Raw genomic sequence first — 72,089 nt, forward strand, 5'->3', positions numbered from 1 at the left:
CAGGAGTTTCTGCTGCAATATTGCCAAAGCTTTTTGGGATAGTTGATCATCCTTGTTCTACCAAGGTCACACACTGATGGAGACAATCCAAGATAAAGTGTTTTTTCTCCAAATTTGCACCAGTGGTAAGATGGTAAGGTTCAAAATGCCCAATGCTACCAACACCAAACTCACTTGACATTTATTCAAAGGGCAATCAGTAGATAGATCAGCTGAGCTTTCATTTCTAAGAGTATAAAAAAACCACACAAAAAATCCCGTTTCATGACAGATGTCTCAGTAGCATTAGCATAAAATATAGTTCTAAATTTTAGCAAAGATAACTCCATATAAGGGCTTAAATGCTGAATTTCAGCTGAGATAATGACTTGCAAATTAACTTGTTACTAAAAAAAAAAACCCCAAATGACTGATAACCATAATTCTGTCCTATATTTTCAGTGATAAGGCAGTTATATGTAGCAACCACTGTCAGTACTGAAAATGGAGGAAAAGAATATTAACATTTAATTACTATAAAGAGCCAAATGTCTGTCTCTCTCTCTAAACCCTACCCCCTGTGCAAGATGAAGTAAATGGGCTTTATGAAAGGGCCTCCCCTATATCAAGCCCAGCTGTCTGGTGGGGAACCTTAATTTACTTCCAAACCTCTACAATTCTGCAGGCAGGGAAATGCTGTGAAAGCTACAGAGGACTAAAAAGCCAGAGCTAAAGTAAGAGCCACGAGTCTCTGAATTCATAAAGTAAATGGAGTGTTAATAACAGGGATTCAGGTGTCCCTTATTACAGCAGCAGACAGATTTTAGACAACACACACAGCTCTTTTCTATCATCATATTTTAAGACAATACCTGGGCTATGCAATATATTCCCATCAACTAGCGAGCTGCCCTTGTTTTATTCATTTCAATGGATGTCCTCTATTCTAGCTTACGGGAATCTTCTTATTGTTGGAAAATTTTCTTTGTTAAAGAGCAGCTGAGCCTGTACACAGACTACTGAACTCTCACAGTGCTCCAGCTTTATTTAGTAAGTTAATTTTCTAACTGTAATTTGTAAATTGCAAACCATTAGAGATAAGGGGATACATTCTTCCCTTCGATACACAAGGAGAGCTCCCACCATAATGAGTTAACTGTTTCCTGTAGGTTCCATACTTGGGCCATGATCCTGCAAGCAGACCCATGCAGGAAGACCTTTACACCTGGAAGTTAATGGGGTCTCTATGTGGATACAAGTGTCCACTGTGCAGATTCATTTGCAGGATTGGGGTTTTAAGACACAGAAAACTCTTGGAAAGATAGCAATTAGATGATCCTGTCTGTGCCTCCATCTCTCCCTCCCTCCAGCATAGTAGGATTGACCTTTACCATATTACACCTTCTTAAGAAAAGCCAACAATGTAGATTTAAATTACTTAAGTGATAGGGTTTTCATCATTTCCCCAGTGAAAGTACTCCACAGTCAACAGACAATTCCTTTGGGGAATGTTTCCAAATATACAGCCTCCATTTTCCTTTATTCAGTTTTATCCCATTTCTCTTAGTGAAAACCTCTTGCATGATCCTAAACAATTCCTCAGCCTCCTTGGTAGCTATTTACGCTTGGGTTGCAAAAAAGTCCGACAGGATTTGTTTCATAGGGGTTGTGTGAGGTGAACCCTGATGAATTCAATCTAGAGGTGATTGCATCACATCAATCACAGCTAGTTCCCTTTATTTAGTGTGCATTTAGTGAGAAGGATGGCAAAGGGGAAGGTGCGGAAAAAAAACATCTAGGCAGAGATCTAGGGTCCCAGACTGTGTGAACTTAATCAGCCAAGGTCTGTCAAACTTTTAGGGACCTGGCTCTACTTAACCCCCTACAAATAATTTCTAGCCCTTATTTTCACAGCATCAGTTATTCTGAAATTAGCTTGTCTACAGAATCTCTATTACAAATGTAATGAAAGTTCAGCTACTGTGCAGTAAGTAGCTTAGTGGATTGTTCAGTTTTCACTGCTATGCAGGAGGCAGCCACAGCTCAATAGTGATGCATCTGACCAGTTAGGAGTAGGTGTCAGAAAGGAGTCCTTGCCAGTCCTCCTTGAACTGAAGAGTAGTGGGCTCTGACATGGTCCCTCAGCAGCAGCGGTGGTAGATACAAATACTTAAATTACATCTGTTCTTGGAATTGGTGTACAAATGTGTGTGTGGGGGTGTTTAATTTTCAGTTAGCATCTAGATATTATGATGGTTGGTGCACTACATGATCCCACTTTGGGAAGGTACATAAGCATGTGCTGAAATTAAAGCATGCGAGAAGTACAATTGGGAATGAAGTTAAAATTGCTCGTATGCTTAAATTATTTCTGAACCAGAGCCTGACAGACAGATTCATGAAGAGACAGATGTGAATCAAAACATGGGATCCCAAACATCAGCTCCAAATTCACTTCAGAACCTTGTAGCTCAGACTCATCGTTCATTTCATTATCATTACAGAACAGCTTACAAAATACTAGGTAAAAGCATTTACTCTCTCAGTAAATTTAGCAACTTTAATTCAGCACTGAAGACAACATAAACTTGAACACAGCACATATAACTGAAGTGCTGAAAAGACAATATATTAACTAAAAATCTCTTAAGATGCTGTTTTGGGAATCCTACTGCATACAGGAAGAATAAACTAAAAAAATTAGAAATATCAGCACTCAGACTTACCTATATTTCCAACATGCCCCTATCCAACCTGCCATGTCTGTAGAGATTAGATGATACGGGGGATATTGAACAAAGAAATTACCTGATGGAGAACTAGGCAGATAGGGAAGGTGGGGAGGGCACAAAAGCACATGGCTGGATCTTTCAGAGAGCAAACCATCTATCAGTTTATCTGAAGAAGTTGCAGTACAGACTTTATATGAGAGTATTTGGTTAGCATCTGTGTTCCAAGGATTATCTGATAAAGTCTGGCAGCTACTTCTGTGATCTAACAAGTCATGTTCACTTCTACTTTTCTGAGATCTGTGTGCAAAATGGTAGGCATTAGTACCCAAGGAGACACTTGAAGTTGCACTCTGGGAAGTTGTTAGAAAAGAATTGCCTATAGTAATGGGGGGGAGACTTTGTGTTCTTATTGGAGGAAGTCCATTACACTCTGGCTGCTTCTTTTCTGATATGAGGTACTTCTGGGTGTCTGTGTTCCTTCTTTTAAAATCAACAGTGGTCAGACATTCCTCGGAGTTGTCTTTACAGTTTGTGTCCATAATGCAATCAAACGTAGTGATAATGTCATCAACTTCCGAGGTCTCTTCCCTTTGATATCTGTCTCTGCCTCTGTCTTTCTGGTTTGTTTTCTGATCATCTTTCTTCTTTTTGCAGGAGAAGATTTGGTTAAGCATACTGAATCTTGCTTCCTTCTTTAGGATTTTATTGTTCTGTGAAGGAGGGTGATGGACTGGCTCCGATCTACTAGAAAATAATAAACAAATAAATATGAGAACAGAAAGTGGAAATCCTTCAGAGTTTTTGTACAAATGTACTGAATTTTAAAAGAAATCTTGCCTGTCTTAGCACACAAAATGAAGACTGTCGTATCCAGAAGAAAGTTAAATTACTGCAGGAGTAATTTAAGTAGGTTGAATGGTATTGCCAAAACTGGAATGTAAAGGACACTTATGATCAAAAAAGAAACTAAGAATGGTACCTTCTGACTCAACTGATCTGCTTTTTGTGTGTATTCAGAGTACATTAGATGGTGATGCATTTGCCAAAAATAACAGAGCTTAACTCAAATGCAAGGCTGAATTTGCAGGGCAATTTTGGAAATTTGGTCTGGAATCTTTGAGACACTAATAGATTTGGAACCTGGGATGCCAATTTTGTGGGCAGTTTTCAGAGTATAAATGCACTTTATGCCAGTACACTGGGACTCCTTTTAACAAGAAAAAATGCATTGGGATCTTGAAAGACAAAGCGGCCTTTGTTTTATGTCAAATTTGAAAGCTGGTATTTCCAACTGCACAGCAATCGCTAGCACCACGTGATGGGCAATGGTTCAGCATCGACCAGAGAGGAAAAAAAGCGACCATTAAATCAGTACCATTTTACTGTACCCCAGTTCTTTCCTTGGAGGTCGCTCATCCAAGGGCCGAGCAGACCTCACGCAGATTTGGGAGCTCTATCAAGATCATAGTATGCAGTGGTCTGGCCTCAGCAGGTTTTACAGGAGGCTGCTGCTGCTGGCTAAATATCAACTTCTAAAGGTTGCTCAGGAAGTAGAGTTTGCAGCAGCCTCAAAGATCATTTGAAGTTCATCTTACCCTTTGTAACACAGGAAATAATACTGACTGTTGACTGGAAAGAAAGGGGCAGGATAAAGAAATGTAACAAAAGTCTTAAAAAAAAAAAATCAGCATGATAGCTTTCACTCTTTATAAGTGAGTTTTCTACCAGTGAAGGAGAACCTAAATGAACAAAATTGGGGCCATTGATAAAAGGAAAAATAATTAGTAAAGAGACAAATAATAAAGCCTCTTTAATAGAAGAGGTTTAGAAAAGTGAAAACATGTACACAGCAAGGCACAGAACTAATCAGAGACAAAAACATTACGTCAAGGGTGAAAACTATTTTAAAGTTATGGGTATGAAAGCTTATATTATTAGCCGTTTGAAACACGACTATTATATTTAGTGGGGCAAATTCTGCCGTAGTTACATGAACCAATGGTGGTTACATGAACACATAGCTAACCTCCATGAGCTTCAACAGAAGGCAGATATTTGAGGGCAAAAATTGTCCCATCACATGTATTTTGTGCAGGAGACATTGCTGTATTGATTTACAACTAAATTCATGTTTGATTTGTTCTGAACCCTACATTTATTGTTCTGAACCCTACCTGAGACAGGTCATTCATTAGTTGATTGACTTTACCATTGCTATTTATAGTGAAGAATTTGAACCAAGCATTGTATAGGAACTGCAGATTAATTTCAGTAGTTTCGTGGCTCTTGCATTCTTCAGTAGCATTCAGCGAGAAGGAAATGTCATTTCTTTCCTACTGATATACTGTTCTAGCAAGTGACCTGCTGGTAAAAGCAAGAGGTTGTTTGATTTCTTGTTCCTTTACCTGTTCTCCTGAGAGAGCAGCTTGATGCACGCTGTGTGCCCGCAGTACATTGCATATGTCAGAGGAGTGTTTTCATTGATGTCCCGAGAGCTGCTATCTATCCCCAGCTGCAGCAGCGTCTGTACACAGTCAGCTTTCCCTGCTGCTGCAGCCCAGTGTAGAGGCGTCCTAGGGAAAATATGGAACAAATTAATGACCCAATGAGAACTATTTCAGTACTATCTAGTCTGCATCTTCACAGAGTGTATCATCTAGCGCTCTCAATGATGTGGTGGTAAAAATGCCTCTGGTTGATCTACATTAACACTCCATGATTGCTAGCGTTGGTGGATCTGAACTAGGGAAAGAATTGCCTAAAATTCCCAGTGCAGAGTTCAAAGAAAAGCTTTCTAGTCTCCATTGTCTGGTGGCAACTCCTTCCCACCTCTGCACCGGACCCAGCTGTGAGGATGTAGGGGAAAGGATGCTCTCTCTAGCCACAGAGCAGTAGTGGAGCTACTCCGCAGCTGCTACTTCATCCATCAGACTACAGTAGCTTCTTTTGCTGCTGTGTTCCATTACATAGTGGACGAGGACCAGCAGGAAACCCATATAGAGGCAGATCCATTTTCTAAATCAAGCTGTCCTGATCCTTTCTTGTGTAGGGGAACCTATTTGATTTTCTGCAACCAGAAACCTCCGAAGTCACAGTGGAAGAAGCATTATTTGGGCCTAGTGTATAGAAAATAATATTTGGCCTCAAAATTTTAACATTACACAGAAAAACTACTGCTTATATTTCTGAAATTGAAATAAGCTGCAAGGTACAGAACATGCCAGATAAGAAAGATTGTGAATGACAATAGGTGAATAAAAGAGGAAGTGTGTGAACATGGTGCAACCCATTGATTTCAGATGAGTGTAACAGGGAACAGAATTGAAAGGACAGCTAATGAGGGCTTATAAGGTATTGTCCAGTCTCCAAAATGATATCTCTTAAAGGAAAATGTGAAGGAATTTAATAGAAAAATGTTTTCCCATTTGCATATTGAAGATTTTTAGGGTAAAATCTATAGAACCCTGTTGGTTTAATCTCTATTAAGTTTTATAGGACTTTTCCATAAAGGATTAAATGTGTAAATCCTAAAGGAGCAATCCTGCTCCCATTGAAGCTAGTGAGACTTTTGACATTGACTTCATGGGGAATAGGATAGGCCCATAATTGGATTAAGTCTGAGAGCTGTTACTGACAGCCCTCAGGTTCTACTCTTACTGAACTCAATGTTAAAACTCCCATAGACTTTGATGGATGCAGGATTGGGATCCTAAACAGTAAAACAGAGGAATCTTCTACATGTACAATACAATGGTGCAAAGTGCTTCCTGTGAGAATGGGAGATGAGGTTCTCAGCATCTTGAAAATCAGGCTCTAACATCTTAGCATACTAAGGGTGAAAGCCTGCACCCAGTAAAGTCAATGGGAGTTTTGTCATTGACTTCAATGGGGCCAGGGCTTCACCCCAAAGTCGTAGGTTCTTGTTCTGGTATTTTGGAAGGAATGCCTAATTTTAGTGACAAGCCCGTGTGTATAATCACCTTCTTTTCCTTCCAGAAATATAGTGTAAAAAACCATTTACATGAGTCAGCAGTTGTATAAATATTATGGACTGATTTCCAGAGTCACTAAGAGCACATAATTCTCAGAAAATTCAGTTAAATTAAATAGGTCATGGCCTGTAGAACAGGAAACATGATTATTAAACAGACATTCTTAGCCTCAGGTAACACAATGGGACTTAGAGCAGGGGGTTTCCAGCACTTTCAGTACATTTCCATGGGTACCTGTCATCCACATCAAGGGCCTGCAGATTGCACTCCGGGACTCTAGCCAGCTCGCTGATAATGTCACTGTAACCTGCAGCAGCAGCAATGTGCATACACGTCTTCCCATTCTCATCGTCATAGTTTATTATCGATGAACCCTGGTGATGGTTCAGAATGATGGAACACAGAATCCTGTTTCCACTCTGGAAAACAAGCAAGGGGAAGAGAAGCATTTAACAATGAAGCACATGTTTTGCTGCACTGTCTATCCTTGGGAGGAATAAATACAACAATGGCATTTTCTGTTTATTTCAGATTTGAGAATTCCTGCCCCTCCCAAAATTGTTTGGGCTGTGAGTTTCTTAGAATGCTTCTGGGCATTATAGAAATAACAAATAAGGTATCACAATAGAAAAATCCAAAGAAAGACAACATATAAACGTATATGAATACTTTCTCAGAAATGTTTCGATTTTTATGAAACACAGAATTTAGAGGGATACAAGCATAGATATATGCATGTGTCCCTTTGAAGAGCATTTACATTCTCCTCTATGTTTTTAATCAAGACTATACAAAGTAGTATAAGTCCCCAGACTGGCTTAGGCTCTGTTATTCCCTTCTCTCTGTTCCACACTGGGGATCTTAACTTGGGCCTGAATTCTGCACCCCTTCATCATGGTGAGTTGTACTTATGCAAATATTTCCACTGACTTCAATGGGATTACAATTGTAAGTACGCTCAGCAAGAGTAAGGGACAGAAAGTTGGACCTTTGATGGTTACTCTGTTTTACAACCTTGTTTTTGTTCCATGCAATGGTACTTCATAAGCTTCTAAATAAACTGGAAAAATGCCAATTGATAATGTGGTAATAAACTGATGGCCACATTGAAATCCAAATATACAATATCCACTGGCTTCCTGTTATCTGCCAAATCAGTAACTGCATCAAAGATAACAAACCTGAGCAGTGTGTTGATTGGAGTCTTTTCTCCCTTAAAATATTTCTGAACATGTAATCCAATTGGCCAGTGGTTTTCCAATTTTTCCTCCTTAAAAATAGAGGGGTGCTGGGGCTCAGGGCTTTAGCTACAAGGGGAGTGCCGGTTTCAGCCCAAGTGCTCCCCCCGCAGCTAAAGCCCCGAGCCCTGGTGTGGGTCTCCCCCCAACCCGGTGAAGCAGGGAGCGGAACCGTGAAGAGCCCTGAGCCCTTGCGCCCCTGAGGGGCTGAAGCCGGGATTGGAGCCATGGGGCTGAAGCCCCAACCGCGGCGATCCACCCAGGTCTAAAGTGCTGAGCCCCAGTGCTCCAACAGGGCAGAAGCCCTGAGCCTCCGCCCTGAGAGTCAGAAGCCCTGACTTCCCCTCCCTGCCCTGAGCCCTGACTCCCCCCACCTGGCGGCTGCAGCACCAACCCCCCATGTGGCTGAAGTCCATAACCTCTTCTTCAGAGTTACGGAACATTTCAGAGTTATGGAAAACCTCCATTCCGGAAGTGTCCATAACTCTGAGGTTCTACTGTATATCCTTTGTGCTTTCCAAAGACTACCAAATGACCAAGGACTCCTTGAGGGAAAAGCTGTTTGGCTGAAGTGTTGGTTTGTCCCTATCTTTGTTGTAAGTATTGTTCAAATAAAAGTTGTATGACTGACATTGTCTATTTGACACCTTATATGTATATGGAAATTTCTGTAAAGAGTGCACAGGGTTTATCAAGTACTATGATTATGACTAAAACTAGTTGCGATCTTTCCCCCTTTTAGCACAGTATTGTATCAACTGGTTTCTGTGGATGAGTTACTGATATGGTTTTAACGAATGAGCTTGCTCCTGTGGGTTCTTTATTCTGTACTAGAAGAAGCAGAATTTTCCATTATTTTTGTTGTTGAGGATTCATTTGTTGATACCCTAGGAAAAGATGAATCATGCATGCTGCATTTTGATAAGATATAGAAAATTAAAACATATGTGGGCATGCAAAAGGTGTGGGGGCATGCCTCTTACTCATGTTCTGGCATTCAGCGAGGGGGTTACACACAGATCATCTGCTAGGAAGATGTCTGTTAATCATCTGTTATTCACCTGCTGTTTCTATCACATGGCCCCGTACCATTACAACTGAACACCCTGGCATACCTTAAATTGTCAGTGGCTCATCTAAGGGTTAGATTACAGCTGGCCCTGCGTGTGTACTCTCTGGATTACTGTTACCATCGGTAGTGCTAGACATATTACAGGGAACATGGAGGTGTCATGACCCCATTCCTCTTCCACAGTAGCTGGTGGACTGGAAAAGTGACATGGCATGTCTTCTGTGGAAGGGCTTGCACTTAGGGGGGAAATCAGCTAAGCTCTGGTTAGTTGTTTTGATGATCTGATTATGCTAGTGAGTTTCTAGCTGAATATTAGCATCCAAAGCAGTGGACAAGCCCTTTTGTTTATTATAAATTGAAATAAATAAGTGTGTATATGCAAAGGTAGAGGCCAATCTTTGAAAAGTCCCTGTAAGAACAGATGTAAATAACTTTTATTTACTTAAATCCTCCTTATTTGCATTTCTTTATTATTCACTTTTTGAATATCAACAGCCCAACCATCCAGCTCTCACTTCTATGGAAAAAAACCTATCCATGTCAGAAGTCCCTTTCACTTCAATGGGAGGACCCTATTTGCATGAGGAAAGATTACTGATGTGAGTACGTTGAAGAATGAGGGACTGGAGGGTGAGGCTTGATTCCGATTTTTTTTAAAAGTAGAAATTTTCTTTGAAGTTTCACAAAGTTAAATAGTCACCACCCCCTCCTTAGGCATTCCTGGGAAAACACATGAAACCAGCAGACAGCAAATGAAGTTTAAAAATGAGAAAGCTGTCTGAAACTCTACTTAGCAAAGAGTTACTGGTTACACACCTTATCCAAACCTAATCCAGCAACACACACAGGGCTAGACCATGGCCCTAAAGGAAACACCCACTGTGAACTAGGAAACTGTTTTCTTTAGTATACCTTGGGAGGGAGGGAGGGATCGCCTCTCCCCAAAGAAACCAGGGGTCTCCAAGATCCTCCTGAATCATGGGATTCAGGAGGGACTCAGGGCCATCCATATGCAGATCCTGCACTTCTGCATTGCCACGGGTGGCTTTGCCTCCAGTCTGTGCTGCCAGCTATTCCCCCTGAAGGGGTTCCCCAGCACATAGGGGGATCATCAGGCCATATTAACTTTCCTCAAGGGCAGTCTGTGGGAGATGGAGGGTGGGGAGAATGATATTTTCTCTGCCTAGTGCTCCCACCTCCCGGAGCCTGCCTATTCCCTCCACCTTCTCTATATGGAAATCCCCCAAGCCAAGGGAGAGTCTTCTGTGGAGCCTAGTGGGAGAGAAAAGAATACTGCTGAAGAGGCACCCAAGATCCTTTTACAAACAAAGGGCGCCCTTACCCGCAGCTCCAAAGGGTACAGTCTTGTTCTCAGAGAGCCTGAACTTAAATTAACATCTCAGTAAGTAGGACTAAGAAAAGCTGTCAAGTCTTTCCATATAAATCCAAACAAATAATCTACGATTTCATCATACAACATGTACTAATGAAAGTTTAATTGTTGCCAAGGAGCAAATGTTTCTGGGCACAAGTTTGATAAACTTAGCATCATTCAAATAAAATGAACTTACGCTGCACTAGATCAGGAGTGGTTTTGTTTTGTTTTTTAAACGTGAATTCTTTTTATTTCCCTTCTGATTTTTGAGTCTTTAGAGTTCATGTTTTCCAACTTCTCTCTGCAACCCTGTAGCCTAGAAACTTTTTTTTAAAAAATGGAAGCTGAGATTTTCATATAATTACCTGACTCCAGGAGCTGAGCTTTAAGAAAAAGACCAAATACTGTGAAACTGTTTGTAAAAGTCCTGAGAATTGGCAACATAGCACAGTGAGGAAACTATGTTGTTTCTAGAACCTTTGTCACTGCAGTATTTAAGTGGCAGCATTATCTGGGATTTAGAACATTTTAAAGAAATTACATTTGGTCTCAACTTTAGTAAACAGACTTTCATGATGCAACTAAGTTTCCTTCTGGTTACAAAGATTATTGCTTGTTTGACTGAAAGGGGAAAAACAGCTTCTGAGGCCTTGTTTAAATAGAGCAAGTGAAACTAAAGGTCGGACAGGACCGGGTGTTCGCTCACGTACAGACATTCTCCTGTGTTTGTGCTGAAATCACATGCAAAGCTCCTAGTGAAGCCAAGGAGAAGAGTGTACACATATGCAAGGGAAGTATTTGACTCTAAGTAGGTACACAGTTTGGCACCTGATAGACTGTTCCACTACATGGAAGTAGCTGTGCTAACGTGTTTGAATGGTAGGCCCAGTTCAACACCACTTGTTTAGCGGTATGAACAGGAGTATTTTCATGCGTGAAAGCTGGAGTTGTGTTGTATGAGAGAGATGAGGGGTTTGGGGGGGGCAGCAGGGATCTCTAGAGCAATTTTGGCTATCTCGGGGGGAGTGCATGCTGGAGCAGGGGCTCTCACCACCCTTTTTTATGGTGGAGTGAGCATTACCCTACTGAATTGGGCCAGGTACTTGGAGGTGTGCGGAGGTACCATGGTTCCGCCTCACCCCACCAGGTCATCAGAATTCAACGGACTGTAGCTGGTGCCTTGTGTCCTGTATTGCTCCCATGCAGGACCAGATACAGCCTGCCCCCAGCTTCCTGACTTTCAGTTTCTAGGTACTTTTGTTGCATAAATGAAAATACTTTGGGCCTGAAAATACTGTGGCCTGCCTCCATTAGAGCTGTATACACTGACGCAGCAACACCGATGGAGCTGAACCAGTGCAAACCCCTAGCGCACATCTGCTGCACAGGTGTAAACTGTGACTTGCTCTAACATCTTACTCTAGTTTCAAAGGAGTTGTTTTTTTACTCTGATGCAGCATGTCTACAATAGGGGCTTACACTAAGGCAGCTACATCACTGTTGCTCTTCCTGTACAACGAACTACTGTTTGAGCCAAGGCCTGTCTGGTTCTCTAGTGTCACACGGGCCTGGAACTCTGGTGGGGAAATCATCAGATGCACAAACTCTTTTTGTTTGCACCTTGCCAAGTACTAAACATGTATTCTTTGAAACTGTAGGCAGAGGAAGTGTATTTATCTCCCACCCACACACAATAACTGTAATGGGGCATGATGGTGTAATGGTGTATATTTTAGCAATATCTACCCACGCTGCCTCTTTTCTGTGCCTTCTGGAACAGGTTTCTTTACAATGCCTCATGTTTCATCTGCTGCTTTCCCAGGAAAGAAAGCACAAGTCCCTATTCAGCTGAAAACAGCTCCTGCAGCTGCTGGCTCTGGGAGTTCTCTAGGCCTCTTGTGCTCCGCAGATATTTAGCGCAGCTCTTACGGGAAAAATATCCCTGCTTCAGCAGCTCCAGAAGTGGTTACTAGACATCCCTTGCCACTGCTGCCCCCACAGCACAGTCCTGGGACTCCACCTCTGGCTCTTGTGAAAAAGTTTGGGGGTATTTTCAGAGTTCCCCAGATCTCAGACTGTGGCAATGAGTCTAAGCATGTGTCTGTAAGCTGGCAGGAGCTTTAGACAGGCCAAAGCCTTATCCTGCCTGGCAGCAGTTATTAGCCTCTATCTGCCCTTATATTGACAGGGAGGTAGAGAGAAACAGCTGTCAGATACTTTTCCCTGGCTAAGCTCAAGTCAGAGAAGAACACTAAGGCCTGGTTTATACTACACAGTTAGGTGGATGTAAGGAGGGCTGGCTTTAGCAGGTGCGGGGCCTCACGCCGGGACGTGAATTGTCTCTCGCGCCCCCCCCCCAACTCTGCCTCAGCCCCGCCTCCTCCCTGCCCCATTGGATTCCTCCCCAAATCCCGATCCTGGCCCTGCCCCCACTGCCCCATTGGATCCCTCCCCAAATCCCCGCCCTGGCCCTGTGTCTTCCTCAAGCATGCTACATTCCTCCTCCTCACCCCTTCCTCCCAGGCTTGCGCTGATCAGCTGTATGGCGGCGCAAGCGCTGGAGGGAGGGGGGAAGAAGCAGGACACGGCTTTTTTTTCCCCCTGCTCCACCGGCAGTCCCGGACATTGCGGGGCCCTCTTAGGTGTGGGGCCCCATTCTGGGGAATCGGCCAAATTGGCTTAAAGCCGGCCCTGGATGCAAGGCAGCTTATGTTGACTTAATTATGTCAGTGTCTACACTACAGCCTTGTTCCGCTGAGGTTATTGCCCTACTACACCGACAAACATACATGACATACACAAGAAGTGTAGGGCTTATGTCAGTGTAGTTAGGGTGTTTCAGTGTCTACCTTACATCAGGTGTCTTGTCAATTTCATGGCTCCATACTGCTGCCAGGAGGCTCCCCACTGAGGGAGGTGAGAAGCCTGGGCAGCTGTCCTCCTCCCCCGCTCCCGCCAAGAGCTGGGTGGGGCAACTGAGCGCCAGGTGGGAGGGTTCTTAGCCCACCAAACTGCCCTCTTCAGTCAGAGGAAGTGCTCCTGGTGAGGACATGCATCACTGACAGAAGGAGGGAAGTATGGACAGCCACTGCAGTAATTACTATGCTGACTTTAAGTCGACCTAACATAGGTCAATTTAGGGCTGTAGTGTAGCCATGTCTAAGAGCCTATGCCTGGTCCAGATATTTAAACCTGCCCATCCCTCTTCACTCCACACCCCCAAGAAGTAAAGCCTGAGAACCAGTCGGGTTCACTAACAGAAATTTCACAGAACAAATCACAGCAGTGAAACAACACTTATTCTCTCTGCTCTCAGGCAGGCAGAAAAGTAATCCAGCTGTGAGTGGGTGACTTGAAAGGAGCAAGAGCAGGGATTTGTTAACCGCAGGAAACTGAGGGTTTATTTACACCATTCAACCTCCCATGTTTTCCCAAAACATGCATTGCACATTTGTTGTTCTGAGAGGAAGGTGTGGGGGGATATGGACTGAGTAGGTATGTCTACATTGCACACGAAGCTGGGGCATCCACACACAAATCAATCTGACTTGGGTCAGCAACTGCTCAGGACACAGGTCCTAGGACCCTGCAAATGGGGTGGTTCAAAGCCCAAGTCCCAGTGAGACTCCAGTCCAACCCCTGTCATTTTGCAGAGTACACACAGGTCAAGCTGCAGACTGAAGCCAGGTCTGGGTAGCGCAGTATGAATACATTAGTATGGCTGAGAGACCTGGGTTCAGCAATTGTAAACCCACGTTTAGAATGCAGTGTGGACGATCAAGCATGGGCTTGGAAACACCAAGTCCACAAACCTGGGTCCCACAGACCCGGGCTTAGTGTGCAGTGTAGACATACCCAATAAGGCTTCCACTTTGCCATTCTTTTGACTAGCTTGGCCCTCACCAAGCTTGAATGCAGGACCCTCCAGAACTTGCATGGTACAGAATTTCAGAAATTTTCAGCTGGATGGAACCTACACTGGAGCAAATGTACAAGAATTATTTAATAACTATTAGAAGAGATCCCTTTGAAATACCAAGGCAAAATCTATACGACACAATATAGTTTTGAAATGATCAGAAAAATATGAAATCAGAGAGGAAGTGTAGTTGAAAGTAATGATACGTATGGAGGCCACACCTGAATTCTATTCCAGACAAAAACGTTTTGATATATTTTAAGCATGATAGAGTTAAGACCAAAAATGTGAGAATGGGGATGTTTAGTCATAGTGTATCTTCTCCTTGCAATTTGTGTTTTCTGTTTATAGGGTGACTAGATGTCCCGATTTTATAGGGACAGTCCCGAGTTTTGGGTCTTTCTTACATAGGCTCCTATTACCCCCCACCCTCTGACCCGATTTGTCACACTTGCTGTCTGGTCACCCTATCTGTTTATATGATACAGAGATGTTTTGAATACTTACTATAACTGTCACTGTAAATCAATAAACATGTACAGTAAAAGCTTTGTCATCAGGCATGTTGGGGAATGGGGGGTGCCAGTTGGTCAAAAATTCTGGTTAACTCAGAGTTATACTTACCAATGGAGGGAGTTTGGGTGTGGGAGAGGGCTCGGGCACAGAAGGGGGTGTGGGACACGGACTCTGGGATGGAGTTTGGGTGTGGGAGGGGGCTCAGGGCAGGGGTATGGGAGGGGTTTCAGGGTGCCGGATCCAAGCGGTGCTCACCTCAGGTGACTCCCTGCAAATGACGACATGTCCCTGCTGCTCCTAGGTGGAGGCCTGGTCAGGGAGCTCTGCGCGCTGCCTCAGCCCGCAGGCGCCGCCCCCACAGCTCCAATTGGCCATGGTTCCTGGGCAATGGGAGCCAGCACTGGTGGCAGGGGCAGCCGCAGTGCACAGATACCCAGTGGCTGTTCCTCTGCCTAGGAGCAGCAGGGACATATTGCCGCTTCCAGGGAGCCACGCGGAGCCAGGAAAGGAGCCTGCTGGCCCTGCACCAAGCAGACTTTTAATGATCTGGTCAGTGGTGCTGACCGGAGCCATCAGGGTCCCTTTTCGACCAGGACTTCCAGTCAAAAACTGGACACCTGGCAACCCTATGAAGATTTGTATTGGGAGATATCAAATGCCAATTTCTAGAGCTTTCCGATTGGTAAAGTGCTGGATAACACAGCTTTTATTGTACTTAGATAACTGTAATGTAACCTACAGACAGAACTCATATTTAGCATTAAAAAGTTATCTGAAGCAAAGTACATGCAGGACACTTACTTAAACAGTATTATAGATGATACCGTATCAATTGTTTAACATGATGCATCCTAAGGAAACCATTCACTTTTCTATAGGCTATTATTAATTATTATTTTAAGTATTACTATAGTGCCTAGTCATGTCTGATATTTTCTATCTTTAATGAGTCCCTCAGTAATTTCTTAGCTGTTGTACATTTGCGGGAGCATTTGTGATGGGTAGTAGAGACCTTATGAGGTCCCAAAGAGGCTCCCTGATTGCCCCATATAGCAATGATTTGTTTATAACTTGATAGGAAGAGTGTGTAACGTTACACTCTACTTAATGAAGTTAGGATTTCCACAGGATGAGAGCTTCAAGCCTTTAGAACACTGTCCTGTAACAACAATATTTGCCATTTTATACTACATGTATGTTATTTTATTCTCAGTGGTCTGGAGTCACTGGTTTACAGCCCAGTTCTGACAGGTGTGGAGCACTCTGGCCCTGATCCATCAAAAACAGGCATGTCCTTAATGCTCAGCACGGGACTAGTTCCAGGGACATAAATGCTTTGCTGGATCAGGGCAAGAGAGCTCAGCACCTTGCAGCATCAAGCCCATATTTAATATTTGTTAATAAAAATGGTGTTTTGCCATAGGAAACATGGGCTGGATCCTCAGCTAGTATAAACTGGCACAGCTCCACTGGCTTTGAGCAATGCAGGCCAGTTTACACAGCTGGGGATTCCCGCCCTAGGTCTTTCCAACTTTCAAACTGAAATTCTTCTTCAGTTCTGATGTCCCATGACTTAGAATTGCAAACAATCATTGTAATGCACATGGCGTATTGTTAAAATATTGGTAGAGGGCCCTCACCTGTACTGCCCAGTGAAGGGCTGTTTTAAAGTCTTTGTCCACCAGAGTTGGATCTGCTCCTTTCTGCAGCAGGGTTTGCACATGCTGGGGTCGATTGTGGAAAGCAGCCCAGTGAAGTGCAGTCATTCCCTTAATAAACAAATAAATAAAAATCACAATCCAAGACAGTAAAGAATTATCATTCACAGGAAGATTTAAAACTTCAAAGGATTTAATTTTTCTTTTAATTAGAGATGAGTTGGACAATTTGGAAATCAGTCTGGAGCGGGGAAATCCACCTTCTCAAGATTGAATAATTTGAAGCAGTTTCTGGCTTAATGGGGTTGTATCAAAAAAAGAAGTAGCCAATAAAAAAAAATTGACTACTAGAGAAGACTGATATAAAAGAGGCATGTATCTAATATTTGTAAATGTTTATAGCTTGCTTATATTATAAGTAATACATCAGTCAGAAGTATAATAGGTTACTCATAGGTTAAGGTTTCATACAGTTTCCAATAGAAAGCCCTCTTTTAGGCTTGTATTTTATCACAATGCAACAGCCTTATCTCTAACTCACAATAATTACTATGGGCTAGATTCTCAGCTGGTGTAAAGCAGTCTAGCCCCACTGATTTCAGTTTGTGCCAGCTGAGAAAGTGAGCCAATTATTTTAATAGTAATCTCAAAATAAAAACACATCACAGGCACCATTTTGAAAGAGAACAAAAAACCAAAACGAACGGAGAACTTGATTCTCTGCTCTAGCCAAGCTGTCCTTATACAGTGCAAACTGGTCTTAGCAGACCAAGAAACCACCTTGTATGTGCACATTAATCAGCATCAAAAGCAAGTCCACATGCACACTTTAAATCTATGTTACACACTTTTCCTATCAAGTTATCTAAGCAACATCAGTCTTAAGAAACATAATATAAGCACCACTTTTGTTTGGTGGTTTGTTATACACCCACCTTGCAGGCATCAATGACTACACAATGTGTGGAAATCAGTTCCATTGTTTCTTTTAGTTTCCAAGAGTGTAAAAACCCAAATCACGTAGAATAGAAGCGAAATTAAAACTTCAAATAAAACTCCACAAATTAGAATACAAGCTCCCTGGGGAAAAGACCTGTCATTTGTTTTGCCTGTATGATGCCATTCGTGTGTACAGAAACGCTTGCCAAAAAAGTCCAAATTCCTTAACATTAGTTTCTCTCGGCTCATCAGGTATGGGCAGGGGTTGGGAAGTCCAAATGCAAATAGGGAGGCGACAGCAGTCAAACCAGGTTTTGGTTATTTTGGTTTTGCAAGACTTCATCATTGGGGTTTTGTTTTTTGTAAAAATAAAAACAAGCGTTAAAGCCAGCCCCATTTAAGTTAATGGGAGTTTTTCCATAGACTTCAATGGTGCCAGGAGTTCACCCGAGGGACCTGACACTGCTGATGGACACTGAAAATCCTGGGACTCTTGACCTGAGGCTCTACAGCAGTGTTTTCCACCCTGAGAAGTAAGTATGAAGCTAGTTCTGGGGAACAATGAGTCAGTGACCAGGGCAAGCTCCTGGACTCCAGATCAGCCTCCTTTCATCCATCTGCTGATAAAAGTGGTAGGTGTCCCCTTGAAAAATTACCCACCTCCCAGCTCCCATTTTGGTCCCTAATGAGCAGGCCTGCAGGCAGCAGCTCACATACCTAAACTTCTTTCCTACTGTCTGTGTCCCCTCCAAAGGTGGCATGTCATGTATTATTAGAAAACTAATAACTCCCTGATCATTAATATTTGCATGTGATGTACATACAATAAACCCACAAAGGAATTTACAGATATGTGCTGGAAATATGTTCTGAAAATGTATTTGTCGACCAGTGCCAGTTCCAGACAAAGAAATGCGCTTGACTGAGTCTCCAGTATAAATTAAGCAAGGTGTGATCAAAGACAAAGAAAAGCACATTGCCATGCAAGTTAAACAAAGCCATCAGGAGAGCAAGTGGGGACAGATAATCACTTTATAACCTTGACAGGGGTTGGAAACTGCACCCTCAGGAAGCCTTCCTGAGGAATTGTGTGCCTCTGATTTTTGTTCAGCTGCCCTGCTTCTGGGGAGATTTTCGATACACATCATCTCCTGGCAGCCTCCACTGAAAGTCCTTAGAGATAGCCACAGTCATAGAAACAGTGCAGCTGCCAGCTGTATTTCTTACTATTTAATGTGGTTTTTTGGGGGGAGGTGGTTTTATAAAGTTACCGAAAAACTTGAGTGTTTTCCTTTAAATTGGGCAATAGCTAGGAGAAGAGCTTGCTTAGTGCAAACAAACTGAGCACATTTCCAAGCAAATATGAATAACCAGGGGTCTAGCACAGAGCCTTCAACCAAATATTGATGCCAAGTGGTGTTTAATATACTTCTGACCCTGGAGATTTTAGGTTGAATGTGGTAACACGTACAGAGAAAGTGTTGAGGATTCCAAGTGTCCTTCATGGTTCACATTAAGTTTTAATTCTGTGCAACTCGCTGACAATATAACTCCACATTTTCAACATAGGGCCAAATCCTAGGTCCTGTTCAGGCTGTTGTAAGTCCCATATAGCCAAGTAAATAGGCTCTGCAAACCACAGTGCAAATGGGCGCGAAGTACAAGGCAGGAAGGAAATTTGCAAGTTAGTGCCCTTCAGCAATGTCCTCAAGCTGCTGCCGGGCTGGAAGACACACAGTTGAAACAATGCACCGGATTCTCTGTTGTGTTCTGGCTCCTTTGTGCTGAATGGATGGAGCTGGTAAGCAGCCAGATGTGGCAAACTGTGAGTTCCTCTGGTGTGGGATGTGGAGCCAGCATATCTAATCCATCTCCCTGGCATAGGGGTATATTTAGTTGGTGTATGATTAAGGACCATAGCAATCTGGCATAAAATGGTTGCTGTAACCTACAACAGGGCTTCAGGCAGATCTCCCAAGAACCATCTGCCTGATAGTGAGATGCTCAGTGAAGCAGAGAATCTGTCTAACTTGAAAATAAGCAAAGAAATCCCTATCTTGGCAGGTGAGGTAGGAAGGATGTACAGGGAAACATAACTGCTGGAGTGGGTTTATCGGTCCAGATTCCATTTTCATCTGCCAGCTCCATTTGAGAGTAGTCAGCCAGGAGATCCATGGTGAGGCAATCCACCATGTATATAAACGGTGAAAAATGAAACCGGCTTCTGTAAAGTGCTCTGAGGCCATTAGATGAGAGGTGCTAGCTCAGTGCAAAATATTATAATTAGGGCTGTCAAGCGATTAAAAAAATTAATTGCAGTTTTAATCGCACTGTTAAAGAATAGAATACCCATTTATTTAAATATTTTTGGATGTCTTCCATATTTTCAAATATATTGATTTCAATTACAACACAGAATACAAAGTGTACAGTGCTCCCTTTATATTATTTTTATTACAAATATTTGCACTGTAAAAAAGATAAATAGTATTTTTCAATTCAACTCATATGAGTACTGTAGTTCAATCTCTATCATGAAAGTTGAACTTACAAATGTAGAATTATTATTTTTACATAACTCCCTTCAGCTGAGTGAGCCCTCGTTTGCAAGGGAGGGTGGATTTTACCTCGACTTGGTATGCAGTGGGGCCAGGGAGGGAGGGAGGGATGGGGAAGGCTGATGCAGGGAGCGTGGGCTCGCCAGGCCATTATTCTCTATGACAGCGTTTTATCAAACTTTTTGTGCTGGCGACCCTGTTTGGACAAAAAAAAAATATATATATTTTTTTGACCCTCCCCACTAGAAAAAATTGTGACCCCCCTTACCTTCAACCCCCCCCCTCAGGGCACAGGGCTTCCCCACTTCAAGGTGTGGGGTTCTGGGCTTCAGTTGCTCTTGGGGCTCCAGCCCTTCTCGTATGCGGGGCTCCAGCTCAGCTTGGGGCTTCAGCCCCCTTCACTGCCCCCAAGCTGTGGGCTGGGGCTTCAGGGCCCCTCCTGCGGTGGATGCCTCCCTCCCCACCCAGAGGAATGTGATTAATGCTTTAATTTTGTTTTCAGTTAATCGCAGGTGTTAATTGCGATTGACAACCCTAATTATAATTTACTATAATAAAATCAGTAGTTCTGTGGACCCATTTTAGGTAATAGGGAAGCATATTACCTGCGGCATGGGACATGTTTACAGCTGGTGCATGTTTACTCACCTCATTGTCCCGATGATTAATGTCACTTAGATGCGATTGCTGCAGCAGCACTGTTAGAAGCCTGTGGAAGCAAAGATATATTTAAAATGCTACATTCAAGGCTAAAACTGGATGAGAGGTTTTTAGAGAAACAGAACCCCCAGTTGAAAGCAAAATTAATAGCAATGATGGATGTGAAGCAGAACCCCAGATCTGGTATGTGTTCATGTTTGAAAGCCAAACCCAGATCCAGTTCTGAAGTTTGTGGCTTACTCTATGTCTAACTAAAACCAAAACACAAACTCAACACTTGGAATCAGAGGTCACCTCTACACAAGTGCAAAAGCAGAAACAATCAGGAATAATTCCAGTGCTAGTTTCCAAAATAGTAAATGGGCATTAATATATCAGAATGTAGTGAATGCCTGAGCCATTTTTATAGCCTAGAAATCAATAGAACTATTCATTGTGATCCTGTTTTAAAGTTTTAAACAAACATAAATTCAAATTTATTACCTTCCTATTTCACTTTTGTATTCTTTGATTAACAAGCCCCTATATGCACACACACACAGAGACAGGGTTAGATTACGGGTCACAGTCTCTCTGTTGGGAGTAAAGCAATTATTATGCCATAAACCGGAGTTTATGGAGCACTACATCTGTTTACTTTTGTAGAGAAGTAGAGTATAAACACTCCCATGTTGTGGGGGGAATAGTTAGAACTATTACACGCGAGATGTTGGTTTTTCAGGTTATGGAGCCCTGAAATTGACAAGACAGCCAACAGCTGACGTAAGTAACATAGGGTACGTATACACTACCCGCTGGATCGGCGTGTAGCGATTGATCTATCGGGGATCGATTTATCGCTTATAATGTAGACGCGATAAATCGATCCCCAATCGCTCTCCCATTGACTGCTGAACTCCAGCTCGGCAAGAGCAAAGTTGACAGGGGAGCCGCGGCAATCGACCCCGTGCTGTGAGGACATGAGATAAGTTGAACTAAGATACGCAACTTCAGCTACAAGAATAGCGTAGCTGAAGTTGGCATATCTTAGGTCGATTCCCCCCCTCCCCCAGTGTAGGCCAGGCCATTGTGTCTACACAGACACTGCGTCACCCTAACTACACCGACATAAGCCCTACGCATCTGATGGAGGTGGAATTATTATGTTTATATAGTGGGGCACCTACATCAGCAGGACTAGGCAGTAGTGTGTACACAGACATAATCGGGTTGACATAAGCTGCCTTACATTGACCTAACTGTATAGTGTAGACCAGGCTGTAGGTGGAGCAATGTTTTATAACCTGAAAGATTTTGCCCCAGGATTTTCACAATCACCCTTCAATTACTGCAGTTAATTCTGAAAATAGTCTGAAGTCACTAGATTTGGAGGAGGCAAAATTATGTTTTAAAGAAGGGCACTGAGCATTCATTAAAGTGTGGAGATAGCAGGGTTATCCAGACAATCTTGTCACAACCTTATATCTTGTATCAGAATCAGCCAACATAGACCCTTATGCCAGAGTAGAATCCATGTGACATTGGCAGACGGAAGGGTCTGTGCTACCAGAAGCCCATTGTCAGATTGGGACCACAATGCTCACCCAAGGCATGGTGAGTTATGTGAGAGTACTTGCTCCCCCTTCAAACAAAATACAAGAGAAAGGCTCTTCTCTCCTTTGAAATCTTTTACTCCACTTCTTAGCTGGGCAATCCTGAATTGCTTACAGTATATTTTCTGCATCAAGTTGCCCTAGAATGTGTTCTATCAGTCTTAGGTTTAACAGAAGACAGGCTATGTAACTAAAGCAATAAATACATGTCCAAAATTAGAACATTAGTTATTTCATACCATTCTATAAACACCATTTGATAAATTCAAAGCCTATCATTCTTCTACAGTATTCCTGTGGTATACCTCATGCTCATCTGAAAACAGGTAAAGCTCAGGTGGATGTATGATTAACTTTAGCAGTGTGGATTGCAAAAATATAGCCAACTGTGACCCTGCAGCAGCATCCCGCTCCTGTCTCTTTTCTAGCCACAAACCACCCAGAGACCTTTTTCTGGTCAAACACCTTGTGCAATTCATTCACAGTCTTCTTCTCACCACCCTTATAAATGTTTGCAGGTCTATATTTACAATAGCATACACACTTCCAGTCAGTCAGTTCCAGACTCAGACCCTAACAGGCCCACCAGTGTCTTCCTTCCCCCTGAGCACATCCTTCTTGTGCCTTTTCTACCTCTTGGGTAATGGGATAATTAGCCTTTGGGGCTCTTCTCGGCCCATCCCATAGACTCATAGACTCATAGACTTTAAGGTCAGAAGGGACCATTATGATCATCTAGTCTGACCTCCCACATGATGCAGGCCACAAAGCCGTCCCAACCCTTTCCCTTGACTCTGCTGTTGAAGTCCCCAAATCCTGTGGTTTAAAGACTCCAATTAGCAGAGAATCCTCCAGCTAGCGATCCCCGCCCCATGCTGCGGAGGAAGGCGAAAAACCTCCAGGGCCTCTGCCAATCTACCCTGGAGGAAAATTCCTTCCTGACCCCAAATATGGCGATCAGTAGAACCCCGAGCATGTGGGCAAGATTCTCCAGCCAGACCCTCTTTGGCCCTTATACTAGTTACCAGCGATGTTACGCTGTTCCTTTGACTAAAATCATGTTCCCCTTAAACCATCCCCTCCATGAACTTATCTAGCTTAATCTTAAAACCAGACAGGTCCTTCGCCCCCACCGTTTCCCTCAGAAGGCTGTTCCAATATTTCACCCCTCTGACAGTCAGAAACCTTCGAATCCCAATCTATCAATTACTAGGCACAGCTTTTCCTCTCAGGTTTACTCCATGGCAATGTAATTGGTGATCCAGTGATCAGAGAGCTGGTACAAATGCTGTCGCCCAGAGCTCTGCCACACAAACCTATAATGAAATGCAGTCCTGCCATTTATTTAGCTGTTTGTGCATTAAGCCAGAAAAAAAACATTCTGCAGTCATGGATTGCAAGCTATTAGACAGTACAAAGATGCTGCATTTGAAATACTGCTTAGTGATCATTTGCAGAAGTTACAATTCTGCAAGGGGGCAAAAAAATGATTTGCTCGGAAGTGACGTACCAACATGGCAGAACTTTTCTAACCAGATACTCTCTTCCAAAGTATTAAATCAATTAAAAATGTTCTTCTGCCAATGCAACACCAGGGCCTGGACTCAGACTGGTATGATCACTAAAAAGCAAACGGGTGTTACAGCCCTTTCCTGAGGCATGCAGCCAATTGCACAGTCAGGCCATGTTATAATGGACTTAAAAGTCAGGTCATTTTGAGATTGCTGCAGGCCTGAATCTTACCTGTTCTGGGCCTTAAAGGGTGTAGATTTTTTTTTTTTTTGGTGGGAAGCAGAGGAAACATTTTTGCAGTAAACTGATATAAGTAATAAAACCCCAGACTGACAGCTCAGAAGTTTGGTATGTTAAAATAAGTCCAGGTCGAAATGGATTAGCAGGTAGAAAGAAGGAGAGGTGATCAAAAGGTGCTTGATAAATTCATCTATCACATGGCTCTGTAATTTGTTACATAGTTCCACAAATTAACACGGGATGTAATCGACGAAATTAGTGTGTGTGTGTGTAAATATACATACAAACCCCCCAACGCTGAAAATCTGCAAACACACAGATGAGCTGTGCTAATTTTAACTACACATGTAGCATGGGGAGAGTCAGCAGGGTCCTTTTATCCCATTTCTCACTGAAGGCTCAGCCACTCTACAAAACACGTATTGAAGTTTAAAAACTTGCCAGCCCTTGTGCCTGAAGTGTTTAAATGGACTGATTAAGGCCTGTCGATTTCAGTGTGGTCTGTGTGCTGCTAACTATTCCTCCAGCGCATTGACTCATAACAATGGGCTGCCAGTTCTTAGACTCAGGTGAGGAAGCACTTCATAATAAGCCACTGCATTTTGTCTTCCTTTCAAATCTAAATAGTTGGCAGAGAGCAAAAATGAGTACAAAGGAAAATTTCACTAATGGGTATGGCACCTCCAACTGTGCCTTCTGGTAACAGGGCAATCATATCCAGAACTAATTTCGTTGACTTGGGCTAATAAGACAGAAGAAAAAGAGCTGAGCAGCTGGCACACTCCTGTGTGGAGCAAAGGTCTGCTTGTTTCCATGGGGACTGTGAAAAAACTTCAGGGAACTCTGTGTGCTGCTGTTAAAGTAAATTACTGTTTCCTTTCTAATATCTGCATGTGCAGCGTTGCACAAACATAGCCTTTTCTCTTCGGAGGCTTTGTGTAATGATAATGCACTCTTGCTCTGAAACCTTCCAACTGTACCATCCAAGTGATGCATGAAAAACAATTATGAAGGTGCAAAATTAATATATATGGAGACATTATAGACTATCACAATACTCACCTGTAACTTGAACATCAAGTTACAGCTTTGCTGCTTCAGACGTGTCAAACCGCCACTAAGTTCTATGGGTTTCTTGCAACTTACATTTTCAACCAGCCTCTTTCAGCTACCCATAAATGATTTACTCAGGAGAGATTTTGCATGAATTTAATCAGCTTATATAAATCAGGACTTGAAAGGCTTTAAGAAGCATTCCTGTTCACAAAGGAAACTATGATACAAATAGCACATTTGCTTGTGACTTGCTTTGGAGAACTGCCCTTCAGACTTTTTGATACATCTTTAGTAACAGTTGTCAAAAATCAACTGTACTACATCTTACCTGATCCTTTAGAACTACTTTCCATAGGATGGACCAAATCTTAACAGAGTTGGTCTTTTGGACAACTTTCCTCACATTCATAATCCCACAGGTTGCCTCCCCTCCCAATAATAAACTATTATATTCAAAACAATAAGATAAATACATCATATTATAAATATATTATATATACATGTTATATAACAGAAACATGTTCTATGACTGGGGCTCCAGGGCACTATATTAATACTAATAAATTATAATAATAATACAAATATTTATTATTTAATGCCATTAACATCATCCATATAATATTGTGGCAGCTGTAGCAATTACTTACATGAGAAAGTAACATTAGGAAAATATTTAATACATTTTTAGCTGTCTTTTAATGTAGCTGGAAACAAGGAGGAGCCAGAACCATGTGACCAGCCACCGCTCCATTAACCACGAGCAAGAACCACATTTTGGGAACCTCTGCTTTAGCATATAACCTATAACATTTAATTTACATAATATGCGGTGGACATAGAGTGCAGAGCAACTGCTTTTGTGACTCCTGTTGGGAGACCTACATTTGTAAATAATGCTGAAGCTTGAGTTAAAGAAGACGACCCTGAACACTGGCACCAAGTTAGCTAGGGAAAATACAGCATTGAACTATCATGGGAACAAATTTCCTGTGGTATTTCTAGTATAGAGGACGGCTTGATCATGTTGGTGGTGATTGTTCACTGTGGGAAATCTGGAGCTTCAGCCTCCATTCTGAGTTCCATTGCTTTTGAGAGGTTTAAATCAGATTCTTCACCCTGCCTGAACATGTTCCTGTAAAACAAGTGCAGCACAACAAGCCCTAGACTTAGGTCTAAAGTCCCAATAGCCTCTTCATTTAAATGTATGATAATCACCAGATGAAATAGCAAATCACAAGAGTAATTGCCACAGCTAGCTTGCCTGCCTACGCTGCCTCCAATCAGTCAATCTCCATGGTCTTTTGGTGACTATGTACCGGACCAAGGAGATGTTTTACTCAAATAAGCAAACGCCCTTTTAATATGGGGGCTTACCTCACATTAGGCTCTGCGGTAGCAGCATGCAGTGGCAGTCTCCCATTTTTATCAGGTATGTTCTGCTTGGCACCATTTCGGAGCAGACTGACACAGCCTTCAAGCCACCCCTAGGAAAGAAAGTACTGAAGGTCAAAGAGGAACGGAGAAGATTTGGGGCCAGATCCTCAGCTGGTGTAATTCTGTTTACACCAGCTGAGGATGTGTCCCTTGGTTTCAGAAAAACATCCTGTTAGGGCTTCAAAGATGGTTCATGTTTGGTTCAAGTCCTGGATTGGTCCATCCATCCATTGCTGTAATTAAACTTTTTAGTTCCACTGCATTTTGGCCTTTCTTTGGCTGTGGTGGGGCTGGAGGGCTGTTTTAAGATTTGCAGTAGACATGGCACTGAAAATGTTGCTAATTGCTGTTGTACTAGAAAGTCTTATGTACGTTCCTGCATATGGATTTTAATTAAATGGGAGTCAGCCAAGAGCCTGAGCATTTGATCTCATTTTCTTTATAAGAGGTTACCACAGGTAGTAAATCGATATGAAAAGCCTGAGAATTGGAGTTATTTCAGGTTTTGCTTTCAGCAATTCCTTTTTGTTTTAGCAAGTGGCTTTTTACAGAGTTGAAATAGAAGTGTTATACTGAAAATGGCACCATCATTTATGGGGACTGGTCACTGACGGGAGTAAAATGCTGCACTGTCACCTTTAAAAACAAACCAAAACAAATGAACACTCTGGTTCTCACTGAGCAAAGTATTTTGGCATGTGCTTGAGTCCAAAGGAAGTCAAACGTGCTTAAGTGCTTTTCTCAAACTGGGGCCTCTGCAGGGTCACTCCCCTGCAGCTCAAGTCATCTGCCTGCCAAGCATGAGCAGTATTTCCTGGGGCGAGATGGAATGAGGGAATTAAAGCACTCTTGTGTTGCCCACTGATCAAAGTTTTGTTGCAGGGAAGTTTGCAAACTAAGCTAATTCCAGCACTCAGTTGCATTCATGCACACATGCAATCCCACTGAAGTCAATCCTCTGGGCAGACATCACACCCAGATTCTCACTAGGTCTCAGACTACATACAGCATAGAAACCACCACTCACAAATTTAAATCACATGTAGCACACTCACATAAGGCTCATGGATCTGAAATTTCCCCATGCATCCAAGTCTCTTACTCTCGTTGTCTATTTAACGCTAACCACGGGAGTATATTACAATGATTCACTCTCCCTACCCCAGGCACCTGATTAAATTGCAAAGGATCGTGAGCCTAATCCTTAGGACATCCATGGGGGTTTTAGCCTATGTAAATTTTGTGGCACTGGTCACGCTATAATTTAATTAACCTTTTGGGGTGGGAAAGCAAATTGTCATCCTATCTCTGTTTAGCCTTAGAGACCATAAGGATAAGAAGTTCAGCTAAAATGGGGGAACTCTGAAGCCATGAGGCCAGCCTGAGTGACTGGAATGTTTTCCAGTCATTTATTTTTTTCAACAGATGTTTTTTCCCCCTTCAGGAAAAGAGGAAGGGAAAACACAGCATGTTACTAATCACGGGATTTTTTGAAAATATCTGGCAAAGGAAATATCTATTCCTGAAAACAACACGCATATTTAATATGTTTGAACCGATTGCCCATTCTGATATTTTAGACACATTTTCTAGCTGAAAATGTCACAGTGAAGCACTGTTCTTTGCACAGCTCTCTAGGACCACAAAAGTCTTATTCTTATTCTCAAAATTAGTCTTTATTACTTCACCCTCTTGCCCTCCCAAAGTGCTCTGTAACAGACAGAAGTCTTGGTACCATATATGTTGCAAGAGATAAACTGGTGCGTCCACAGGCATCTTGAGTATTAATATTTGCTCCCATCTTCAACAGCAATTTCACTGTATCGACTTGGCGTCCCGAAACAGCATGCATCAAGGGGGTACAACCTTGGGGGGAAATAGAGACTAATTAATTAATTAGATTTTAAGTGATTATAAGTGATAGCAAACAGATCAAAGTAGATTACCATAAGAAATAAAACAAAACCGCAATCTAAGCCTAATGTACTAGTTAGGATTTGAATCACACAGTGTCTCATCCAGTTAGATAGTACAAGCAGGTTAGCTTTTGCATATACAGGCAGGCTTCCTTCTTTCCTGCCTGGGACCAGTATTTCCCCTGCCCCCCCCTCCCCCCAGTTCAGTACTTTTTCTTCTAGTACTTTCAAGTGTTGTATTGTAGGGAGAGTGAGATCCAGTCATGATGATACCTCTCCCTTTTATATCTTCTTCCAACTTGCTGGAAAGCGCTTTTGCTGTGACCTGGGTCAAACATTTCCCATTGTATAGGGCTGTCTGAGAGGTTTCTATTGTACACAGTTCCTGGGGTAATCCTGGTGCTTGTGTGTATTTCCACAATAAGCCATCAACATTATTTTGCCTTTTTATTGCTATACCTGAAAGGCTGCTTGTGGGTGTTCTCAACCTCACAACATGTTTCAGGAACACATACATAGCCAAACTTCATAACTTCACATACAATTATAGCATATACAATCCAATGATATATTAATGTCTCACAGATCAAGACTTTTAGAATAATACCTCACAAGGCATACTTTGTCTAAAACATATCATAATTATATGACAATGGTGAATATGGGGGTGCCAGGGTGTCACACAGATTATCTCAGTTACATCAGTGTGTGAATCCATTTCAACCGAGTTACTCTGGAGTTGAAATGTAATGATTAGTCTACTGCAGGCAGTTAGACATCCTGACTTTATTCTTCTGCTTTAGGAGCTGGAAGATCAAAAGGCTCTCGTCTTGATTTTACTGAGATCCAGGGAACGATTTGAAGATAATACAGGATCCCAATTTCTGAATCTAGATTTTACAACTAGTTTTCTGAAACAGACACAGATATCTGCAGGGGTTTGTGTTTTTTTTTAAATGATTGGGAACCCTGCAACTTTCATGCTAATCCTGGGAAAATGCCACTGTGGTAAAAACTAGACTCTTGATTGAACACAAAATACTTCAAGGGACAAGCTTTCAAAGATCTCTGGTTCAGATTCACTTGGAAAATACACGCCTGTAAAGACAACCAAGTAACTGCATGCACTCAGATGGCACCATGTCAGGCATGGCATGAGAACCTGAATAGAAAAAAGTATGCAGCTTCAAGCATAAAACAGGTAACTAATTATACATGCAATTGCTCTTTTGGCAAGAAACTGCATAAGTTACCATTTTATTAATTGTCTGTTTGTACTTGTGCCCATATTCAGCAAGCATAAATAACTGCTGGTGTCCACTTTTTAAAATTTGGCCAAATGAGTCTTTAAGATGTCCACAAATACATATAATTTGGATTTGACTAGAATAAATGATTTCTCCATCCTCCCCTGAAATTTCAGCAACTTTCCAGTATTTCTCTTCCTATGACAAACAATATAAATTCATGGCAGAGGACTTTGTGTCTCATGTCCACTGTCTGATACATGGGATATTTTTATTTATAGGTAAATAAATAAACTTGTAAGGAGGAAGAATAATATTATTTTATAGCGATCCAGGGAAATCCAAAAAGCATATTCCCAACGGATATCCCAAAGAAAATACCAATTTCCCATTTTACTGCTCATAAAGGGGAAAACTAGATATAATTCTACTTACGCTGTTTCACTAATTTTTAAAGTCAATATTAAAAATGGAAAAAAGATGATAGCTCAATCACATATTGTATTGATTAACCCATTGGGAACAATCTAAACAGTTTTACCCTCGCTGTCGCAGCATTCTAATATTGAAGGATCTTCACGAATCACTGCAGTTAGTGTGTTGACGTCGCCATTAGCAGCTGCTTGGTAAACCACAGTCAGGTCAATTTCTTCTGCCGAATCACCTAGTGACAGACACATTTAAGTAAGTATGTGGGGAAACCCTACAAATGATGAATGGTGAAAATAATCCCATTTATTTTCATGAGGCTGGGTTGACCACATAACTCATGAGAGGTCCAACCAAAAACAGATCCAGCCAATATGATGTTGCATTTGGTCATCTGAATCATGTTCTTCAATGTCAACAGCCTCCTACGAGTTCTCAGACAGAGTCACTGAGAAGTATGCACAAACAATTTCCTGACGGGGCTAGGTTTCTGACTCAACTCATGAAAGCCATATTAATTGCACAGAATCAAGTCTGGAGTGAGAAACACTAAGTTGTAAAAAAAGAAACCCATCAATTAAGTTATGACAAATTTCTCAAAAGATTAGCAGCCACGTATGTATGTATGAATGATATAACGTAAGTTAAGGATACAGATATTTTCAGTTTCTTTATTACCTCACCACAAAACATGAAGTGGAGACTATGCACTTGTTTCCTCTGAAGTATTCTGATCCTCCTCCAGGAAATATAAATGTTTGCAATTTCAACGTTGGTTTTAAAGGTAAATAGTGTTTAAAACAAGGAAGTGTAAACTGGCTGGTGAAGATCAATGAGAACTGTATAATCCTCATTTTCTCTTTGCATTCTATAGTGCCAGGTGGTACAAAAATGCTGATTTAAAACTGAAGTAACATATTCCGACAGGTGATCCTGATGATAGTTTGCAAACTGACATGGACATTGGTCCAATTTAAAATAAGCTTCCCTGAGGGGTGAAGGTGGGGTGGCTGGTGAAGAAAGCATTGGAGCCATCTCTGCCAGAATGCATCAGTGCAGAGTTCGCCTGTACAGGGGCTATGACACTGGCGATCTCCAGCTGCTTTAAGGCCACTTTGTACCATGGCCATGCAGAGTGGTCTTAGTTTGCTGGAGAATCCAGCCAAGTACCATACAGTACTTCTTTAACTCCCAGGGATGTGAGACTTAGTTGTTTGTAAAGCACCTCTGTTGCAACACTCTGCACTATTTAACTGCACTTAAAAATGAAAGAATAAAAAGTATGGATTAACATATCTTCCTTGCACAATCTAATACTGAAGAATGAAATCCTGTTTGCTCCGAAACTTTATTTTGCAGATTACCACAAGTGATGTAAAGTTACACTGGAAGCTAACCACAAGCAGGGCTTTGTACCTAATATTTTCAAATAATCAGACCGTTTGTCTGTTATATCATTAGTAACCAGCTATAGTCTTCAAACACAAAAAAATTTGCTTCCAGGTTCTCTTGATTGTGCTCCATGTATCATTTTATTCTAGCAGCTGGGTTTTTAATTCTGTTTCAGAAAGGCTGGTAAATAGAGTCTACCCTTACCAAAGTGAATGGTTGGTCATTACTTTGCCTATGCCTGCATTTGGATTTCATGCAACCATAAGTCCTGCTTACATATTACTGCCATGCATAGATTAGAGTCCTAAAAGGGTTGTGTGCCTGGCAAGGAAAAAGTAAAAAGCAAAAAACAATCATGGGTTCACTAGAGAAATTACTTAATTTAGCCAAGTGCAATCCTTCAGAAAAAAATATTTTTTAAATTAATCATCAACATCAACTCATAGAGAAGGCAAACAAAAAGGCCTCTATGGTTACTCAGGGATAACAGCTTGGTCAGAGGAAAAGTCCAGGAGTCTCATTTCAGAGGAGGTTACACTAGTTTCATTAACAGTTACAGAAGACCAAGTGCAAAGCAGTTGCTTATTAGCAATAGTTGAGTTCTGCTTCAATTACAATGAACTTCACCAGTCAAAACGTTTTGAAAATGCAGGTGAAAGTCTCTTTTCATCTAATTTACTCTTTCATTTCTGGGAATCTTATTTGTTTTCATGTTGGGATTCTTTTGGAATTTATCTATAATTTCACTGGTGGCCCTTATTCCAAAAGGCAGCTTTGTCTCACTAGACAGAGGTTGCAGTCTCTGTGACATCTATTACTGAACCATGAGCACACTCTTCTGAGACTTCTGTACCAGTGATGAGGAAAAATAATGTCCAAGTAAATTTCAATAACAATGAAAACAAAGTAAAAAAAAATGCATGTTTTAATACAGTATTATATAAGCTTAAAACTAAAAAGACTCCTAATTCATCATACCATGATGAGATTTTCAAGTGTGTTGTAATCCAAAAGTGTAGTGACATAGTTGAAAGTCACTGACTCTGTGACATTCTCACTCCACTCCCAGAAATAGTTAAAAAAATTCAGCTATCTGTACAAGAGAAAAAGTAAATGATCGATGGGTATAGTCTCTCTCTCTCTCTCTCTCTCTCTCTCACACACACACACACATTCATTTTGGTGAGAATGTGGCCTATTATTTATCTGAATAAATAAAAATTATGATTAACTCCCGTATTATTATACGTTACATTTTCAAGGTTAGGTGTGGGTGTCTACCATGGCATATTAGTATGTGCTTTATTTATATACACAAACACGTTCTTTTCATGCCCACATAGCCAGTAGGTGCCTATCTGTCCATGTGCATGTGCAAATACCTTATTTGTGTATTCACACTGAATATTTGCAAATGAGTTGAAGGGTACATGTGCGATTGCTTGGTCCTAACTTTGAAAATCCCACCCAATATCTTCCCTCAGCCACCTACCAAATCTACACTGCATGAGATGGCACAAACACCAGTTGAAGCCTGAAGTTGTGAAGAATATTCCCAGTTTACATACGTTGCATATATGTTGCTTATAGGGCAAATTACTAGACTACTTCCAAGGTGTGAACATGTAACTCGTTTCGTCAGCAAAAACAACACCATTTAAGTAATGTGCCAACGAGTCAATTTTAAGTCTTTTTTTTAAGGAAAGAAGTAGTTTAAGAGCAAAATTGCTTCATGATAAAGCTAAATTAAAAAGCTAAATAAGTGAGTTCCTCACTGAAAGTTATTTCACTTAACACTGACATTAATTCATCTGAGCCTTCTGTCATTTTGGTAACTTCTTTTCTTCTCCCATTATCTCTGGTATTCAGCCTGTACGCATGAGAGAGGGAGAATGAGAACAGACTGGCTAGACTATATAGTGCATGTGATATTGCCTGATTTGAGGGCTGTAAAACAGCCATTGTTCTTTCTTGAACTCAGACTCAGACTTTAAGGCGACAAGGAACCATCATGAGCCTGACCTCCTAAACATTGCACAGATCTTCACCTACCCACTCCTGTAATAGACCTATAACCTCTGCCTGTGTTACTGACGTCCTTAGATATTGAGTTAAAGACTTAAAGTTACATAAAATCCACCATTACCCTAGTTCAAACCAGCAAGTGCTTGTGTCCCATGCTGCAGAGGAAGGAAAAAAAAATAGGGTCTCTGCCATTCTGACCTGGGGAAAATTCCTTCTCGACCCCAAATATGGTGATCAGTTGCACCATGAGCACATCAGCTAGATCCACCAACCAGACACCTGGGAAAGAATTCTCTGTAGTAATTCAGAGCCCTCCCCATCTTCAGACATTGGAGGTATTTGCTAATAGTTGTGGAGGGACAAAATACCATTGAAGGCAACCTCATCATACCATCGCCTCCAGAAACTTATCAAGCTCAGTCTGAAAACAAGTTAGGTTTTTTGCCCCCACTACTCCCCTTGGACAGCTCCAGAAGGTTCCAGAAGGTCCCCTTGGAAGGTTCCAGAACTTCTCTCTTCTGATAGTTACAATCCTTTTTCTAATTTCAAGCCTAAATTTATTAATGGCCAATTTATATTCATTTGTTCTTGTGTCAACATTGGCTCTTAACTTAAAAAATTCCTCTCTCTTCTCCCCAGTGTTTATCCCATTGATGAATTTATACATCCTCTCAGTCTTCGTTTGGTTAGGGTAAATATGCCAAGTACCGTAAATCACCTCTCATAAGGTAGATTCTCCATTCCTTTGACCAGCCTAGTAGCCCTTCTCTGCACCTGTCCCTGTTTGAATTAATCTTTCTTAAACATAGGAGACCAGAACTGCACACAGTATTCCAGATGCGATTTCACCAGTGCCTCATATAATGATAATAATTCTTCTATATCTCTACTGGAAGTACCTTGCCAGATGCATCCTAGTATTGCATTAGTCTTTTTCACAATCGCATCACATTGGCAGCTCACAGTCATCCTGTCATTCACCAATACATCCAGGTCTTTCTCCTCTTCAGTCGCTTCCAACTTATACATCCTCAGTTTATAGCAGAAATTCTTGTTGTTAGTTCCTTGTACCTGCAGGGATCAGGTGTCACTGGCCCTGTGGCAGCCTCTTCGGCCCTACTCCTATGGACCTGCTCTCTCATTCACCAGCTGGGAGTGCTGGAGCTGTCCCCAGGCAAGAGCCATTCAGCAGCACGATGGCCTCCCCAATTGCTAGGGGCTTGCCCTCCTCCTCACAGTTCTAACCGGGGGTGTCGTCTCTGCCCCGCCAGGTCCTCAGCCTTCCCTGCACCTTGTGCCTGCAGGGTTCAGGTGTCAGTCACCTCGTGGCCATGCAGGGAGCCCTCTGCAGCTCCGTTGTCATGGCCCTGCTCACTCGTTCACCAGCTAGAGTATGGGCAAGAAAAGTTCAGAAGGGGATCATCTCCCCGATAGCTGGGAGCTTGTCCTCCTCCTTGCAGTCCTGACAGAGATCTTTGCTCTGCTGGGCCAGGACTGTAGCCTCCCCTCACCCTGTGTCTGGTATCTTGGGCCCCTTGGCCATGCAGGGAGCCCCCTGCAGCCCTGCCCTAACCCTAACTCCAGCCCTATCCTCCTTAATTTCTAGCACCTGTAAAAATAAAGATAGTTAAAAACTGAAACCAAATCTATATTAATCATCAAAATTGAAAAACAAAAACAAAAAACAACCCCAAACCCAACCTCCCCCAAATTCTGCCAACCCTACTTATAATGTAATAAATGTTGCTAGGTAACACTTTACGTCTTCACAGTACAACAGCCCTCAAAGCCTCACAACACCTCTGTGAAGTAGATTATTATTATTATTTCTATTTTACAGAAGGGGGCACTAAGGCAAAGGGGGCCGGGACATTTATGCTTAGAAAGGATTACAGGATGGGTCCAGAAAAACCAGGTCATTTGCCCAAGCCCACAGATGGCATTGGTTCCAATGCTAATGAAAAATAAGCATGTCCTCCACTGGCCATGAGTAATTCTTACAGACAAATTATCTCTTTGTGCATTTCAGAGATTTTACTGGGTGCCTATTAAAGAGCCACATGGGGTATATTTCCTAGTAGTTAGAGTTTCTTTCACTTCAACTAATCTGCTTTTGAAAGTGTACTAGATCTAATTATTATTACCCAAACTTCTGACATATCTAAGTAATCTTTCATGCGGCACAGTGAATGGCAATTTCATTTTGCACGTTAGCAAAATTGCTGGGAAATGAAGATGAGCATTTATGAAGCTCTAGCATTAAGATGTTAAATTGGACTCTGAATGTATTTTCAATTTTAATCTCCTTCTTCAGCGCTCAGTAGCATCAACATGTCTCAGGCTGTTTCAGAATTTCCTTTGCAGTCCCCTATCATTTAGTGACACGATTAAGGATGTTTCTGTATTTTCTTTATGATCTCATACTGAGTTTTTAAATAAACTTTAAAAGAGTGTAAGCCTGAGAGTGAACTGCTTTTACAATAGCAAAAAAGTGCGTGTGAACATGTCTTTCTGAACCTGCTCTCCAACACAGTACAAATATTAAATAAAAATATTATATACAGTCCAAACTCATCCCCTTAATGCAGTCTATTTTTATTACCATAGAAGTTAATAATAAGATAAAGTTCAGCTCAAACTTTCTCTCTCCTTCTAGGGTTCCTCCATTCAACCTGTGTAGCTCCCACCCTAGAGCTTCTATGTCTAGAAAGCCCTCCCCCCCTTCCCTTATATCTGGTAGGGTAAGGAGCCATTTTTCTCAGTAAGTCAACAGAACTCTCCTACCCTTTCTCCACAGGCTCACACCTGCTATTATGGTGTGATGTTTTAGGTAAATGCTGCTGGCCTGTTACAGTCTGGTCTTTAAGGTGTGTCTACACTACAGCTGGGAACAAGACTCCCAGACTAGGTAGACAGACTCAAGCTAGCAGGGCTTGAGCTAGCATGCTAAAAATAGAAGTGTGGACACTGAGGTTTGGGCTCTCAAGCCCACCTGACCCCTTAGGCTTCAGAGCCTGAGCTCCAGCCCGAGTCACAATGTCCACACTGCTATTTTTGATGCACTAGCTCAAGCCAAGCCAGTGTAAGTCTCTCTGTCTGGGCTCGGAGGCTTGCTCCCAACAGCAACATAGACATACCCCTGGCACAACAAAGTAGCTGCTTCAGTTATGCAATAGATCTCAGGCCTTATGCTCAGTTACACTACCAGAGTGACATAAGCTGACCAGCTACGTTAAGGCCCATTAGTGTAACTGAGGGTCAGGCCCTTAGTTCTTTAGAGTGAAGTTTGACAGGCCACTGGACTACAATGTGAGCAAAGGAAGGTGACAGAAAAGTGATGTTTAAGTAATGTGAATGGGAGGAGTTGACCAATGGAAAGGGAATCTAAGTTAAGGGTGGCACGGCCTTACGCACATAATTTTCTGTGCTAACATAATTACATTTGAAAATTGTTTGTAGGCTAAAAAAGTCCAAGCAGCTTTAAAGAAGCCTGTTCAAACCAACAATTATTATTATTTCCTGGATGGATACGTGATAAAACGTCTTTAAAATATTTTAAAATAATTTGCCATACAAGTCCAATCCATGATCCTGTGTGGTCTCGGCTCTGTTCCCATTAGCTCCACATTATAATTTCCCATCCAGCATAATCCCGCACACATGACCTTCTCTCCTTAGGAAACAATCATCGTTCTTACTTTTAAAACTTGGCTACCATGGAGACTGAATCAACCCTCACCCTGAGAAAAGTTAGTCTGTCACACTCAGGGTTAGTGCTTATAGTCTTGGTAGATTTAGACAGCTGACATGAAATCTGCCTCCAAAAATACAGACCCTCCCATTCCATTACTGTTAAACTGAGACTGAAGCACAGGCTGTTTTTCTTTCAGTTAGTCTCTTAAATTGCACATTTTAAACAACTTATAAATAAAAATTGATAATTTTACTTTAAAATCCAGTTAGTAGTGGAAGAGGAATGTTCTGGGGTTGGTAAGTAGATATTGAGCCTTTGATCTGTAGGTCACAGCTTTCAAGATAGCTGGGATCAGAAGTGACTAAGAGCCATTACTGTTTGATGGATGCTCAGCAGCCTACCAGTATGTGAAATAATGGCAGTGGTTTCAGGTCAGTGTCCAATAATAGACAGATTTCCACATTACGCAAACCACTATCACAACTGGAAATCTTGGCAGAGAGGCCAAGACTTGATTGTGGCGTGGAGATTAGTTCTAATCTCTTACTCCAAGAGGAGTATCCATTGCATTAGGTTTGAGGCAAATTGGCAGGGCAGAGAGGTGATGCTTATGTTACTGGTACCCCTGCTGTATCTATTCTGCAGCTAGTCGGGGAATTCTGTCTTGAGTGCTGTCAGTGGGAGTCTTTCACAGTTATAAATGGTTGGAAACTTTATGGGGGTGGCAAGGGGAAGAAATTGATGGAACAAGGGAGCAGGATCAATTTTTTGTGTGAGGATAACTAATGAAATTGGGGTATTTATAGCCTGGGCGCTCACCTGGGATTTTAAAATTGCATACACTTTGCATATGCAAGTTTTATGCAAAAATCCTCAAGCTTTATACAATGTAGGCAGGCCTACTCTTGGCAGAGACATGGAGTGATCCATCTAGAAAAGGAAGCCAAATTCTCTAGTCCTTGAGTATGTGAGGTACTTACTCTGCCACAGAGCAATAAAATGAAAGCAATAGAACATTAATATTTAAGTTACAGCAGGTGGCTCTTAGATGCACTTTCCCACATAAGAAAAACAAAAACAAACCTTCCTATCCACAATAACCTAACCTTGCCACCCCAATCCCCATAGCAACATCATAGCAACCTCTTCCCACCCCAGGAGAGCCAGAGAAATATTCAGTGACACTCTCTCCCCTTTTTCCCCCTCCAAAAAATATTGACTCTACTGCTGTCAGTGGCATAGGGCTCTTCATAAGATTTACATAGCCCAAAGCTAGTAAATCCTAGCACAAGGCATGGGGATAGGTGGGGAATCCTTAACCAATAACAGGAATGACTAAATGAGCATATTATGTATTCCTAACTGCATCGAAGCCATAATATATCATTTGACACACATTTTAATGAATGCTAATTCCATTGATTTGATTTCAGAAACTTTTGCATCACAGACAAGTTGAACTATAAATGTTCTCTTTGCTAAGCTCACCTAATTTCTTTTTGCAGACATGTCACCAGGGCCGGCTCCAGGGTTTTGGCCGCCCCAAGCAGCCAAACAAACAAACAAACAAAAAAGCCGCTATCGCGATCTGCGGCGGCAATCCGGCGGAAGGTCCTTCGCTCCGAGCAGGAATGAGGGACCGTCAGCCGAATTGCCGCCGAACAGCTGGACGTGACGCCCCTCTCCGAAGTGGTCGCCCCAAGCACCTGCTTGGTAAGCTGGTGCCTGAAGCCGGCCCTGCATGTCACTAGGAGGTAACTGACAGACTGAGAAATTGTGTCAAAACGGGGACTAATACTGCAATCAGGTAGCATATCACCCTTTTCATCTCCTTTTGTAAGTTGTTTACAGTACCAGCTTGTGGATTTTTATTGTACGTTTGGGGTCACATTCTCAGCTGGAGTAAACAGACTGTGATGGCGCAACACCAATTTACCCCAGCAGCGGAGCAGGTCCTCTGCATTCAAGTGTCTTTACCTAACTTAATTTGCTTTCTCACTATTCTGTTAAAAACACAAATAAATGCCACATTTGTTTCATCTAAGCTGACTGTTAGGCTGTTTTATCTGGGAAATTACTGTCTGGCACTGCTGAATGGAAGCTGTCACTCACCTTCTGGGAAGCACAAAAGGTACGTATGGGTCAAGTGGTAGGAGAAGCCTGTAGTGTGGCTATACATAGCACTGCCACAGAAAGATCTGCAGGTACCATTGTGGGCAAAGAGCCAAATGATGTATGGCTACAGGATGCTGTCATAATTACAAATCTGTGTTTAGTTTTTTAAAAAAACCCACTTCTAGTATATCTTTAATGTTCAGGAAAAAGGAATGTTAAAAATTGACATTTCTGTTCAGCATTTTTGAAATATGTAGTAGTGTTCCACAAGGATATAATTTCTTTCAAGACATTAAATACTAGCAGTTTGTTCTGAAAGGAGGTGTATAAAATACATACAATATGATCTTAATGTAGTGTTTTACAAGGAATGTGTTATGTGCATGTGATCTTTTTGTTAGACTAGACTTCAGCTGTTAGCATCCACAAAGAATTGCTGGAGCTAAATGTATATGATCTTACTGACAACATGACATTTATACATTATTAATTACAGTATTATTATTAGTGATTGTAAAACAGGAAAGTTGAAAATCCAGGTGTCACATGTTCAATGTTGTGAAGAATTATGTATTTTTATTATTTGCTTTCCCCACCATCAATAAGATGCTGCTTGGTCTCCTCATAAAGACCACCAGTGTGTGGCAGATAGTGAAGTATGTCATATCAGGCTCACTTCACAGCAATTCAACATGAACAACAGTGCTTAGCAACAAGCGTCCATCTCCCCAGCCCTTTGATGCTTGAAGTAATGGGACATGCTTTCCTTTCTGGCTGTACTGTGATAACCTGTTTCATGAATGTTAGTATTCTCTTTGGCCCTCCAGCAACAGCTAATTAATACTCAAGTAACAGCATGTAGTGTATGAATACAGAATTCGGAAATCACTTAATTCTCTTATTTTATGGATTTGATTATTTAAAACATCCTTGTGTTATTCAGACCTGTGAGTTAGCAACATAAGAAAGAACAACTTATTAATGTAGAGACCAATTGTATAGATTCAGAAAAAATTGGACTTTGTCTCGATACATTTGGATAAAGAATGCTAAGATAGCTCAAATAATACCTCTCTGCTTTTCCCCTCCCTCTTCCTGCCCCTTCTCCCCCAGTTCCCTTCTCTCCTTCCCTGCTTTTTTTTTTTTTTTTGTATTATTGTTACCACCACCCTAACATGTTATGTCTGTGTAACATTTTCCAATTTTATATTGACTGGTCTCACAACTTTGACAAGTTGCATAATTTTATTGATATCCTGTGAAATGTGGGGCATTTGGTAACATATACAAGTTGTGGGCCTTTTTGTTATTGTTGTATTTTTTATTGTTTGTTTCTTTATGAAAATAAATAAAAATACACCCCAACAAAACCATCACTGGTTGTGCCAGAGTAGGGACATGACAATTTCAATCCAGAAAGATAAAATTCTTGTTGCAGAGTCCAGAAACTACATGCTGTTCTTTGGGATTGTCATTTTGAAAGTGAATTATACCTAGAAGACAGGAGTGCAATATTTGATTCTCTGCTCCATTAGAGAACCCCCCAAAGTCCTGAACCTAAACATGATGTTTATTCACCATCATATTGTTCATGTAGTTTCTGTGTTCAGTCTTTTCCCTCCTCTCCCAAGTCTCTGTTTTTCTTATTTAGACTAGAAGCTCTTTGGGACTGGTGCTCACTCGCTTGTACTGTACCTACAGCAATGGGACTCTGATCTTGGTTGGTTAATGGTGCTGCCATAATACAAATAAATTATAATACGCATTATGATCTGAGGGAAAGACAGCAGGATTTTCAAAGCCCAAATATTTTGTGCTTAAACCTGTAGTTACATGCAACAATATGTCATTCTGAGACAATCTAACAGAGTGTACTGTTAATGGAGTATCAGGTTCTTTTTGGTTGACGGCCCCACTGGCCCATTACCAGGTAGTGCCCCCTCCATCCCACATGGATAACCCAAAGATCATCTTAGGAGCTGCAGGAGCTTAAACAACACTTAACCTAATGGTTCACAGACTTTTAATGGGACACTTTCCCTCCTATGCTTGGTAAATAAACTGGAAATGTCAATCTGTCTATTTCAGTGTTATCCCTCCCACCAGGTGGCACCCCGGACAGGGGCGGGGTCCAACCTGTCACATGCACGCCTTACTCTTTATCTCATTTTACATTCCAGGCTTGTCTTATTCATTGTTAATGGTGTCCAAGGTGTTCCCCTTAGCTAGTACCAACATTCTGTTTCCAGCCTGCTGATTTATTTATTTACCTCCCTAATCATCTCCCTCAAGAAATGAGGCCCCACCCATGTCCAATTACTTATGTCAAGCCAGGCTTACATTCCACTGCTTTTCTTTTTTTTAATATTAGCATTCGTTTCATTTACATTATATTCCTGTCTTTCTGGGCTTTCTTTTTTAAGTTCACTACCCAGCGACACGTTCCCAAGACTGGTAGCTGTAATCATTTGAACCACCATTGATACCAGGCTCAAAATACAAACCAGGTGGTGCTAGCTCACCTCCTCCAGTATAGTTCTCCAGGGTGTAATCCCACATTATAAACTTGCTCTGCCTTTAAAGCATCCTTCTGTAATTTGCTTTCATTAGAATATAAAAAACTGGTACAAAATGTAAAAAAATCTTTCCATTTATTACCACAGGAGATTTGGGTGTGAAATAGAATATAGGCCAATTAAAATAGCATTCCCTGGGTCTGTATCAGAAGTGGCCCTCTTTAGGCACCACATAAAACTTATCACCAGCATAGGCAGTTTTTACTTTACCAACCTCTCAGCATCTCAACCGTACTGTGAAATTTGGAGACTGTTCCCCCAAAGTGAAGCCACATGCCAGCAACTCTGTTTGTAAGACATTACACCTGCACATGCAAGTGTCCTCCAGGTGCAAACAGCAGTACAAGCCTGGCACTTTCCAGACCTTGCATTGTCTTACAACAGTATTTGAGGAGGGAAAACAAATTTCTTCCACATTGTTACAGTGATTTCACATTTATCTTCATAGTATTGGGCCCTCATTAATTTTCTTACCCTGCACCAACTTGTGTCGCCTCTTGTGCCAAATTTTTAGCTTTTCTGTTGGGATAAAAGAGCACATGTTTTCTTGCTCCCATAGCATTTAAGGCTGCTTTTACTTTGTATAGCACAGTGGTTCTCAACCTGTTTATCATTGTGGGCCGCAGGCTGAGAACCACTGGATGGCCCCCCACCCCCCACCCCTCCACAATCCCTGCGGGGCTAAAGCAGAGCCCTGGGTGCTGGGTCGGGCAGTCAAGACCCAGACCCCTGTGTGGGACTGGGCAGCTGAACCCTGTGCCCTGCAGCAGGGCCAGATGCCAGACTCCCACGTGGAGCTGGGCATCCGGAATGCGGGACACCCCTCCCCTGCGCGGGGCCGGACCTGGACCCTGCAGCCTGGGGCCAGACAGCTGGAGCCTGGGACCTCGCTGTGCAGGGCCAAGGGGCCAGCAGCCAGACCCTGGGACCCCGAGGCGTGGGGCTGGACAGACTGGACCTGGACCCGGACCCTGCAGCGCAGGGACGGGTGGCTGTACCATGGGACCGCCCCCGTGTGGAGCCTGACGGCCAGGCCGGGTAACTGGCAGCTGGAGCCTGACCCTGGAATTCCGCTGCATGGGGCTGGGCAGCTGCAGCCCGGAACCCTGCCACGCAGGGGCCAGGCAGCCTGACCCGGACAGCTAGCAGCTGGACCAGGACCCCGCATCACAGGGCCAGGCGGCCGGACCCCAGGACCCCATCGTGCAGGCCCAGGCGGGCCGCATCTGGATCTGGATCTCCCACCCCCAACAACGGTCTGGGTAGCTGGAACTGACCCCTGAGCTGAACCCCTGGAGGTGCTGCAGTATCCCAGCAAAACTCTAAATCCCAGCCCGCCCCCCACAACCTACCCACAGGCCCATCTCTCCTGCCCCCTGAAGTACTCACCAGCCCCCTGCTGGGAGTAGCGCTCCTGCAGGCTGCCTTACTCTCCGTCCCTCCTCCCCTCAGACAGCCCCGCCCCTGCCAGACCAGCAAATGTTGATTTTTTTTTAAGCACACAGCTGGGCCGCAGCTGTGTGCTAACTGGGCCACATGTGGCCCACAGGCTGAGAACCGCTGATATAGCATGTATTGCCCACATACTACATGTACTGTTATTATTAGAACACCTATTAAATAGGTGTTTTGTTAAATTTTGAGGTCCCTTGCTATGTTGTAAACAATTTAGTAAGAGAGACCAAATAAATCTTTTAATTTTGCTTGGCTTAGCCTTGTCAGCTGAGCCTTTGAACTGTCTTCTTTTTTAAAATGGTTTTACACGCCTGACATTCTCCTTTTGTAAATTGCAAATTATAAGCAAATACCATTTAATTTTCTTAAATATAAAAATTGAAGTTTAAAAATTAACAAGTTAAAAAAACCAAAAACAAGTGAGAACATTTTGGCTTGCGCCCTGATAAGTGCAATGTTTTATTTTACTGCTGTCTTTAACGCCCTTATTTTAATTCTGTGGCTCGGCTAGCGGAAGCTTTAGTAAGCTGATTGCTACACTGAAATATGTGACAGGCAGTATTTTTTTTAAAACTTACTAGGTGTTCCCTTCCCACCCCCTTTTTTTCTGCTTTTAGTTATTTTTTTACAACTGTACCCAGGTTACACCTCCCCACCCCCGATAGTATATTCGGAAGCAGTTAATCCATATTGGAAATTTCAGTGGCATTCAAAGGATCTCAGCAGATCATAACCTTTTCCTTACAAGGCAGGCTTTAGATGTAAGATCACAATCAAGGTATAGAATGTCACACTGAGTCATGGCACCAGTATGTTGGAGTAGCCTCTGAGACCTTTTCCACTCGGGAGTCTGTTGGGGTGAATTCTGAAAATTTATGTACTCAGTAGCCTCCCAGACCTAATCACCGAGGTTTCTTTATTAGCATATACTCAAACTACACTTGAGTTAATCAGGCTAAGTGTAGGGGGTAAGTACAGGGCATACCACACCTCCAAAGTTACAAAACAAACTTCTTCCACACTTCCACATTACACTGCATTTACTATACCTTGCATTACACGTTTTGGGACTGGCGTGGTTACTTTGTAGGAACCAATCCCTGTACAGCGTGCTCCGTCCATGCACAATTTACTCTTTACCTCATTTATATTCCAGGCTTATTTTATCCATTGTTATCTTGTCCATTGTAAATGATGTTCCCTCTTATCTTAGCTACTACAGATATTCTATGTCCAGCCTCCTGAGCTCTCAAAACTAGGTGACTGGGCAACAAAATGGCAGATGAAATTTAGTGTTGATAAATGCAAAGTAATGCACACTGGAAAACATAATCCCAACTATACTATAAAATCATGGGATCTAAATTAGCAGTTACCACTCAAGAAAGAGATCTTGGTGTCATTGTGGATAATTCTCTGAAAACGGCCACTGAATGTGCAGCAGCAATCAAAAAAGCAAACAGATTGTTGGGAATCATCAAGAAAGCAATAGATGATAAGACAGAAAATATCATATTGCCTCTATATAAATCCATGGTACCTTGAATACTGTGTGCAGATGTGGTCACCCCATCTCAAAAAAGATATATTGGAATTGGAAAAGGTTCAGAAAAGGGCAACAAAAATTATTAGGGGTATGGAACGGCTGCCATATGAGGAGAGATTAATAAGACTGGGATTTTTCAGCTTGGAAAAGAGACGACTAAGGGGGGATATGATTGAGGTCTATAAAATCGTGACTGGTGTGGAGAAAGTAAATAAGGAATTGCTATTTACTCATTCTCATAAAACAAGAACTAGGGGTCATCAAATGAAATTAATAGGCAGCAGGTTTAAAACAAACAAAAGGAAGTATTTCTTAACATAACGCACAGTCAACCTGTTGAACTGTTTGCCAGAGGATGTTGTGAAGGCCAAGACTATAACAGAGTTCAAAAAAGAACTAGATAAATTCATAGAGGATAGTCTATCAATGACTATTAGCCATGATGGGCAGGGATGGTGTCCCTACCCTCAGTTTGCCAGAAGCTGGGAATGAGCGACAGGGAAAGGATCACTCAATGATTACCTGTTCATTCCCTCTGGGACACCTGGTATTGGCCACTGTCGGAATACAAGATACTGAGCTAGATTGACCTTTGGTCTGACCGAGTATGGCCATTCTTATGCTTTAATCCTATAGAACACTTTAAGAGAAAAACTCAAATCAAAATGGATCCAGAAAATGACCGTGACAAAACTGGGTTTTGCACAGTCACTGATTCCCATTGCAACTTGATGCATATGTATCTGATTTATATCAATTTATTCACAAATACCAGAATGGGATGCTGATGTGTTAAAGAGACTAAACAAGCAGTATTCTTGGTGCACCACTTGCATTTTGAAGAATTTTGATGTTAGCCTTTTCACATACGCAGCAAGCCACAACCTTTTGTTTTAGGGCCAACTCTGCTTTATCAGCATGTACACCTTGCAGGTGCATACTGGTGACTGGGAAGATTGCACATAAGTCATTTTGGGGCTTTGTAAATGGACAGAGATTTGATGTAACACAGTTTAAACAATGAAAATTTCCTGCTTTGTGAATAAAGGGGAATATAGAGAATATAGAATTTTAGTGAATTAAGCAAGAAAGGATGTAAATTATATTCGATACATCATAGCCCCCACCCCAACAAATAAAATTCAAATAATCTAACTACAAAATAGATAACTAAGATCCATCTATATTTCCATAGCAACCTATTCCTGTAGAAAATGTATCATTGCGTTAGGGCTTATTTTAGATATCTTATGTTAAGACACCGTAATATTTGTGTAGTACATCTAAAGATTTCCTGAAGATAAATCACTTGTCAGTGTGTATTTCTTTTACTATTTACAGTTTATAATTCCAAAATTCATTAATTTAATTAGGAAAATGGGTACTTAGTTTTGTACAAGTCAAATACATTAAACTAGAACCAGTTAAAAATGTGGTAACAACTGTTGTATATATAAATCTCATAGCTGACCTTAAAAAAAATGCTGTCATTCTTCCTGATGAATCTATTGCTTTATTTTTAAAGCAATACTAGTAGGCAGAAATATCTGTCCTTAACACTGATGGAAGAAGGTCCCTTTTGTACAGACACAGTGAAGCAACATATGATAAACATATAAGAAATTCACATTAGACCAGACCTCCACCATAAAATATGAGGCATTGATTTACCAGCCAAAACCATACAATTTCAACAGGCATGCTGGGACCAATGGCTTTTGAAATTAGTAGCAAGTGACTTACCTTTGTGCTGATCAAACACCGATGAGGTACTAAAATCCATTGTAGTCTATCTCATTATTTACTGTTAGACCAGGCAAATACCATCTCCGTGGTTTCCAGGGAAGAATCCCATATATTATAGTAAACAATATATGCAATGATAGCTGTCACCAATCTTCTTGTTTGATAATTAAATTTGCTTTACGGCTGCAGATTGTTGTCAAGGCAAAGACATTGTCACTCACATAATGAGAATGGTATATTCTGTTAGTTAAGGACCCTGTTAAAAAGATGTCTCCAGAAATGATCTAATTGAGCTTTTAGGTCTTGAAAAAACACTAGCTTAAGAGGGCAAGCTGTCTATGATCAGGCCTGAAAAAGACACTGCAGATCACCCAGCATCAGCAACAAGAATGCTGGCTTTAAACAAACAGAAATCTCAATGAGTGAATGAGGATTCACTATGGCAAACAGAGCATGTGCAAAACTGCCAATGCAATTTGGATGCTGGATGTACTCATTTTAGAAACCAAACGGCATATGCTGTGTTCACAGACAATGCTGTCTTAATTGACTATTATATAAATATTGTAGTAGGCATACATTCTGTAGTTTATTAATTAATCAGCCACCCACCTATTTAACTGAGTGAGTTTTGAATAGCATGAAGAACATAAATAAAAGGGAGTGACGTTTATTGCTGTATTTAATAGATAAGGTTTAAAAGTTCAATATAACTGTTCTCAGTAACTACAGTCAGTTGCAATAGAAGTCCTTTTTAATGTAAACATGTTTGGTGTGTTTTAGGCAGTGTTTTAATGAGATATTCCAATGCAACTTGTAATATACACATTTTATATTTACTCTCCTAGTCCTATGTCCAAGCCAAAGGAGAGGGAGTCCAGTTGTAGGCCTGTTACTCTGACATCAGTTCTGGGCAAGATAATGGAGAGGCTGATATGGGACTTGATTAATAAAGAATTTAAATGAGGGTAATATAATTAGTACTAATACACAAGGACTATGGAAAGTAGACCCCATCAAACTAACTTGATACTTTCTTTGAAGAGATTACAATGTAAACGTGTTGATATAATATATTTAGACTTCTGTAAGCTATTTGACTTGATACTACACGTTTTGATTAAAAAAACCTAGATAGATATAAAATTAACATGGCACATATTAAATAGATTAAAATCTGGAAAGGTCTCAAAATGTAATTGTAAACAGGGAATCATCATTGAACAGTGTTTCTAGTGGAATCCCACTGGGATTTGTTCTTGGTCTTACATTATTTAACCTTTTTATTAATGATTTGGAAGAAAACACAAAATCATCACTGACAAAAATTGAGGGAATGGTAAATAATGAAGAGGACAAGTCACTCATACAGAGTGTTCTGGATGACGCGGTAAGATGGCCACAAACAAACTATGCACTTTAATATGGCTAAATATAAAGATATATATTTAGGTACAAAGAATGTAGGCCCTACTTACAGGATGGGGAACTCTATTCTGGGAAGCAGTGACTTAAAAGGTTTGGAGGTTGTGGGGGATGAACATGAGCTCCCAGTGTGATTCTTTGGTCAAAAGGGCTAATGCGATCTTGGGAGGCATAAACAAAGGGAATCTCAAGTAGGAGGAGAGAGGTTATTTTACCTCTGTATTTGGCACAGGTGCAACCACTGCTGGAATACTGTGTTCAGTTCTGGTGTCCACAATTCAAGAAGGATATTAATAAATTTGAGAGGGTTCAGAGAAGAGCCCTGAGCATGTGTAAAGGATTAGAAAACAAGTCTATTACTAAAAGGTTTAAGGAGTGCAATCTATTTAGCTTAACAAAGAGAAGGGGTGACTTGATTATAGTCTATAAATATCTCCAGGGGGAACAAATATTTAATAAATATTCTCTAGAAGAGAAAGGTATAACTTGCTCAAATTGCTGGAAGTTGAAGCTAGACAATTCAGACTGGAAATAAGGCATATATTTTTAAAAAGTGTGTTGCGGGTCATAGATGCCCCGTCCATTTTTGGGATGGGGCACGGGGTCATTAGAGGCACGTGGACAAGTCTGCGCAACCCCTCTTGTCTCAGAGTGATGTGTCCTAACAGCCAAAGTCACTCTATCTGTCCTCTCTATCAGGGCTGTGCAGCCTAGTAGCCAGGGTGGGCAGCGGCCAGGATAGGGGGTGCCAAGCCAGGGCCCTGTCGGTGGTGGGGTTGCCCACCACCAGCTCGGTGGGGATCCAGCCAAAATACACCAAGCTGGTTTCAAACCACCTCCCTGCAAAGCCTCCCTGGGTTACTTCCTATCCACTTCTCTGCTTGTGGTCTCATGGTCCCCCTGGGCTCTCCTCCCTCTGTGGCATCTGGAGCCTGGACATCCTGGATCGCTGCAATCTGGCTAGCCTCTGCGTCATGGAGTGTGAGCAATCCTTCAGCAGGCGTCTACAGCACACCTCCTTCCTCTCTGGTGGTCAGCCCCAAATGAACTGGGCGGCTCCCTTTTATACCTGCCCTCCAGCCAGAGCATACCTAGCAGGGTCAAAGGGGCGGCGCCTCCTTGGCCCAAAGAGAGGAATTAACCCCTGCAGTCCCAGTGTGTTCCCCGTCACACAGTGAGGCTATGGCTACATGGTGCTTTACAGCACTGCAACTTTCTAGCTCAGGGGTGTGAAAAAACACCTCCCTGAGCGCAGCAAGTTACAGCGCTGTAAAGCTCCAGTGTAAACAGTGCCCCAGTGCTGCAAGCTAATCTCCTCGGGGAGCTGGAGAACCTGCAGCGCTGGGAGAGCTCTCTCCCAGAGCTGGCACTGCAACCACACTTGCACTTCAAAGCGCTGCCAGGGGAGTGCTCCCGCAGCAGTGCTTTGGAGTTTCGAATGTAGCCATGCCCTAAGGGTAATTGGAATAGCTTACCAAAGGTCATGGGGAATCTGCCATCACTGACAATATTTAAACCAAGAGTGGATGTTTTTTCTAAACGATATGCCCTAGGAATTATTTTGTGGAAGTTCTAAGGCCTGTGTTATATATTTTTCTGCAGGACCTGTGCCTGGCTGCCTCCTTCAGTGTGCAGGTTGGTCTCTGTGCAATGTATGAGACAAAAGCCCTTCAGATCATTGCATTACACTGGTCAATGTCTAGTTGCAATTACCACTGTGTAAGTATGATCAAATGGATTTACTTTGAATTTACTTTGGCCTCATGAGAACACAACTGGCCCAGCAAAGGACAGAGAGTTGTGGTTGATGCAGGAACCTATTCAGTGAACAGCAAGGGCAAAAATAAGTTCACTGAGCACCTTCTAACCTGTACAATGAATGAGTTAGGGGTCCTACTCAATTAAAAAGCTGAGCAGTGCTGACACAGGGGATAGGGAAAAGCTGTCAGAAAGCCAAATCTAGTTCCCTGATTCTCCATCAACCCTGTTCTGGTATGTCTCAGAGCAGAGGTGTTTTTGACGGTGGGTACTTTTGAAGAGATGTGTATATTTGAGAGGGATACTCTGCCAGTTTGGGGGAGGGGAGGCTATTTTCAGCATATTTAGACACTTCTTTCATATTCTAGTTATTAAATGTCTATCATTGATATTTTAATAATGATTAAATTGTTATGAACTACATAATTACATTATCATGAATTACAGTATATTAAAATCATTGCAATCACCTACAAGGGGTCTTCACTAACATCTCAGTTTAAAGACATTGTGTCTCACTGTAGCTTTCTGGATGATACTGTCAGCAATTTTATTTACATCCAGTTCCCTGGTATTATCTTGATGCATGTTAAGGACAGCTACATTATTCAGTTGCGTCTGTCCCATTGATGACTGAAGATAATTTTTACATCTTCTGAAGTTAGTGAATGAGTTCAGGATGATATGGGCACAATGAGAAGGATTCTTATAAATTTGCAGTATCTTGGAAGCATTGTGCTTCCAGAGTACTGCAAGTGACTCCAAGATCTCTTTCTTGATGAGTAACAGCTAATTTAGGCCCCATCATTTTGTATATATAGTTGGGATTATATTTTGCCATGTGCATTTCTTTGCATTTAACATTGAATTTTATCTGTCATTTTGTTACCAAGTCACCCAGTTTTGTGAGATCCCTTTGTAACTCTTTGCAGTCTGTTTTGGATTTTAACTATTTTGAGTAATTTTGTATAATCTGCAAACTTTGCCATCTCACTGTTAACCCCTTTTTCCAGATCATTTATGAATATGTTGAAGAGCACTGGTCCCTGTACAAGCCCCTCCTGGGACACCACTATTTATTTCTCTCCATTCTAAAAATGGACCATTTATTCCTACCCTTTGTTTCCTATCTTTTAACTAGAGTGTCTGGGAGTGCTTTCAGGATCATCTAATGATCCTTTATTTAATGCAATGACAAACCTTTTGTTATCTTAAGCACCCTGACTCTCTTTATAAACAAACTCCCTGCCCCAAGGATGGAAGTTGGTAGCAGCACAGAACTCACCACATTCCACACTCAAGGTCTGAGCACCCACTATTTTTTTCCTTGGGTGCTTGAGCCACAAAGCACCCACAGAGCCAGTGTCTATGAATCAGAGAACCCTAGAGAAACTCACATTAGTGGTGGATCAGTGAGGCATAGCTCTGCTCTGCCTGACCTGGATTGCTCTATATCCCCATCATGCCCAGCTTTCCATTAGAGTTTTCTCCTCCACAAGAAGATTCCGTGCTGGCTGGCTAAGTGGTGAAAAGGAGCTGGATCACACCAGAGACTCTGGTGCAAAGACTGGATCATTATGTTCACCCACAGGGCACAGTTAAGACTGTGTAGGGCAACCTTAACACTGGTGTTTCCTAACTTGATTGCTTCCTTTGCATTTTTAACATAATGTAGTTTTATTATTTAATAGTTGCAAACATTGCTTCGCTGCGAAGAACCTACTGTGGATGTAATAAGACTTGTCAAACATTCAGAAACTCCAATGTTAAAATTTGAGTCTGAATCCAAACTGCCTAAAATTCAGCGCTGTTAAGCTACAACAAGCAATTTGAGAGACAGAATACACCTAAAAATTCCAGGCCACTTCTGAAGTTCTCTAACATTTGAAGGTGTTCAGATCCAGAGCACTGGTTTGCATAAAGAAACCTTGTTGTGGTATTTTGATGTCAAAGTTTTGACTTATTTATACTGCTCTCTTTCCTTGACTGCCAATGTATTCTTACAGGGAATTTTCACTCTATTTTCTTTGAATACGCTCAGGCTTATTTATATTGCAGTAGCTTTCCCTATGCACTAGGCATTGCATCTAGACACAAGAACAGAGTCTATTCTGTATAGATTCTTGTATTGCCCTCATCACTGTAGTATCTGAGTCCCTTCCAGTAGTCACACAATATAAAAAGAACAGGAGTACTTTTGGCACCTTAGACACTAACAAATTTATTTGAGCATAAACTTTTGTGGGCTACATCTGAAGAAGTGGGCTGTAGCCCACGAAAGTTTATGCCCAAATAAATTTGTTAGTCTCTAAGGTGCCACAAGTATTCCTGTTCTTTTTGCAGATACAGACTAACACGGTTGCTACTCTGAAACCTAGCAATATAAAAGTAAAGGTTCAAAGTGATATTAGGTTGATATTAGATACCTAGAGTGTAAGCTCCATCTTTTCATTATCTGTGTGTATAGTGGAACCAATAGATGCTACTGCAAAACAGGAAATAGCTTTTGTTGATTACATTTGTTGTTCCCACCCCTTCTCCTAATCCTCCCTCCTCTCTGTCTTGATACCCGATGACCTCACCTACCCCCAACAGTCACTGGGAGTCTTGTCCTCCCACCCATCCTCTTCCCTGAATGGATGGTTTGGAGGGCATCTATATATTCCTAATTTTAATAGTTACCCTGAGGACAAGAGACTCTGTAGAGCATATGGCCATTGACTGACTGACAACATTCCCTTGAAGTAGGGAGATAAACCTATATAAGCCTTTTAGAGAGAAAATTAGTTTTGGGATCCCATAAAAGGCACAAGAAAGACTCCTTATAGCAGCATAGGATTTTACTTGGTGATTAAAACCAGCATGTAGGGATTAGGATTGACCTGGGCTCTGCCGCATCCTCCACCTGCGCCCCCCCCGAACGTTCCTGTGCGCCCCACAGTTTAGAGACCATGGCAACAGATGGTAACCAATAGGGAGATGTTTCTGTACAGTTTTCCATAGCTTTGTAGTTTGAATCCAAGTTTTAAAACTGACTATGAATGAAAGATGCACCGTCGAAGAAAGACCATTAACTTCACATACAAATTCTACATATTCAACTACATGCTTCTGAAACCTAAATTAGTTTCTGTTTGAGTATAGAGCCAAGAGACAATCACTTTGTGTGTCTGGCTGGACAAATCAGTCATTCTTAGAGCAGGACAATATTTTGTGTTCTAAACTATTAACAAAAGGGGCTTTTGGGGGGAAATTTTTCTCTTTCAGTATTCTGATTTAAAAAAACAAAAAACAAAAAAACACACCACTTACCACCTCACTTTTTTCCCCTTTTCCTCCTCCCACCATTTCTTCCACTGTGCCGCTAGAAAAGGGGGGCGGGGGGGAAGAAAACCACCACAAAGTTCAGTATATTCTTTTTGTTAAAAAGTCTCAACACTTGGTAATTTTTCATGAAAACTGTTTGAAATACAAGATTTTTTTGTGCAGCTTTAGCCATTATGTTGCCTTCTAAAGCTGTAGAATCAGAGGAGTTGATGGTTGATACAGAACAGGGAGTGAAAGAGTAGCAATTGGTGCAAGACAGCTGGCAATCAGAGAACATGAGGGTTCCATGGTTAAGCATGCAAGTCAGGAAGTGACAAAGGTAACAGTAGTCTCCCATGTGTGGATAAGTATTACGATAGGGCTTGATTACTGACTCAATCCAAGTGGGCCTTGTGGCTCCCTGATCTGAACATTTAGCTGAGGCTCAGAAGAAAATCTCAAAGTATGTCTACACTGCACCTGCGAGTGCGCCTCCCAGCCTGGGAAGACAGACTTGTGCTAGGTTGACTCAAGCTAGTGTGCTAAAAATAGCAGTGTGGACATTGCGGCACCTTGGACTAGTGACCAAAACTTGGACCGAAGAGTCAAATGGGCTTGAGAGCCCACGCTGCCACCTGAGTCATAACATCCACGTGGCTATTTTTAGTCCACTAGCTTGAGCGGAACTAGTACGAGTCTGTTTTAGGGTTGCTAACCCTCCAGGATTGTCCTGGAATCTCTGAGATTAATCTTTTTAATTAAAGATTGTCACGTGATGTAACCTCCAAGAATACATCCAATCAAAATTGGCAACCCTATTCTGTCTACCCAGGCTGGCTCCTAGTTGTGGCACAGACACATCCAAAGAGCTTGGCTTGTTTAGTCTAGCGAAATAAAGGCTGAGAGGGGATATGATTGCTCTGTAGAAATACATCAGAGGGTTAAATACCTGAAAGGGAGAAGAGCTATTTAAGCTAAAGGACAATCTTGGCACAAGAACAAATGGATATAAACTGGCCATGAATAAGTTCAGGCTGGAAATTAGAAGAGGGTTTCTAACCATCAGAGGAGTGACATTCTGTAATCAGCAGGAGCAGTGGGGGCCATCAGTTAGTTTTCAGATGGAGCTCGAGACATTTATGAATGGGATTATATAATGGGGCTGCCTGCAATAGCAAGTGCCTGGACTTGATGACCCAGGAGGACCCTTCCAGTGTGGTAAAGCACCAAGCTTTGAGGAGACCGAAGTGAAATGTAAAAAGCCAGAAAGCAAGTGATGGTGAGTTACATGTGCTGGATGGTTTGGGAAAAGGAGATCTATCCTAAAGATTGGAGAAGAGGTGTCATCTATCAATTCCCTAAAAAGGGGGAGCAGTTTATTTGTGATACCTGGAGAGAGGTGACACACCTATTTGTACCTGGCAATAAAAAGTGTTTTGCATTATCATTTTGAATAGGATGAAAACTGCTGTTGACAAAGTACTCAGAGAAGCAGCAGCTGGATTTTGGTCTGGTAGGTTATATTCAGACCAGATTTTCACCTTGAGAAGACTTACTGAGAACTGCTGGTATTCAGGGCTTAAGATGGTTTTTAACTTCCTTGATTTTAGAAAAGCATTTAATATAGTGTCTACAAAGAAACCCTCTGGAAGATCCCCTGAGACACTGTGGAATTCCAGCAAAAATATTTTTAATTTAGTATAAAATTTCTACGACAAATCTGCAGGTTGAAGCAGGACAGAGTGGAGACACAGAACGTTTAAATTGTTAGTGGCATAAGGCAAGGTTGCATACTATCCCCACTTCTCTTCTGCATTGCCATAGACTGCGGCTGCCAAGGACACTGGTATTGTTTGGGCGAGAAAGAAGCTGAGAGACTTGATTTTGAGATGACACAAACATATTGGATACTAACTTGGATGGAATGAAAGGCTTTTTATGACCATAAAAACAGAAGCTGCTAAAGTGGGACTTCATATGTGTTGTCAGAGGCTACCGGTGTGGTGCTTCTGCTTTCTCCTGTTGATATCACTCGGCTGCGTGCATGTGTTCCCTCTGTGTGCTGCCCCAGCTCTGCAGATAGCTGACACAGCAGACCCGACGAGAACCCCCAATGACCACAGAGTCTAGTAAAGTACAAAGGCACCTCGGCCAGATTTATTGCGATCTCGGACACAATTGCAGTTCCCTGTAGGTTTCTGAGCCTAATTCAGGGCATACTACGAGAAAAGTGCCTCTTGGCAAAGACCCGGCTCAGTGGCGGGACTTTCCACTGCCCCCGTGGCCGGACAAAGACACCACCCCAGGGATACATTTTTATACACAGGTACAAACAAGTTACACATCACTCCTGACGTATTGAGGTGCAACCCCTCTTCGTAGCAAGATACAACCCCTTTACATAATAAGGTGCCGCCTCGCACCTTGTACCTGTTGGTTCGATCAAAACAACTCTATCCATCATTTTACCCTTTTGCCCCTGTCATTGGGATGGGTCGGTCTGTTCCCTGTTATCTGTGGAATGTTCTGGTTATAGTGTATCTTGGTACCATGTTTATACTGTAACTATGCTAAATGAATATGTATTTCTGCAACATCAGCCCTTTCCTTGCCAACTTCTGTGAGCAGGGCCTGCCTCTGGCTCACAGCTTAACTTTGCTTCATATTAGCGAAGTCTTGACCATTACTTTAGTTCAGGCCTCATACTGAGCCTTCATTAGGCCTTCACTTACTACATTGCCTTCACTTACTACAATATGAATGTGCAGAAGACCCAAGACCATGGAGACCAAGAATGCTGTCAACACTGGTGGATGTGTGATTAATGGAGAAGATTAGGAAAAAGTTGATGACTTTGTCTATCTTGGAAGTACAATAGCGGATAGTGGCCAGCTCACTAAAGTGAAGGTAAGAACTGGTAAAGCCTCTTGATATTTTCCCATTTGTCAAATATCTGGAAGAGTAAGAAGATAGATCTATACACTAAAATTAGATTGTATAATTCTATTGTCCTTCCAACACTACTGTATGACTAAAAAAGTAGAAGTAGCCAACAAGAAGCTGAATGCATTCCACTAGCATTGTTTAAGAAAAATCTTGGGAATTCATTGGCGAAAAAAGTGTAACCAATGTGGAAGTGCTGCACTACATGGGTCAGCAGTAGGGTTGCCAGGCATCTGTATTTTGACCGGAACACCTGGTCAAAAAGGGACCCTGGCAGCTCCGGTCAGCACCACCGACTGGGCCATTGAAAGCCCAGGGCTAAGGCGGGCTCCCTGCGGCTCCCAGAAGCAGCCGCCGTGTCCCTGCGGCCCCTAAACACACGGGCAGCCAGGGAGGCCCCATACGCTGCCCCTGCCCTGAGTGCCAGCTCCACAGCTCCCATTGGCCGGGAACTTAGACCAACTGGAGCTGCAGAGGCAGTGCTTGTGAGTGTGAGGGCAGTGCGCTGAGGCTCCCTGGCCGCCCATATACCTAGGGGCCGTAGGGACCTGGCGGCCAATTCCTGGGAGCCGCGGTAAGCACCACCCAGACCCCACACACACCCCAACCCCCTGCTCCAGCCTGGAGCCCCCTCCTACACCCCAAACTCCTTATCCCTTGCCCCACCCCAGAGCCCGCATCCCCAGCCCAAGCCCTCACCCGCTCCTGCACCCCAACACCCTGCCCCAACCTGGAGCCCTCTCCTGCACCCAAACCCCTCATCCCCAACCCCACCCCAGAGCAAGCCCTCACCCCCTCCCGCACCCCAGCCCCCCTGCCTGGTGAAAGTAGGTGAGCGCGTGGGAGAGCGAGTGATGGGGGGGAGGGAAGAAGCGAGCACAGGGTAGGGCCTCAGAAGGGGCAGGATGTTTGGTTTTGTGCGATTGGAAAGTTGGAAACCCTAGTCAGCAGACTGGACTCAATAATTAGACAAAGACAGCTGTAGTGTTTTGGCCATGTCATCAGGCAATCCTGTGACAGCAGCACAAGATATGACTTAGACAGGATACTACCTGGAGGACAAAGAATGACCTATTGCAGGATGATCAAAAATGATGCTCCCATCATGGAGACAACTCACAATGGAGTCACACATCTTGCTCTGGATAGACAGCAGTGGGAAAATGGATTGCTTCATGTACCACTAGGAGATTCTAAGTTCCAGTCCTATGTATGCTCCTCTACTAAACAGTTAATGATAAAAAAAAGTGACCAGAGAAGTAAAGAATGAAGCCAATTTTGGATCTTGAGATATAGCAGATGAAATATAAAATAATCAGACTAGAGCAGAAAGAAATTTTTCAGTCAAAAGGTTTATTTGCCAAATAAGGCAGTTTCTGGACAACCAAAACTATTCACTAAATTTTATTCAAGAACAGTTTAGGATGAATTAAAAAATGGTTTTTTAAAGAATCAAAACACAGATCATTTTGACCATTTGGAAACAAAACGTTTTTACTCTGTTTTGAAGTGATAGGGGTTAGAAATTTAGCTAGATTGCTTTACTTTTTTTAAAAAAGGTAAAAATCACTTGACAATGTAACAACCATAGCAGCAGTAGCAACAAAATCTGAAAAAAAAATCATTTTGAATCAAATGGAATTTTGTTGGACTCAAATGATTTTTTGGGGGGGCGGTGTTCACATTTTGTCATGTGAAACAAGAGTTCAGTTTCGGTTTCAACTAAAAATGGTGTTTTTTCCCCCCAGATTTTTCATTTGGCCACCTATATACAGGGCCACATCCTGGTCCTACTGAATCAGTCTGAATTGTGCCATTGACTTCAGCGGGACTAGGATTTGGTATGTTTGTTACATTGCCAAGATTCTATTAGATGGTAACATATCACAGTCAACACTGCAATTCCTCTCAACGATTTATAGCAGTAGTGTAATGCTGCCAAATTCCACTAGATGGTGAACTTTGATCACTTTGCCTCTTCTCATTGTGGAATGGGACACTTAGATGGTTTAACCTGGGAAGTGTGAAAATCCAAATGGGCAAAACTAAACTAAACAGAGAACAGGGAGTGCTAGGTTGAAAGAAATTGTCAGAAGAAACCTAGGAATGGGTTTTACCATCACTGTAGTTAATCCATCTCCCCAAGAGGCTTTTGCCAGGGTGATGGAAAAATTCTCCTGTTGACCTAGCTGCATCTACATCGGAGGTTAGATCTCTAACTACAGTACTCAGGGCAGGAAATTTTTCACTGCCTTGAGTGATGTAGCTAGTTTGATAAGAACATAAAGAATGGCCATACTGGGTCAGACCAAAGGTCCATCTAGCCCAGTATCCTGTCTTCCAACAGTGGCCAATGCCAGGTGCCCCAGAGGGAATGAACAGAACAGGTAATCATCAAGTGATCCATTCCCTGTTGCTCATTCCCAGCTTCTGGCTAACAGAGGCTAGGTACATCATCCCTGCCCATCCTGGCTAATTTGATGGACCTATCTTCCATGAATTTATTTAGTTCTTTTTTAATGATGCCCAACATTCTGTTCACATTTTTGACTGCCACTGCATATTCAGTGGATGTTTTCAGAGAACTATCCACAATGACGCCAAGATCTCTTTCTTGAGTGGTAACAGCTAATTTAGACCCCATAATTTTATATGTATAGTTCGGATTAAGTTTTCCAATGTGTATTACTTTGCATTTATCAACATTGAATTTCATCTGCCATTTTGTTGCCCAGTCACCTAGTTTTGAGAGATCCTTTTGTAGCTCTTTGCAGTCTGCCTGGGACTTAACTATCTTGAGTAGTTTTGTATCATCTGCAAATTTTGCCACCTCACTGTTTACCCACTTTTCCAGATCATTTATGAATATGTTGAACAGCACTGGTCCCAGTACAGACCCTGGGGGACACCACTATTTACCTCTCTCCATTCTGAAAACCGGCTATTTATTCCTACCTTTTAACCAGTTACCACTCCATGAAAGGACCTTCCCTCTTATCCCATTACTTTGTTTAAAAGCCTTTGGTGAGGGACCTTGTCAAAGGCTCTCTGAAAATCTAAGTGCATTATATCCACTGGATCCCTCTTGTCCGCATGCTTTTTGACCCCCTCAAAGAATTCTAGTAGATTGGTGAGGCATGATTTCCCTTTACCAAAACCATATTGACTCTTCCCCAACAAATTATGTTTATCTAGGCGTCTGACAATTTTGTTCTTCACTATAGTTTCAACCAGTTTGCCCGGTACTGAAGTCAGGCTTACTGGCCTGTAATTGCTGGGATCACATCTGGAGTCCTTTTTAAAAATTGGCATCACATTACTATCCTCTACTCATGTGGAAATGAAGCTGATTTAAACAATAGGTTACAGACTACAGTTAGTAGTTCGGCAATTTTACATTTGAGTTCCTTCAAAACTCTTGGGTGAATACCATCTGGTCCTGGTGACGTATTACTGTTTAATTTATCAATTTGTTCCAAAACTCTAATGGAACTCTAATGACACCTCAATCTGGGACCGTTCTTCAGATTTGTCATCTAAAATGAATGATCAGGTTTGGGAATCTCCCTCACATCTTGAGCCATGAAGACCGATGCAAAGAATTCATTTTGTTTCTCCACAGTGGCCTTATCGTCCTTGAGTACTCCTTTAACATCTCAATCATCCAGTGGCTCCACTGGTAGTTTAGCAGGCTTCCTGCTTCTGAGGTACTTAAATCCTAGTGAGGAAAATAGAAAGGAGCATAAACTCTGGCAAATGAAGTGTAAAAATTATAATTAGGAAGGCCAAGAAAGAATTTGAAGTACAGCTAGCCAAAGACTCAAAAAGTAATAGCAACATATTTTTAACTTCCACCTTTTAAAGGATGCCTTTTTGCCTCTGTCAAGGCTGCTTCCCCACTCTGAACTTTAGGGTACAAATGTGGGGGCCTGCATGAAAACTTCTAAGCTTACCAGCTTAGATCTGGTCCGCTGCCACCATCCCAAAGCTAATTCCCTTCCCTGGGTAGCCTTGAGAGACCTTCACCAATTCCCTGGTGAATACAGATCCAAACCCCTTGGATCTTAAAACAAGGAGAAATTAACCATCCCCCTCCTTTCTCCCACCAACTCCTGGTGGATCAAGATCCAAACCCCTTGGATCTTAAAACAAGGAGAAATTAACCATCCCCCCTCCTTCCTCCCACCAATTCCTGGTGGATCAAGATCCAACCCCCTTGGATCTAAAAACAAGGAAAAATCAATCAGGTTCTTAAAAAGAAGGCTTTTAATTAAAGAAAAAGGTAAAAATCCTCTCTGTAAAATCAGGATGGGAAAATAACTTTACAGGGTAATCAAACTTAAAGAGCTCAAAGGACCCCCCTCTAGCCTTAGGTTCAAAGTACAGCAAACAGAGATAAACACTCTAGCAAAAGGTACATTTACAAGTTGAGAAAACAAAGATAAACTAACACGCCTTGCCTGGCTGTTTACTTACAAGTTTGAAATATGAAAGACTTGTTCAGAAAGATTTGGAGAACCTGGATTGATGTCTGGTCCCTCACAGTCCCAAGAGCGAACGACTTCCCAAACAAAGAGCACAAAACAAAAGCCTTCCCCCCCCTCCAAGATTTGAAAGTATCTTGTCCCCTTATTGGTCCTTTGGGTCAGATGCCAGCCAGGTTACCTGAGCTTCTTAACCCCTTACAGGTAAAAGGATTTTGGAGTCTCTGGCCAGGAGGGATTTTATAGTACTGTACCCAGGAGAGCGGTTACCCTTCCCTTTATAGTTATGACAGCCTCTCGCTGCTTCTTTTACTTTGTTGTTTAGCTACAGTGTCACTTTTTTGGTTCTCTTACTATGTTTTTTAATTTGGGGTATACATTTAAGTTGAGCCTCTATTATGGGGTCTTTAAAAAGTTTCCATGCAGCTTGCAGGGATTTCATTTTTGGCGCTGTACCTTTTAATTTCTGTTTCACTAACTTCCTCATATTTGTGTAGTCCCCCTTTCTAAAATTAAATGCTACAGTGTTGGGCTGGCATGGTGTTTTCCCTGCAACAGGGATGTTATAATTTAAATTATATTATGGTCACTATTACCAAGCGGTCCAGCTATATTCACCTCTTGGACCAGATCCTGTGCTCCACCAAGGACTAAATCAAGAATTGCCTCTCCTCTTGTGGGTTCCAGGACTAGCTGCCCCAAGAAGCAGTCATTTAAGATGTCAAGAAACTTCGTCTCTGCATCCCGTCTGAGGTGACGTGTACCCAGTCAATATGGGGATAGTTGAAATCTCCCATTATTCCTGAGTTTTTTTTATTTTAATAGCCTCTCTAATCTCCCTGACCATATCACAGTAACTATCCCCATCCTGGTCAGGTGATCGGTAATATATCTCTACTTCTATATTCTTATTATTAGAGCATGGAATTACTATCCATAGAAATTCTATAGTACAGCTTGGTTCATTTAGGATTTTTACTTAATTTAATTCTACGCTTGCCCCCTCCCCAAATCACGATGTAATTTTTAAGTGTAGACCAGGCCTAGGTGTTCATTTAAGTCTGCTCCTAGGCAGCTTTGCTTATATGACTGGCAAATAGTGATCAAATCCATTCAGACATTGGCCTCGACAGTAATAGAAATGCAACAGCGGGTCCTGTGGCACCTTTAAGACTAACAGAAGTATTGGGAGCATAAGCTTTCGTGGGTAAGAACCTCACTTCTTCAGATGCATTCTTAATTTTTAATTATATTTGCAGCTGCAAACATATCCCAATCTAAACAGGTTTTTCTTTTTAATTTTGCAAAAAGTTTTACCTTTTATGTAAATAAACCTAAATTCTCACTGGTTTTAGCAGTATCCCAGTATCTTCCACTCCATTCAAACTGGCTTCATAAGATAGAGATGAAGACCCTGGCACATTCCCAATTACTGGTGCCAGGAGCACTGCTAGACAAGGGTAGAAGGCACTCTCTAGATTGTCATGTGTCAGGCAAAGGGAAAAAATTCATTTAGATGCATCTGAAGAAGTGAGGTTCTTACCCACGAAAGCTTATGCTCCCAATACTTCTGTTAGTCTTAAAGGTGCCACAGGACCCTCTGTTGCTTTTTACAGATTCAGACTAACACGGCTACCCCTCTGATACTTGAGTAATAGAAATGTAATTATATGCAAATGCAAACATTAGCTCTAGCCATCAACTGCTACACTATATTGGGTACAAATAAGATTTCCTAGAATACCAGTCATGAAGGCTCATGTTTTTAAACAACATTTGTAGTAAAGATTTCTGTTTCATGCTGCTGTGGTTATGTTAGCACTCCAGTAGTTCCAGGCCTTTGGAATGATTTTTTTCACACAGTTCTAAACCAAAACCAAAACCAAAACCAAAAGGGTTTTGTACAGTATACAGAGACTGTATACAACGACCAGGCAGCAGCATCTATTTGTTAGTATAAAACATAACAAATTAGTTTGACTTTTCAGTCTTTGATCCCTATCCCATAGTTCATAAACTCAAACATAAAAACCTGTGTGGAAGCAGATGAAAGTCAAATGATATAAGCCTCAAAATTTCTTGTTTAACTTTGCTTTTTACATGGTTAGTCCATGTTTAACTAGGTAAATATCAGATTTATAAAGGCATATAACACTCCCCCATACATGGATGTTTCTTAATCCATGTTAAATTTGTGATCAAATATATTTTACATTTCAAAGCAAGTGCTTCCCTAAGCCCCAAATATGAGAACAAGTAAGCTGATTAGAAACTGCGGCCTGACTGCATCACAAAGGGCCTAGCACTGCATTCCTTGCACACCCAGAACTCTGACTGAGCTCAGACCTTAGTTCATTAACTTGTCTTTTGATCAGTTGCCTTCTGTTCCTATCTTCTCATATAAATGGCTCTGATACCTCTGGTTTGTCACAACCACAGCGCACTTTGTGTTTTATTAATCATCCTCTTACAGCCCCATGCAACAATTCTATTTACAATGTTATATAATCATAAGAGGGGGCAGAGCTCTCCCTTTGCCCTGGCTATGCTGACCTTTCTCCCTCTCGCTGTGCACTTCCTTCCTGTACTTCTTTTCTACTCTTGCAATTAACAGGCTAATTAGCTTCCTAGCCCTTCCCAGTCTAGTAATTAGCCACTCCCATCCCTCAATCAGATCCTCTCCAGGGAACTAACTGGATTTACAGTGACCAGAGTGCTGGTTCAACTGCTGGTTCTCAGCACTCGGTCAATCAGGAAGGCATTACGTGTACTACCAGTAACTGGGCACAGTAGATCTGCACATTTTATTATTGCATTTATATTGTAGTGTTCGATTTAATCCTGTGCATGTATCCACAAAACTCAAACCACAAGGAGAATATTTAACCCTGCTGACTGAACAGAATCAACATGGGCACACACAGGAGGAACTAAAAGATGAAGCATTTGAAGTAGTTTCAGAACAAACAAAATGGAAGAATAGTAAAATGTGACTGATCAGCCACTAAGTATCCCAAATTGCTATTATACCTGTAGCAGTGCTTTGTGATGCAGTTATCAAGAGTTGATGCAATTCCAGATGCTGAGTGCACATGAAGTCCACATTTAATATGGCTCTGAAAGAGGCAATTAATTATGGTGATTTTAGGTATTACTTTGATGTAGCACAAATCATATAGACAGTTCCCCAAGGGCTTTGTTATCTACGTATGAACTCACCTGTCCAGCTGTATCACTGGAATTATTATTTATATGACTATAGCACCTAGAGGCCTAAGCCAAGACCAGGACTCTACTGTACAAACACTGAGGTGAAGTGACTTGCCTATAGTCACACAGCAGACCAGTGGGAAAACAGACTAGAACCTACATCTGCCTGAGTGCCAGGCCAGTGCTATCCATTGGACTTATCTTGCAAGGGGTTAACACCTTTACTCGTCTGACTTTGTTTACTGCGATTACAGGCAGACAATTCACAATAAACAGTTTATTTGGTGAATTTGTCTTGTGTGTTAGCTGTCCAAGACTGCTTCAATGGGTAAATATTCATCTGCAGATTCTCAAATGGAGACTCAGTCTGTTCTGCTCTGTGTGGATTAGTTACACATCATATGGAATTGTTTCTCCCTTCACTGGAGAACTTAAATAATTAACCAAACAGAGGACATGTAAGATTCCCAGTTTGAAATTTGCACACTTGGTGGTTAGTTGCACAATTCAGTGTGTGCGCTCAGTGAAAATGCAAGCATACAAGCTTAAAGTGTACTTCTCAAAAAAATCTACACTAGGGCTGATGGTAGAGAGAAGAATGATGGTCTTTGGGTGAGGTGCTGGACTGGGAATTTAGGAGATCTAGGTTTAATAAATAAATGTATGGAGATACGCCTATCTCATAGAACTGGAAGGGACCCTGAAAGATCAAGTCCAGCCCCCTGCCTTCACTAGGCAGGACCAAGTACTGATTTTTGCCCCAGCTTCCTAAGTGGCCCCCTCAAGGATTGAACTCACAGCCCTGGGTTTACCAGGCCAATGTGCAAACCACTGAGCTATCCCTCCCACCTCTGCCACTAACCTTGTGTGTGACCTTGGGAAAGTCACATAAGCCCTGTTCCTGCAGTTTACCAGGAGCAGGCAGACCACTGTGTGTGCATGCAGCCTGTTGATGTCAGGATCAAGGCCTTAATCTCAGTGAGCTTTTTGGGTCAGGACCCCAACAATTACACAACCATGAAATTTCAGATTTAATTAGCTGAAATCATGAAATTTATGATTTTTAAATTCCTATGACCTTGAAATGGCCCGTGAATTTGGTAGGTCCCTAAGTACAAGTCATAGACTGGTCACAGGCCTTGAACTTTTGTTTATTGCCCGTGACCTGTCCATGACTTTTACTAAAAATATTCATGACTAAATTGTAGCGTGGATGATGAAATACCATGTAAACGGTGTGTGAGAGAGATATTTGGAATATTCGGGTCACCTTGTACTTACTAAAGCCAGATTCTGCAGGACTCTTATATGGGTATCCAACAGTTGGGGAGCGCAAGAGCAGCCTCAACCCCTTGTGCAATGTTTATAAGGGCAGGGAGACCTGGAGTACCCGTGTTAAGAAGAAAAAAAAAAAAAAAAAAAGCAGGAACAGCTCCCTCTTTATTCTCATAGGCACTTCAGAAAGTATGGGAGTGTGTGGCCATGACTCCACTCACCTCAGCATTTGGCCACAGAGGGAGTGGGAATCTAAACCTTGTGAGCATAGCAGAAGAATGCTGCCTCTGTATAATGGGGAGCTCTCAAAGGCATTGTTCCTTCTAGGGTACTGTGGCTCTGCACAGCCCCACATACAGGACTATGTCCATATGACATAACCAACCCCTAAGCTAGGGCTTTGGAACTCTGCAGTTTGAACTGAGGCAATAATTAGTTTGTCATTTTATGGAGCCAGAGTACCTGATCAGAATAGCAGCGCTGCATGGCCCAGTGCAATATTTAAGTGCAAAGTACATCGCATTGGATTAAGTTTTATGTGGCACACTAGGTGACACATGAAACTGCAAATCTTCCTCCCAAATCCAGAGTCTGCATTAGCAGTGATGCTCAAGATATATCACACTAACACATCCTTTGCTGGCAAAACTGCCAGTCTTCTGTTTTCAATAGAAAGAGAAACATTTCTCACTTTGATCAACAAAAATTAAAGTAAAGCATGTACTGGACAGGATGAGAGAGAAAACAAGTGTTAGGAAAGATAACGGTGAGATTTTACTCCCTTAGGAACAATGCAAAACAAACATGTACTTTTCTGCAAGTGTCTTGTTCAGGGGAAATACTCTTGCAATGTTTATTGAATTAAAGAAGCATTAAGGACTGAAAGGCCCAGTAACTAAAACAGAATATTCACTGCTCAGTAGAACTGTGTGCCTGAGATCCTCAGATGCAGGACACTCTACTGGCCAGCTGGTGTCAGAGATGCTCCTTGTCTGACTAAGAAAAGTCACTGTGACTTGCTCATTTTGCCAAGTGTAGATCCATCCTAAGAGCTAAATTCTGCTGACAAGACACCCAGGCTGCTCTCCCAATTGGCTGCTGATCAGTGTGTGAGTGAGGCAGTGGGAACATGAATCTCAGTAAATATATCAGACTGTCAGAGGGGTTCTCATTTGCTTGGAGAACACATGGTTAATATTCTGTCAAAAGTTGACCCCATATTTTTGGGTAAGATTTAAAGCATATGTTGGCTTGTTCTGGCTGCCAAATACAGAACAGGCTCTTGAGCGATATTCCATCCTAGAACCACACGAAGTATCTTCCTAATTAGGAGACATATTCTGAAGCACATTTATGTTTATGATGGAAAATCAGAGAGATAAGAGATCATCAATGCTGGTTCTCCCTCCCCCTCCCCCCCCTGCCCGCAGTTGATTATCTCAGACAATTCTGCGATATCCCCTATTCTGGATACTTAATCTAGTCACATTTATGATCACCTGTTGAGTTTCTCACTAAATAGTAGCTGTGATACAGATAGCATCAGAGCACATCCCAAGCATGTCTGCTTGTAGCTCAGCTGCCAAGCACACCCTTCTTCCTACACACTATTTGAAGCACCTGCTGTGTGCAAGTCACATGACTTCCTGAGCGGAGCAAAACAAGAGTCTCAAATAACACTGATCATTTAACTCTTTAGGAGAGAAGACCATGAAGAGTAGGTGCCAAAGGAAAGCTTTTTAAATCACATGCTAAACATGTATTACTGAAGTGTCAGGCACGCTCCACCTGCTTTTTGATTGTACTGTGCTACTGCGAGTCATGCAGGTATTTCTGCTTCATCTTTGTTTTAAACAGGGGTAGGCAACCTATGGCACATATGCCAAAGGTGGCATGCAAGCTGATTTTCATTGGCACTCACACTGCCTGAGTCCTGGCCACTGGTCCAGGGGGCTCTGCATTTTAATTTAATTTTAAATGAAGCTTCTTAAACATTTTAAAAACCTTATTTACTTTATGTACAACAATAGTTTAGTTATATATTATAGACTTATAGAACGATCTTCTAAAAACGTTAAAATGTATTATTGGCACGCGAAACCTTAAATTAGAGTGAATAAATGAAGATTCAGCACACCACTTCTGAAAGGTTGCCGACCCCTGTTTTAAAGGGAACAAAGCAAGGAGTGATCTGGCCCTTCACTCTCCCCCTCTCCATGTAGGTCAAGCTATGTAATTTGTGTCTCAATCTTTCAGAGTATTGATGTAGTGTTAAGGTATAACAGCAATTAACAGAAAGGCAGTGAAAGCAGAAAGAGCAGAATCTGAGTGTAGCCTGGTATGAAAGAAGGCATGACTGTTATCTCACTAGCTCATTGACTCTGAAAAACCACCACAAAAAGAGATGACTTTGCAAGACAAGCCTTTGGACAGCACTGAAAGAAACATACAAGATAGCATGAATGTCTATTTAAATGGTAGTGTCACTTACTAGTCCTAGTAGTATTTAAAGTTTCTTAAGCAGATTTTTAATCTTTACTTTGTGGAACAATTGCATTCCTACAGAATAGTAGCTCATTCTTTTCTTTAACTGGGTAACAATTATGAAGATTATAATCCCAAATTATTAATTACCACATTATCTGGGGGAGGAATGAGGCTGTGTGTATGGGAGAAAACATGAGATAATAAATAACTTTATTACTAATAATTCAAGTTATAAACTCAAGGCTAATTTTTATGGATTAGATCTGGTGGTTTGTTTTTTTTTTAATTCTAAGAAAAAGATGCTTGGATTTGAGGTGCATCAACATTAGGGGCACTGTCCAGAAGTAGTAAAGAAACTGATTTGTACATACTTTTGCTGTTTAAAGACTTTAGTCTGGTTTGATGAGATTGTGGAGTCATTAGTTATTCGCAAGTATTCTGGCAGCCATGTGATCAGATAATCTTGTTTGTGAATCATGAAAGTTTCATGATTCACAAACTAATCTTAACATGAATTAATATCTAGTTATCTTAATTTTGAATTGGCAATGTGTGTTATTTGTTGTCCACTACCTTTTCCTGTCATACTTTACTGCTTTCAGAGTGAAACTATGCCAGAAAAAAATGCCCACATATTCTGAAATCAGAGTGTCCGCATGGGAAGTTATACCAGCATAGCTAGAGTGGTATAATATACAGGTATACTTCTGCCAGTAAATTTCCCATGTTGTCAATCCCTTAGATGAGCAATCAAGCAATTTAAAGAGAATTTTTCATGAATAGTTATTTGTAGGTTTTGAAGGAATACCTGTCAGCCTAGTAAAGGAGAGGGTAGTAAAATTAGGATCAGCCAAAAATATTTTCATTAATTAGAAGATGGCTAATTTTGCAATGAATATTATTTGTAATCTAGTATTGAATCAACTCTAACTCGTATTACTTACAAACACGCACACAGTCTTTAACTGGATGTTAAGTTTGATTCTTTTCATAAACTTTCCTATAAAGATTGCAATGAATGTAGAAACTCAAACAAATGCCTTTTATTAAACAAAGATAATAGAGAGCCATATACTGAACTTTCATACATCACAGCAAATTTATAATTTATAATCAGGATGGAGCAGCTTGCAACAACTCTAGCAGAATTCTACCTCCACTGAGAGAAGTTGTAGAAAGGATGATGTCCTGCCTTGGCCAAGTGCCTCCCAACTTCTGTGGTAAAAAGCAACAGTTTAAATCTGACCTCTCTCACTCTGGTCTCTCAATGGCCATCTTCCCCTTCTAACACCAAGGATTCTTTGCTCAGAACTGTAAATTTTTAACAGTGAGGCAGATTAATCACTGGAACAATTTACCAAGGTCATGGTGGATTCTCTATCATGGGTGATTTTAAAATCAAAATTGGATGTTTAATTCTGAGAGCAAGTCTTTTAGCAATTCTGGGGAAGTTCTATGGCCTGTGTTATACTAGAGGTCAGACTAGTTTATAGTGTCTTGGCACAGTCGCATAAATCCTCTGCAATACGCTTTCCTTAAAGAGCTGAGGATCACACTAGGGGCACTGGAACATGCACAAGCACCACAGTGACCACTGCACCATTATGTAGCCAGATACTATTTGTTGGCGTGAATTTGGTTCTTGGAAAGAGGCTGGACTAATTGTTTTCAGTACTGAAGTGCTCAGCTGTCTCTGCAGAGCAGGTACAGTGCAGGTAGTAGCAATATACAGAACTAGTACAGTGCAGATAATAGCAATAAGCGCTACTCATCGGTTTACCTAACCTCCTTACAGGGACAGGGTTCAATCTCTTCCCCAACAAGTCCTTGTCTTCTTTGCGGAGATTGGCTGTCAGGATACAAATTAATATCAATTAGTGATGTGGACATTTGTCCAGTAGGAACAACAGTGACTCCACCAACTCATTTCTCATAGGCCACCAAACAGTTATCAGATACCAATGACTTGCAGTCACTACCGAGCTTGTTTAGATTTGATCTGGTGACCTAGAGGTGAAAGGTTCTGTATGCCATTACCAGTCCCCCAATGCATTCCAGTTCCCCACATGCTTTTTAAAACCATCTGTTGTCAGTGCTTTTTTAAAGAATTCAAAGAATGAGAAATAAAGGCTGTTCCATATTCATCAGGAACTCAGTTACGTCATGAAACTGACATGCGTCTTAAGATGCACATAGTCTAAGGTATACTACTTTGAAGTTTAGATTTAATGGAACACTCTGAGAAATGAAGTTCCACATCAGGTTTGGTGCAGTTGCATTTTCTCTGCCAAACTTTTACAAATGAGAATCAGAAGTGAGGAAAACTACAAAGAGACCCTCAAAAGGAATAATTCTCTGATTAGGGAATAGAAAACAGATGTTTCATCAGTGCTTTGATAGGTGACTGAAAAGGTCAGTATAGCTCTCAGCCAGAGCTTGTACAAGAGCTGCTTAAATACAGTGGACAAATCCATCCTGGCACAAATTCATGGATATCAGTGGAGTTCACTGGGGGTGAATTTAGTCCAACAACTAACAAATCATCTGAAAAGGCAGTAATAAAATATTGCACACAATAGCTGTCAGTGCTATGATCAGATGTCTCAGCAGGTTTACTCTTCCTGCAGTAGAAGGGTATTCAAGCGAAGGGAGAAGATAAGGTTCTCCGACTTGGAAAGCAGATAGAAAGCTCAGCATACATAAGACTGCTTGGCAAAGATCAGCAAACAGCAGCTTACAGGAAGGCCATTTCCTTTGCAACCTTGCTGCCATGGTTTGGTGCAAGGATGATTAGCATGTCACTGTCCTGGTGTTCAGGAGGGGGAAGAGGTGGGGGCCAAAGACCAGTGGAAATTCTATCAGAAGCACAGGAAATGAGGATGAGGACCAAAGTTTCAATATGCCAAAGGGGTGTGTCTGAAGTTCCACTCAGAGTTTCTCCCCTATATAGCCTGCTTGATTTTGCTTCACCGAAAGAAGTCTAGCCCAGAACAGCCCTCCCTATACAGAATGGTTCTTGCTCTACATTTGTTGCTGAGATGTCAGCAATGCAAGGCATCATTCCTCTCCTGCTCTGACTTGGGGCTATAGACAAATCCTCCCCAACATAGGGGTGAAGATTCAAAGAACATTAACTTCTCTTCCCCTGAGCCAGCAACTATCAGAGTAGTGAAGGGAAAGCTCCAACCTCCAAGAGAGCACAGCCAGAAGCAGAGCAAGTGGTGACCGGATGTCACTGTGCCAAACACGGAGCTGGAAAGCACCTCTTTGGGATACATTGCAGAGCAAAGTGAGTATAGCCTCAGCTGCAAAGAGTAGAAAGAGATGTAGCATGAGTGCATTAAGGGATACTGCACTGGCAGAGTTGTCATTTTAGTTGTTCTACAGAAGTAGCAATGTGGTAATATACCTAGCATCCCAGGCAATATTCCTCTCTACAAAATAAGCAGGTCCAATAACCAAGGTGATAGGCATATAAATATAATAGCTAGAAGATACAATAATGTACCAACTGTCGAAGGCGGTGTATAAAATACTACTGAAGACCGTAGGCACTGTAGTTGCCTGAATAGCTACTGCATAACTGGTCTCTAAATTATTATTATTTTTACAGTGCTAACTTTTAAGATCCCTTGAATGTAAAAAGGCACTATTTTACAGTCTGAGAATGACAACTAAAAATTGCAGTCCTGTGAAACTGTTTTAGCCACACACTGTCATTTGTTGTTGGCTGCACATTTTAATCAGGATTATGAAGTCTAATGAGATTATCTAGATAATACTGCTAAGTTAATTAGGGTGGCCTATCCACTGGACTCTTTCTGAAGGGGATGGTGGTGGAGCAGAATGATTTGGAAGAAAAGAGGCTCTATCAGAATAGGGTCAAAGGGTATGGGCTTGAATGCAAACATGGAACATACATGGCAATGTTTTTTTTTAAAAGCAATGGATTAAAAATAGATGGAAGGATGAAAAAAGTAATATTTACAGGAAAAATTCTATCCACTGAATTTTGAAGCAGAGGTGGGTTGTATGGGCAGTAAGTGGAATAATAGGAAGAAAGCTTATTCATAGAAGAAACATAAAATGTCAATAATTTGTTGTTTTCAGTTTGAGGCAGATCCACGCTGCATAGCTCCAAAATGTTTAGTAATGTTCTACCTATTGTGTCCCGCTTATACTTCCTATCTATTTTAGGATTTTCCATAGGACCTAACTCCAGAATTATTTCACACTTCCCAAGAAGCCAAAACCTAAAGGGATCCAGGTCCTTTACTTACCAGTAAAAGCAAAGACAACAATTAGAAATAGTGGGATGAAACTGAACAAAGTAAAATTTAGGCAATCTGGAATTTTTTCCTAGCAAAGATCTATGAGACTACAAAATAGTCTGATGGAAGCCTGAAGGTCACTTAAAACTAAACAGGAAAAGATACTCTGAAATATATTGTAGAGAACATTCCTGAACTGACAGAGGGAGGGACAAGATGATAGAAAATAAAAGATGGAAAAAAATCTAGTTTCTATAATCTGTGATAAGACATAGGAAAACATGCTGTATGGAGCGAGGCCAGTATTTATAAGCACA

General features: G+C 41.7%; 1 protein-coding gene across 1 annotated transcript; it reads right to left on the minus strand.

The window, feature by feature from the left end:
* Window positions 1-2,553: 2,553 nt before the first annotated feature.
* ANKRD55 (ankyrin repeat domain 55) lies at window positions 2,554-47,015 on the minus strand. Its single transcript, XM_034774842.1, has 9 exons — window positions 46,611-47,015; window positions 30,177-30,299; window positions 28,208-28,338; window positions 26,413-26,522; window positions 20,627-20,687; window positions 16,464-16,592; window positions 6,938-7,122; window positions 5,117-5,284; window positions 2,554-3,455 (listed from the first exon to the last, which is right to left on the minus strand). Exons 1-9 carry the CDS (start codon window positions 46,648-46,650, stop codon window positions 2,702-2,704), a joined length of 1,701 nt encoding a protein of 566 aa, XP_034630733.1. The 5' UTR covers window positions 46,651-47,015; the 3' UTR covers window positions 2,554-2,701.
* Between the last annotated feature and the right edge of the window lie 25,074 nt (window positions 47,016-72,089).

Source organism: Trachemys scripta, chromosome 6 (genome assembly GCF_013100865.1).
Source record: "Trachemys scripta elegans isolate TJP31775 chromosome 6, CAS_Tse_1.0, whole genome shotgun sequence".
NCBI classification, from domain to species: Eukaryota; Metazoa; Chordata; order Testudines; family Emydidae; genus Trachemys; species Trachemys scripta.

Bases quoted from the DNA above. Each gene is read 5' to 3' on its own strand.
- ANKRD55 (XM_034774842.1), bottom strand. From the start codon at position 46,650: ATGGATTTTAGTACCTCATCGGTGTTTGATCAGCACAAAG. The intron at 28,339-30,176 runs GTAAAACTGTTT...TTTCCCCCCAAG, and splicing joins AGAATGCTGCGACAGCGAGG to GTTGTACCCCCTTGATGCAT. The intron at 5,285-6,937 runs GTACCCATGGAA...TATTTTCCCTAG, and splicing joins GCCCTTGATGTGGATGACAG to GACGCCTCTACACTGGGCTG.